Genomic DNA, 72,089 nt, shown 5'->3' with positions numbered 1-72,089 from the left:
TTTATGCAGTTTTCTTCCTTTTACTTTGGGGGAATAGGCTGAACCTGATCAAGCGAACTGTGACCTACAGATCGAGGAGGGATGGTGGCCTGGGTATGAGTAACCCAGTGCTGTTCTTTCTAACAACTTTTATAAAGTTGCACCTCAATAGTCTGCTTCTTGAGACTCCTCCTCAATGGGTAGGTGGCTTTAGGGTCTGAGTGCATCCCTTTATTAATGTTTGGATTGAAGGTGGCAGGGTGAGGACCTTCAGGGTCCGTCATGGGTATCTCCCGACCAATGTATCTCTGGGATTGAAAGTGACAAGGTGTTGGGGCATGGAGGCGGGGAAGTCAGGAACACCTCTAGGAGGGAGTTGGAGAGGAAAATCCTGCACTCTCACTTCTGGGTTCAGTTGTCACTGAGGGACCAGGTGATGTGTGTACAGAGGGTCTTTCCTTGGTTAATTCCGGGAGAATTCCTCTGAAGTTTTGGGACATTGCCTAGCTCTCTTTCCATGGGAGACTCTATGTGAGAAGGAACCTGAGGTATAGAAGTGCCGATGATCGTGGTTGTCCAGGGGAGGAGTGTCAGTGGATGGAGGACACCATGGACCATTTTTTAAATAAAAAAATATTTTCAGCCATCGCATAGTCCATGGGCGTACGCCCTTTTGCGTAGACTACCGCCGGTTGAACGAGGTGACCGTGTCTAATGCCTATACCCTGCCCCAAATTGACGCTCTGTTAATCGAGTTAGCTGGGGCAAAGTATATTTCCACCTACGACTTGAGGAAGGGGTATTGTCAGCATTAACCCCCAAGGTTCTGAAACGGTCGGCATTCATCACCCCATTTGACCTGTTCGAGTTTAAGTCCATGCTATTTAGGATGAAGAATGCGTCAGCCACCTTCCAGCGTGTGGTTGATTACCTGCTGGAAGGGTGAAAAGGCTTTGCTCAAGCTTACTTGGATGACATTGCCATTTTCAGTAAATCCTGGGAGGACCATCTGAAACATGTAGGGCAAGTGTTAGAGAAAATTCAGTGGACAGGTCTGACCATCAGAGCAGACAAGTGTCAAATAGTCATGTTAGAGGTGCAGTACCTGGTCATCGTGTGGGGGGAGGTAGGGTTAAGCCAGAACCAGCTAAGGTAGAGGCAATCTGAGACTGGCCCCCGGCCCACAACCCAAACACAAGTACTGGCCTTATGAGGGACCTCAGGGTACTACAGATGTTTTGTCCCAGACTTTAGTACTGCTATTTTTTCAGGAAACAGCAGCCCTTTGCCCCTGGAAAGACTACATCCCCTAGCCATGCAGAGGATGTTGTCTCTTGCCAACCTGATCTTGTGGGGGTAGCCGGTGATGCTCCTGTCCCTAGCAGTATGCCCGCTCCAGCGGTGAGTACAGCTGACCACAATGACCCACCTTTGACTGACCCTAGTCACCCCAGCATAGACCCCAGCGTATCCTGACTTAGACGATAGTGAGGGCCGTAGGGAAAAGTTCAGGGCAGCGCAGCTCTCTGGTCCCTCGCTGGAAGGCATGAGGCGCCAGGCTGGCGGCAGCCTTCTAGCGAGGGAGGTAGGAAGTGTGACCTGGTGTAAAGGGTTGTTGTACCGTGTAGCTAGGGAGGTAGATGGGGATAGACCAGTCTGGGAACAGTTGCTTATGAAATCCTTATGGAGGGACACCAGGGCAGAGACCGAACACTGAAGTGCCTGACATAGAACTTTTTCTGGCCTAGAATGTCTGATGACGTTCTGGCCTACTGTAAGTGTTGTGATGTGTGTCAGCGTCTCGGGCGCCCTAGTGTTCGTGCTCCCCTCAGGTCCTTACCAATAATTGGGGAACCTTTTCTACAAGTGGCTGTGGATATAGTAGGTTCCCTGAATGTACCCATGTCTGACACCTACCCCTTGCCCTGTACTAATGCTTCTCTAGATGAGTTAGGCAGACTTCAGGGTTACCTAGAGGACATTTCCAATTTCAGTAAGAATTGGGAAGATAATCTAGAGCAAATAGGGCTGGTGTCAGGGAAGATGGGGTGGGCATGTTTGACGGTTAGGGCAGAGAAGTGCCAGATGGGGATGTCAGAGGTACAGTACCTGGGTGATCATGTGGGGGGAGGAAGGGTTAGATCAGAACCAGCTAAGTTAGAGACAATCCGAGCCTGGCCCCAGCCCACGACCCAGTTACATGTACTGACATTCTTAACTACTGCAGGGGACTACAGACTGTCTGTCCCAGACTTTAGGGCTGTAGCGAAGTCCCTGACAGATCTCCCCAAAGTAATTGACTGGACACATGCTTGTGAGCTGGCATTTCAGTTGTTAAAGGAAGCCCTGATTCGTGCTCCAGTACTGTTGGCGCCCAAATATGACAAGAACTTTGTTGTGCAAACTGACTCATCACAGTATGGAACAATAAGGTTGAAAAAGAATATGCGTGATGGGGCACTCAAGGGGTTAATGTAATAACTAATTTAGACAATATCTTAAAAATTGTTTATTTCTCTTGTATTAATAACTTTATTAGTATTAATTAAAACACAGAAATATGTGTGCACATATAAACTTTATTTGAAATCCACATAATTAGCGAAATATTAAAAAATGCATGTAGAATGAAAAACCAGGAAATAGAATACAGTTAAAAAGCAGTAAACCTGCTTAACTGTGTTGCTGTATTTATATTTATCAGTATGGGTAAAAATTTCCCTATATATAACTCCTTAAATATCAAAAAGCTCGATTCTGTCAAAAATATAACTGTCCTTATAGGATAAATTCCCTATTTAGGTTATGGCGAATAAATGAGAGACTGTGTAGATATATGTATTCAGTCCCACTTATAGTCTCTCCAAATAGAAGCACTGTGTAAGTAAATCAATATCATATACGTGCTTGTAGCTAGGAGAGATCCCAAAATAGGGTACCTGCCGGAAATATTCTAATTAGCTGCTATGGATTAATAAGTAGTTCTGTAAACTGTAAGTTGTTATAAGTCTACACATTTCCACACTGTGTCTGTGACTTCAATAGTACCACTCCAAGTGCTGTAAAATATATTAAACAGCTTTAACTAGTATAATAGAATATTACTGGTATATATCATAAATGGAGTGAATTATACCATAGATTGTGTACTATTGTGAGTTTATTAAGTAATGAGTTATCTCTCTGATAAAATATAGCACCCCACAAAAACGCTGTGATGTATCACTAATAAAATAATAGACTCAACAAGAGTAACTAAACGGTGTATATTAGTGGCTGTATGAGATTTAAGAGACCCTGTCTATCATCAGCTTATATCAGCAATATTAAGCGTTATGTTCGCTATATGGTAATGAGGCAGGGATCTCTACTAGAACAGCAGTCTAAATAACCAATTCTGAAGCAGTGTTAGGTCCTAAAACAGCGATAATGAATGGGTGAACAACCGTTGATTGCAGGGAGTCTATTATCTCATTAAGAACACTGCCTAGCGTCTACTAAGATTAGCAGATATTCAGCGCTTTAGTTGCTACATATTGATGAGACAAAGGTCTCTGTAATCAATAGCAAAGTGAATTTATAATGAGCTGCAATGTTAGGTCTGTAAGAGCAACTATATTAGTATTTCCGGTAGACAAAGACAGAAAGCTGTAGTGTATCTATAGAGGAACAGCAGAGCACAGAAAACGCCTAACGCGCATTTCGCTAATCGGCTTTTTCAAAGGCAAACCGGGACATCCATTCAGTATGCTATTTAAAGCCCAATGTCACGCCCCCAATAAGACGTCAGCCCCAGTAATGTTTGTAGCAACAGGGGGCAGGGTTAGATGATTGACAAGCTTAGCGGCCACTGATGTAATTGCAGTTTAATATCTGCTGTATACTTTGGCATTCAGAGAGTGCATGTAAATAAAAAAAACAAAACACAATGCAATATGGCAATAGAGCAAAATGTCACAAGGTAATTGAAATCTCTGTATAAATAATTCACAATAAAAAAAAAGTATTAAATATAAATCAAGAATCTAAGGTTAAAAGGATATATTGTTAAGGCAATGTAGCCACATTATATAGATGGAGGGGGGAAGAAGGAGAAAAGGGAAAGGAAAAAAGGTAAATGTGAAAAAAGTGTTTAGGTTAGAAAAAACGTTTATACTTCTAATTAAATCTAATTGTATGTATTATATTTATGGATTTTCTAATTATATTTAGTGTTGGGGTGATTCATTTTAATTATTTTTTATTTATTTATTTATTTATTTTTTTGTTTTGTGTTTTTAATTTTTTAATTAATATTCTTTATTAAATATTGCTTTATCAAAATTCCATATATATTCAGGTGCCAGAAAAAAATAGTAAACTGTGAGTGTAAGTGAAACTTATAATTGAGATGGTAAAAAAAAATAAAGTGTGATTATATAGTTTGGTTAGACAAAAATAGGTGTAATGATAAGGAGTTTCAAAAACAAATTTTTGAATTAAATTATCCAGTAAGGCTTGATCTATTCAAGCAGAAATTTTGTAAATATATGTGGTCATTAAATAATAAGTGTATTATTAATATAATATTGATTCTTAGTGGAAACAATATTATAAATTACGCTAGAAAAGGTTTCCTCATACAAAATAAATATAGTCTGAATAAGCAATCAAAGCATTATATTTATAAATATAATACATCCATCAAGAAGATCCTCAGTAAATTATAACAATACCATAAAATTATTATAGTCATTAAGCCCATGAGGGGCTAGACTGTTCATAATGAAGATTTTCCTAGTCTCCCTTTTAAGTAGTTCATGTTGAGGGTGTTAGGTTTCAAGGTTACCTTAGTCAGTATTTACGCCGGCCTTCCTAGGGTGCGGAGTCTAACGGCCCTCCCGGTCTTCTCCAAGAACCGCCGCAAGACAGGGTGGGTTTTGCTGCCGGAGAACCGCAGGTTGCGGCCCCCAGGTTAGCCTACTGACAAAAGGAAAGAGTTCTATGAGATGGACATGTAGAGGCACGGTCAGATCCACAGAAGAATAGATAACTGAAATCACTAACCGTATATTCAGAAGGTAGTAGTCTGGAGTAGAGACTGGTGGAATGCAGGAGTCAATCCGCAGTACAGCCCCAGGAGCAGAAGCGTAGTCCAGAATAGCCGGTTCGGTACACAGAGATCCATCCGTTTATGCAGTACCAGGGATAAGGCAGAAGAATAGTCTGGAGGATAGCCGGTTTGGTACATAGAGATCTGTCCGTTATGCAGTACCAGGGATAAGGCAGAAGAATAGTCTGGAGGATAGCTGGATCGGTACACAGAGATCTGTCCGTTATGCAGTACCAGGGATTAGGCAGTAGAATGGTCTGAAGGATAGCTGGTTCGGTACACGGATATCAGAAGTAACAAGGGAGAACACCAGGGAAGCCAAAGCACAGGAAGTGCAGCCAGATACAGGTAACACGTTGCTCTGACACCTACAGTGTGTCAGAGCAGGCCTGAAGTAGGAGTTTGAATTCCCCGCCCAGATCAGCTGACCGGCCGCCGGGACCTACCCGGAAGTGCGGCAGTACGAAGCGGAGGAGCGGCGCTGACACAGGTAACCGCCGCGACAGAGGGTCACCACCTCTGAGGCCCAACGAGATTTGTTTCATAGCAAAAGCCTGGATTAACTTGGGATCAGAATTGTGGCACTTAAGAAAGTGCCTGGCCACTGAAGTGAGTTGTTTGAAATTCTCCTTATCTTTCTTTGCTCTTCTTACATTGCCTACATGTTCCAAAACCCTGACCTTAAAAGGTCTAGTTGTCATTCCTATATAATACAGGTTGCATGGACAGGTAAGGCAGTAAATAACGTTGAGCGAATTACAGTTCAGAAATTGTTTGATCTGCCAGGTTTTAGAGTAGCGATCAGTATATTCTTTTGTCTGTTTCATATATTGGCATGCACGACATAGGCCACATTTGAAAAAACCCGTTGATTTTTGAACACATCGTTTTTCTGGGGTTAAGACACTATGAACCAGGTGATCTTTAAAATTCTTAGACCTTCTCCACGTCATTAAAATTCTATCACCAACAACCTGATTAAGATCTTCATCAGATTTTAACATTTTAAGATGTTTCTGGAAAATGTTGTTAATTTGTTTCCATTCCTGACAGTACGTACCGATCATGCAGACTTGATTGTCCCTATTTTTTATCTTTGTGGCAGGGTAAATTAGAGTATCCCTATCTTTTAGGTTGGCCATCTTTTTGGCTCTATTAATAGTTTTATTACTATAACCTCTACATTTGAGTCTAGATTTTAGTTCTTTCACTCTTGTGTCATAGGTATTCTTATCCGAACAATTTCTATGTAATCGCAGCATTTCTCCTTTCGGAAAACCACGAATGACTGCAGGGTAGTGTGAACTATTTGAATGTAGTAGACTATTTGTTGCCGTTGGTTTACGAAAAATGTCTGTATTAAGCTTGCCATCCTCTGATTTGAGAATAGTTAAGTCAAGAAAATTTATCTTAGACTCCTGTATCTCAGAGGTCAGCCTCAAGTTTAGGGTGTTGATGTTAGTGAATTCATTAAATAGATTAACATCGCCATCCCACAGAATAAGTACATCATCAATATACCTTAGCCACATTATAATGTGGCCAGTATAAATACTGTTGGAATCAATGGAAACAAACTCCCTCTCCCACCATCCTAAGAATAAGTTGGCGTACATTGGTGCACACACAGTGCCCATTGCGGTACCACGAATTTGAAGGAAGAATTTTTCTTCAAAAAGAAAATAATTTTTGGACGGTAAAAATTCCAATAATTTGATCAGAAACTCCTGAAAACTATTACTAGCGTCCATATTCATAAAGTATTTTATTGCCTCTATACCCAAATTCTGAGTAATGTTCGAGTAGAGGGATTCGACATCATATGAAGCCAGGAAGGTGTTATCATTAACAGTAATGTTGTTTAATTTTGATAATACATCCAGAGTATCTCTTACATATGAGTCCAAACTTGTTACGTAATCACGTAGATGGATATCAATAAATCTGCTAGCTTTTTCTGTGAGACAACCCACCCCAGAGACAATGGGTCTCCCTGGTGGATTATGTTCATTTTTGTGAACCTTAGGGAGTAAATAGAATGTAGATATCTTGGGGTTGTCAACAGAGAGATATTGGAAGTCAGATTGCGTTATAGTACCTCTTGAGTACGCATTTTCAATAAGATGATTATACTGAGATAGGAAGTTTGCTGTGGGGTTTAAGATTAGGCGTTTGTAACAATCACCATTATTTAGTTGGTGATAAATCTACTTTAAACACATTTCTCAAGGCCATAAGACAATATTACCGCCCTTATCTGAGGGCTTTATAATAATGTCACTCCAATCTTCAATCTCTTTCAATGCCATTTTTTCATTTTTAGATAGTTTGTGAAATTACCTCTGCATTTTGATTGGTAAAGTGAATCCAAGTCCCTGGATACCATGTTCCTAAAGGTTTTAACTTGGGGACATATCGATACGTCAGGAGAAAATGTGGATTTTTTATTTTTAATTAGTGATGGTTTATCTATTTCATTCGTCACATCGTCAATTACACAGATAGAGGAATCCAGTTGTTCTAGAATTTGCAATGCCTGTATTTCTGCTTCAGTATCAAAAGATGGAATAACAGGATTGGTATACATCTCCACAGTAGTGGCTTGTTCCCTTTGTTTGGTGATAAAAAAACTTTTTTAAGAGAAGTTTCCTGGAAAAGAGCATGAGGTCTTTCTCCCACTCAAACCTATCAAATTTCTGAACTGGTGAGAAAGAGACCCTTACTTAGAAGAGCGATATGGTGAGAATTAAGAGCTTTGTCAGATAGATTAGTAACTGTCATATCATCCGTTATGTTGTTCTTCCTGTATGGTTGTTGGGTAGGGAATTCCTGCTCCTCCATACCTTTCCTTTTCCTTTCTCTTATGTCTCTTACCCCCCTTCTTGTTTGTTTAGGCTTGTGGTACCACTTCCTTCTCTGGGGCATATTCAATTCCGATCCGCGGGATAGCTCCGGAACGGGCCGCAAACCTAATCCGCGGTACCGCAATAATGTGGATTTTCGTTCGCAGCCCGTATTACCGGCAGTAGTGCGCATTTTCCGCGATCGGGATCGGAATTGAATATGCCCCTCTGTGTCTGAGGCTTTGGCCTAAAAAATCCTCATATTAGATCGTATATACCGTTGTTCTAGAGGAGAATCAGGAATATCTCCCTCAGATGATTCTACCTCTGAAGCACTGTAATTAAATCTGTTTCTTTTAGTTTTTCGGATATCCCATTTAAAGACCTTATTGTTAATGTAATCATTCTTGTCTCTTGTAAATTTACAGCGTTTTTTATCAATCACCATTTTTTCTAAATGATCCAGATCTTGTTGGAATTTGTCATATGCCTTCTTGAACTGGTCTAATTCTTCATATTGTTTAAGTTTTTCACTTAATAAGGCAAAGGTCATCCAGTAAGAGGCTGTCATGTTCAATCAAAATAGCCATAAGCTCATTCGAACATTTAGTTAGAGTTAATTCCCATTTCTTTCTAAGTTTATCATTGCTGACATTGGATTGCTATTTGGAGGCTTCTGGGGTACCTCTTTGGTAAGTTAGCTCTCAATTTAAAAACACATATGTATGGCCCAAATATAGGGACTCTCATTGTTTAGAGTAGGACCATCCTATATGCAAAAGCGCCTTGGCGTGGCAGGATGGCTTAAACATACATTTGCAAATGTGTGCAACAAAGACTTTTGCATTTTTATCTACAGTAGAAATGGCAGATCTGTTGCTGGCTATAGCAGTGTGCTGGGGGAAAAAATGTTGTGTGTATGTTCCTTGCAGGATAACCCCACCCTTTCAGCACCTGTTATGGCCTATAAATTGATTTGAGCAGCTTCCACTTTTGTATTTGTCTGAGAGGCATGTTGGTGTCAGTAGCTGAGGGGGAGTGCTGACATTGGATTGCTATTTGGAGGCTTCTGGGGTACCTCTTTGGTAAGTTAGCTCTCAATTTAAAAACACATATGTATGGCCCAAATATAGGGACTCTCACTGTTTAGAGTAGGACCATCCTATATGCAAAAGCGCCTTGGCGTGGCAGGATGGCTTAAACATACATTTGCAAATGTGTGCAACAAAGACTTTTGCATTTTTATCTACAGTAGAAATGGCAGATCTGTTGCTGGCTATAGCAGTGTGCTGGGGGAAAAAATGTTGTGTGTATGTTCCTTGCAGGATAACCCCACCCTTTCAGCACCTGTTATGGCCTATAAATTGATTTGAGCAGCTTCCACTTTTGTATTTGTCTGAGAGGCATGTTGGTGTCAGTAGCTGAGGGGGAGTGCTGACATTGGATTGCTATTTGGAGGCTTCTGGGTTACCTCTTTGGTAAGTTAGCTCTCAATTTAAAAACACATATGTATGGCCCAAATATAGGGACTCTCATTGTTTAGAGTAGGACCATCCTATATGCAAAAGCGCCTTGGCGTGGCAGGATGGCTTAAACATACATTTGCAAATGTGTGCAACAAAGACTTTTGCATTTTTATCTACAGTAGAAATGGCAGATCTGTTGCTGGCTATAGCAGTGTGCTGGGGGAAAAAATGTTGTGTGTATGTTCCTTGCAGGATAACCCCACCCTTTCAGCACCTGTTATGGCCTATAAATTGATTTGAGCAGCTTCCACTTTTGTATTTGTCTGAGAGGCATGTTGGTGTCAGTAGCTGAGGGGGAGTGCTGACATTGGATTGCTATTTGGAGGCTTCTGGGGTACCTCTTTGGTAAGTTAGCTCTCAATTTAAAAACACATATGTATGGCCCAAATATAGGGACTCTCATTGTTTAGAGTAGGACCATCCTATATGCAAAAGCGCCTTGGCGTGGCAGGATGGCTTAAACATACATTTGCAAATGTGTGCAACAAAGACTTTTGCATTTTTAGCTACAGTAGAAATGGCAGATCTGTTGCTGGCTATAGCAGTGTGCTGGGGGAAAAAATGTTGTGTGTATGTTCCTTGCAGGATAACCCCACCCTTTCAGCACCTGTTATGGCCTATAAATTGATTTGAGCAGCTTCCACTTTTGTATAAGTTTATCATTGGCCAATTCAAATGCTGGATATACCTTAGGTCGTAGACCCCTTGGAATCATTTTTTTGTTTCGTATAGTTGTTAAACATTGTTTTGTTCCAATAAGTCTATGTTTGTCTAAACATAAGGTTTTTGAAATCATATAGTAATTGTGACCAACCTTTGGAAGTGGTATTAGTATTCAAAGAATCAGAAAGAAATTCTGCATCTGCATAACCTTGCCACTTTTCCTGTCTCTTGATTAAATCACTGGCAATACTAAAAGATGCCATTTATAACATTATGGTGATATAGTATCGGTATTCCTGTAAAATAACAGTATGTTCCCGTGCGTGTGCACCAAAGAATGTAAAAAATACACTAGCACCAGTACTGAAAAAATTGTGTACCGCACTGGGTAAACTCACAAAGGATCAGTGATTCTATTGTGTGGTCTAAAGTGACCTAATTTACATAGACAAAATAGATTTCATCACTGAAGGAGGTGCACCCTCGCATAGTAGAAATATGCAACAATAAGGGAGAAAAAGAATATGCGTGATGGGACACTCAAGGGGTTAATGTAATGACAAATTTAGACAATATCTGAAAAATTGTTTATTTCTCTTGTTTATTTCTCCCTGCAATCAACGGTTGTTCAGCCATTCATTATCGCTGTTTTAGGACCTAACACTGCTTCGGAATTGGTTATTTAGACTGCTGTTGTAGTAGAGACCCCTGCCTCATTACCATATAGCGAACATAACGCTTAATATTGCTGATATCAGCTGATGATAGATAGGGTCTCTTAAATCTCATACAGCCATTAATATACACCGTTTAGTTACTCTTGCTGGGTCTAATATTTTATTAGCGATACATCACAGCGTTTTTGTGGGGTGCTATATTTTATCAGAGATAACTCATTACTTAGTAAACTCACAATAGTACACAATCTATGGTATAATTTACTCCATTTATGATATATACCAGTAATATTCTATTATACTATGTGACAAAACGAGTGTGATAACCCTGTAACTATTCTGTTTCTCGTTTCTTACATAATGTGGATTATAGCAAGTACTTTTTATAGCACTTGCTTTTGTTCCCCAGCTCACCAGACTACAACTGCATTGTCCAATTACATGTGGCTAATGGGCCCATGTAGCTCAGTGTAAATATGTATATTGTGTATTATATATTGATGACTTGCAGTAATGTTATTCATTGTCCTTAAACTGAAGCCAGGAGGGTTATGGGTAAATATCACGTGGCGTCCACAATACAGGTGAGAGGGCTGATGCTGCATTCATTCTCCCCCCTCCTTCCTCTACAGGAAGCATGGAACAGCTGGGGACCCTGTGACATCACAAAGTAGTGTAAGGGGTTAATTTTAGGAAGGGCTCACGGCTACCTTATCCATGGAAGTAGGGGAAGCCAATTAGCATCAATTGTTCTCCTTAGGACTAGTCCAGACCTTCTGTCTGCATCCCAGCAGGGGGCTTCTGTGAAAGGACAGCTCATCTTCACTGCCCTGTCTAAAACCTCCTAGTCCTGCACTGAACAATGGTTAAGAAGAATAGACCCAGGGGTTTGCCCAGGGAGGGGAAAGACTCTGGAAATTAGACCTGAGATATAAGGAACGACTCCATGGGGGAAGGGTGTTGATTCTGGGATTTCATTCATGAAGGTGCATCGAGTTTTGAATTGTCGTTTTTTAACTAGAGTCTATATATGCAGCTGAGAGGGATCCATGGGTCGTGAAGTCTGGACAGCAGGTGACTATAATTCCTTAAGCTATTGGGGTGAGGGACAGATAATGTGGTAAATCTGCCTGGCATTTATTTACTGTGTGTACCTAATATTCTAGTGTTGTTTGTATGACAATAAATATACTGTTGTATTTTTATAACTGCATTTTGCATGAGTGATCATACGAATCCTAGAAGGTACTGGGTAGACTTCCCTGGTGTAGGAAGGCACCCGTGGGTGGCCAGCCAGCGTGAAGTGGGTAGCATTGGGCCAGATACACCCGGTATCTTCACATACTAGTTAAAGCTATTTAATATATTTTACAGCACTTGGAGTGGTACTATTGAAGTCACAGACACAGTGTGGAAATGTGTAGACTTATAACAGCTTACAGTTTACAGAACTACTTATTAATCCATAGCAGCTAATTAGAATATTTCCGGCAGGTACCGTATCTTGGGATCTCTCCTAACTACAAGCACGTATATGATATTGATTTATTTACACAGTGCTTCTATTTGGAGAGACTATAAGTGGGACTGAATACATATATCTACACAGTCTCTCATTTATTCGCCATAACCTAAATAGGGAATTTATCCTATAAGGACAGTTATATTTTTGACAGAATCGAGCTTTTTGATATTTGAGGAGTTATATATAGGGAATTTTTTACCCATACTGATAAATATAAATACAGCAACACAGTTAAGCAGGTTTACTGCTTTTTAACTGTATTCTATTTTCTGGTTTTTCATTCTACATGCATTTTTTAATATTTAACCAATTATGTGGATTTCACATAAAGTTTATATGTGCACACATATTTCTGTGTTTTAATTAATACTTATAAAGTTATTAATACGAGAATAAAACAATTTTTCAGATATTGTCTAAATTAGTTATTACATTAACCCAGTGGTTCCCAAACTTTTGCAGTTCGCGGCACCCTTAGAGTCTCCAAATTTTTTCAAGGCACCCCTCCAAAATAATTATTTAGCAGTCCTGTTTTAGAAGTAGTTGGGTCAAAAAATTGTAATAATTATTTAGGTCAGGACAGAAATACTTATTTAGTTGTATGCAAAAATGCCCCCTCTGCATCCAGACACTCTGCCCTCAGGCACTCTGTCCCCTCTGCATCCAGACACACTGCCCCCTCTGCATCCAGACACACTGCCCTTTCTGCATCCAGACACACTGCCCTCTCTCACGCTGCCCCCTCTGTTACGTTGTCCCCCCTCCTCTGCCTTCTCTCACGATGTCCCCACTCCTCTGCCCTCTCTCACGATGTCCCCCCTCCTCTGCCCTCTCTCACGATTTCCCCCCTCCTCTGCCCTCTCTAACGCTGTCCCCCTCCTCTGCACTCTGTCCCCCTCCTCTGCCCTCTGTCACGCTGTCCCCTCCTCTGCCATCTGTCACGCTGTCCCCCTCCACTGCCCCTCTCACGCTGTGTCCCCCTCCACTGCCCCTCTCACGCTGTGTCCCCCTCCACTGTCCCTCTCACACTGTGCCCCTCCTCTGCCTCGCTGTGCCCCTCCTCTGCCCCACTGTGCCCCTCCTCTGCCCTGCTGTCACACTCCTCTGCCCCGCTGTCACACTCCTCTGCCCCGCTGTCACGATCCCTCTCACTCCTCTGCCGCACGACAGCCATAGAAAAAAAGAAAGAACACAGAAACTTACCAATCCGCCGGACGCCGGGACCCAGCATCCACCTCTCTCCTGCAGCTGTCACTGACGTCGATATTCAGTGACAGCTGCGGGAGAGAGGAGGCTGCTGGGTCCCGGCGCCCGGCTGATTGGTAAGTTTCTGTGTTCTTTCTTTTTTTCTATGGCTGGCGCGCGGCACCCCAGTGACAGCGCCGCGGCACCCCTGGGAGCCGCGGCGCACAGTTTGGAAACCGCCGCATTAACCCCTTGAGTGCCCCATCACGCATATTCTTTTTCTACCTTATTGTTGCATATATCTACTATGCGAGGGTGCACCTCCTTCAGTGATGAAATCTATATAGTCTATGTAAATTAGGTCACTTTAGACCACACAATAGAATCACTGATCCTTTGTGGGTTTACCCAGTGCGGTACACAATTTTTTCATCCCAGTATGGACTGGGAGCAGTACTTAGACAGGTGGGGCCAGATGGGCAGGAGCACCCTGTGGCCTATTTGAGCAGAAAACTGCTAAATCGGTAGATGGGGTATGCCACGGTTGAGAAGGAATGTTTGGCCATTGTTTGGGCAGTGAAAAAACTTCAACCTTATGTGTATGGACGACATTTTACTGTGGTGACTGATCATAATCCTTTAAAGTGGCTACAACGCACCTCGAGGGAAAACGGCAGATTGTTGCACTGGAGCCTTGCCCATCAAATTTATGACTTTCGTATAATTCACAAGCAAGGAAAGGCTCACAGCAATACGGATGGACTGTCTCGGCAGGAAGAGATGATTCCCCCGGGTCAGCCTAAAATACTGCGGACCAGGAGCCAAATTGTGGGGACATGGAACACTGGTTGCCCGCATGGAAAAGGGGGGGGGGGGAGAGAGTGACTGAATCTCTTATAAATACCTTATGGTATAAATTTATTTAAAGGAAATAGCACAGGGAGCTTATTTATATCATTGCAATGTACTGATTTTACTATATCGTGTGGCACTTTGTAGAGGAATGCAATTCATTTCTGATGCAATAAGCATCTGTTGAGGAAGTGTTTTGTGTATTTTGGTAGGGGAAATGTCTTGTTTGGGCTTTTGTAACTTTGCTTGAGGAAATCTCCAATTAGGCATATGTGAAGACGGAGTCTTTTTTGCGGATAGCGGGAAATGCTAAATAAGTCTATTCAATGTGAGTGACCAACACTTGAATGCACGGCAGGGAGCCGTTGCCTGTATCCTGGTTAAAGTGAAAGGAAATCTCTGATCAATGGGATTCAGGATATCGCAGAAAACTGTAAATTTTGTTAAGTATGAATTGCCTTTAAATACATGTTTGCATCCTGTTACTAAAAATAACTCAGACTTCAGTGAGCTAGCTTACCCTGTGAGGCTGTGTCCAAAACTGTATAAAACAGCACTGGTTTGTACTAAATGTGTCATTCTTGTTCCATCTGACATGATCACTGTTACCTTCAACCAGTGTGAAAGCAAATACACATCACTTGCTTCAAAGACCTGCTTGAGAACTTATCCATGCTGAAATTCCTGTGACCTACAGATTAGACCAAAATCTTATCCATTCTCGGGTGTTTGAGGTTGGGAACCAGCTTTCCAGCACTATCACTCTGCCCGCTACCCAGCAGCTCTGGCCAGTGTGATAGGCCAGGGAGATCAATCCACAGCAACCCTGATCAATAGTAAGAGGTCAGGGGTACCAACCCAGGTGTACCAGCAAGAGGGTACCCTAGCAGTGACATTTACCCAGAAGGAACCCAGTTCTGAATGCCGGTAAGGAGTCCAGTGGTGGCAGCATTTGTAAGCTCCTTCTACTGTGGTTAGAGGGCACATTTGGGATAATGAAAGGGAACGGTGGCAAAGTAAGCCCAGTCAAGTCCCAACAACAACAGACAGGGTGGCATAGGTGGTCCATCGTGTCACAGTATCAAAATATCCTCCAAGAGCAACTTCTCCCAACCATCCAAGAACAGTTTGGTAACAAGCAATGCCTTTTCCAGTATGATGGAGCACCTTGTCTTAAGGCAAAAGTAATAACTAAGTGGCTCAGGGATCAAAACATTGAATTTTTGGGTCCATGTCCAGCAAACTCCCCAGACCATAATCCCATTGAGAACTTGTGGTCAATCCTCAAGAGGTGGGTGGACAAAGAAAACCCCACAAATTTTGACAAACTCCAAGCATTAGGCAAGAATGGGCGGCCATCAGTCATTTGGCCCAGAAGTCGATTGACAGCATGCCAGGGTAAGCTGCAGAGGTCTTCAAAAAGAAGGGTCAACAATGCAAAGGTTTTCTTATCTAGTAGAGGCAATAAGATAGCCTAATATTAATACTTTCAGAAATCTAAGATGATGTTCTACTCTGAAATAGAATTAGGCTTATTGCTTGTATGCAAATTACTTGCAGTTTTATAAAGTCAGATCGGATCAATGACGTTTTCTACATTTGATGATAAAAGTTAATTAAAATAAAATTCTGTCTTTATATAGCTTTGTTTTCATAGTATTTAAGCATATTAGTTCATATACTATAAGTTAGTCAACCCGTAGCTCACCAAGCTGCTGCGAAACTTGTACTACCATGTTCTTGCTGGGACTTGTAGTTCCACAACAGTGGCTGTGCCACAGGTTGCCTAAACCTGCCTTAACATCCGTTCAATGTCGTATAGATGAATGTGTATAGAATGTAGAAGGAGGGGAAGCGAGTTGCATGCTTGTCCACACATTGGTACCAGCTCCCCAAACTTTTCCAGAATGTGCTCCTTATACATCATTTCTACATCATTTCTAGTTCCTTCTCTATCCGCAGCTATCATTTACTAAGCCCCGCCTGCGGAGTTTGGTCACATGGTCAAGTGATGTCATCAAAGGTTTCTTCTCCCACTAGAAACTACTAGTAACTGTCGTTCCCGAGATGATGCTGCGCGCTCCCTGAAAATGTTGCGCAGGTTGTAATGCAAAGAAGACAGAGAAGAAGCAGTTCCCGTGCGAGCTGAGTGCAGGACCAGTCCGTCATCTATCTACTTTATGCTCATCTCACCCACAGGAACTCAGTCTATATAAGCTGGACATCACAGGTTGCACAGCAGCATTGCATAGGACACCTACAAATTTTGGGGGAAATTGTGGGAGGGAGGTGTCACATCTGGAGAAACCTGCAGCAGGCAAGGAGTTGGAGGCAGCACTGAAACAAAATGACTGTTTGATATGTGGGTATTTGCACTTCTAACTAAGAGTGAAAAATTAATTAGTTTTTAAGAATCTGATCATTGCAAGAAGTGGAATCGTTGCAGCCACAGAACACTCTAGTGTGGTACCCACACTATCATTGGCACCCGTGCATTGCAGAGGGGGGTGTGTCACCGTGCATCTTTCACTCTGCAACATAGGAAAAACCTTTATCTGCATTAAGAAGTGTGTCTACCAGTGGACTGGAGAGTACTTGGCACAGGGAGACAACCCCGGAGACTGGCATGGAGCTCTCTGCCATTGGGGAACAAGTGTTTGCAGTTGAGAGCATTCGTAAGAAGAGAATAAGAAAGGTAAGATATCAGTCAGAGTACTTTGACATTGCACGGCATCCATACCCTTTTTTAACTTTGTGTTGCTTAGCTTTCTTGCAGAGGACTACACTATAATTTATTGTGGGGAAAATGCAATATCTTAAAATGCAATAACTTAAATCACACAATGCGGGTTACTTGTATCTCTGGTTGTTGTTTAGCTGACTGGGAGTTGTAGGTTGAGTATTAACAGTAATGAACATTTTGCCTCTCTCCTTAGGGTAGACGGGTTAATAGAAAGTTAACCACACTTGAAGGATGTACAGCTGGTCAGGTGGATTACACATTCAACAATTGGTTACAATGAGCTCAAAGTGATGTGATTCAAATTACAACCCACCTACTGCTTATTGAGAGATAATGTTTGGTTACCCCATAATTAATATCACACGTGACATATTTGTTGATACACTGTATTTACTCAGTCACCTTTTATGTTATCCATTTTTTTGCATTTGGACCATATGGTATGTGGAATGTCTTCTGTAAATGCTTGAACATCAGGATGTGTCTCAGTTATTGAATATCACTTTACTGTACTTTCATCTACAATAATTTGTTTGGATCATGTATGTCCTACTAATTCAACAAGAGACTATACAGAACTTGACTCTGTTGACTTGACCACGGTTGTACCTTATTCCAGTTATTCTTTCACATTGCATAAAAAATTTGAGCTGCAGTACTCTGATAGAACCACAATTCTTACGCTACAAATGACTCACTTGCTAAGATAATCTTTCTATAGGTGACTAAACTGAACTGTGACTCATAGAGATGACTCACAATACAAATGTTTGTTTTATTTCATATTCATTTTCTTAGGTTCCCAGAATGCATAGGTGAACAAAATGTTCTAAGTGATTTAAACAAATGACCTGTTGTTACTCAGTTTTGAACTGAATATGTGACCAGTATTTGCAGAGCTTTAAATATGTAAGCAACAATGCTGGTGTTTGCTATCATATTTAAAGGAAATGTCTAAGTAATGGTTAGCTTCCAGATTTTGATCAATGTTCTATAGTTCCGATTTCTTTTTTTTTTTTTTTTTTTTAAGTGTTCACATAATACTTTACTTTGGCATAAAAAAGTGTTTTACATATTTATTTTTCCACTGTCCTCTGTTTGTTCTTGCAGTAAGTCACTTATTTAATGGAATGTGATTTTTTTCCAATGTGAAGAGAACCATGTTTATCTTCTGTATTTGTAGGGTAAAGTGGAATATCTTGTGAAGTGGAAAGGCTGGCCTCCAAAGTGAGTACAATTCACTTATCTAAATTCTGTGTATGTGTTTGTAAGATCTACCCACTTTGAGTGTTATATATCACTAGTAGTGGTGTCTATGTACATAATATCGCAGTAGTATTGTATTCCTCCTTTCAGAAAGGTTTACATTAATGTATAACTACTGTATTTAGTACATAATTAAACATTAACCTAAACAAAAAGATATTGGCATCTATAGTAACTCACCTGCATGCTTGAGCTCAGTGCGCTTGAGTCTTCCAGTTAGCAAAATGCATCCTTGAATTGTCCCGCCGTTGGTCCTGTGTGTAGTTAGAGGGAGGTGATTTTCCTCACTTTAATAAGTGTGTGCTCTTCTGCTACCTCCTCAATAGTATTAATACCTCAGACTTCATTATTTTTTTACTGTAAGCTCTAGTCATTTTATTAGACAAAATGCTCATTTTGAGATAACATATACCTTTTACTGTAGTTATATAATTAACATGAAGACGGATGTTTTATTTAAATTATCTATTTTGTAATAATCATCATTTATATAGCACCACCATATATAGCAACACTGTACAAAAAGAGATGGGTGGTAATAAATTAAATTAAGTATAAAAGAGAGTGTAGGACCATATTATATAAATGTATAGTGTACAGAGAAACATTTGTGCATTGGGTGTTAAAACTATTTTCAGGCCAATACATATTTTGCCCTAATAACATTTGCAACGTGTGTTTAATTGAATTTGAAGTGGAGGTAACTGTTTTGGTCCATTAAGAAGAATGCTGTATTCCAAAAAAATGTTGACTGTAGGATTTGGTACCAAGCTTTGGATCACAGCTTCAGATTTGTTTTTAAATGATGCAGATGTATTTTGCGTTGCTTAAAGAGTATCATTGAATGCTTTGTCATTTTTTAAGACCTGGTAATTGCAGTGGCAGTAATAGTTGTAGCTTGAAATGTAATCAATGAGATTGTTATTGGATGGTTAAGTATATGTTGACACATTATGGGGGTCTGTATTTTTGGTAATGTGAATAAGAATATCTGAGACCCAGTACCGCTATGAGCTGTGTGTGTGTGTGTGTGTGTGTGTGTGTGTGTGTGTGTGTGGACTCTTGGCATGGCACTGCCTGCTTCTTGATAAGGACTGCCCATTGAATACGTCTTGTTTATCACCTCTAATCTGACCGGGGGAGTGAGAACTCAGAGGAGGGGGAGCTGAGAGAGTGACGCATGAGTCATATGTTCACTTGTTTACTTCAGCCTGTGCTGCAGTGTGCGCAAGAACAGCAGTGGAAAGGTGTGCACTGAGTAACCCTTTGTTTTCTAGGATGTTACATCTTTTATTGCTAAATTCAAGATATTTCTTGTTGCAACCCTACATTAGATCAAAGCCATTGACCCTTTCTTAATACTGTAAATAAATTCTAATTGGACAATAAATAAACTCAACAGAGATGACAATTGCTACTTTTGTAGTATGAGTTTGTATTTGCAGATTGTTGCATTTATCCTATATTGACACTCTTATATGATCATTTTCAAGATGCAAAATTTATTCAGACACATGGTTTCTAACTTGACCAGTTTCTCCTGGTATACAAACTGCTCCTGTTTTACATACTTATCTTCCAATTGCTGTAGCTTGGACTGAATTAAAAGAAAATCTTAAATTGTTTAACACATTGCTCTTATTTCCAGTAATAAGTTAAAAACAATACATGTAAGTAAAGAAAGGGACACATATCTGTAATTACATGTCGGCAGGCATTTTAAACAAGTATTCCAAGCTATAACAAACACATCTGACAATAAAGCCAAAAGGAGTTTGTGTAGGCTTGGAGGGCCACATGCAACTCTTAAAGTGGATCTTACCAAAAAACATCAGAAGATAAAATGGTATGGTCAACTAAGTGTATTTTCAGATAAATGGACCAAGGATCATTGTTTTAAAGAAAACAAAACACACCTTTAAGTATTTCTGACATATTAAGAAAAATAAATACAATTAGAGCATACGAGTTTCAATTGTATCCTTATGTCATTGTATATTATTGTACTGAATTCAATAAAAAGTGCCTTATTATAAACCTCATGCAAATGCAACAGGCCACTGACAATTTCCTCCATATTTAGGATGTGCTCAGTTTGTTTAAACTAATCAGGATAAATGTGGAATAAGTAATTTGGCTGCAGTGAGCAGATGTCTAGTTAAACGTGTTTTGTTTTTTTTGTAGAAGAGGGTGCAAAGTCTATAGATGTTTAGTAAGATTTTTTTATTTGTATTTAATGAGTTGGTAATTAAGGGTAGCAAAAGAAGATAGGTCTCTGGGGTCTTCAATGTAATACAGTGTACCTCATTCCAATCTATTATAAGTGAACAGGGCTATGGCTCATCTGTCCTGTACCAACACAAGGAAGAAATAGAAGAGTCAAGCAGAGTTACAGGTAGAGGTTATCACATAGTCAATACTTTATAGTTAACTCTATATATAGAGATCATTTCTGGTTCTATTGTGGGTAGCATGTAGAATCCGTTCCTATTTAGAGTTTTTACAGCAGTTACCAATCTCTCCCAAAGTAAAGTGAAAGGAAGTAATTGGATTAATGTTCCTGTAAATTCCCATTAATTGTATAAAGAAGATGCTGTGCAATGCTAGAATGTATAAAGAATCAAACAATATTAAAACTATCTCTCTCTCTCTATGTATGTGTATATATATATATATATATATATATATATATATATATATATATATATATATATATATATATATATAGTGTTAATACTAAAATAAATATAATATGTGTCAATCTCAGTTAATAGCTTAGATGCTCCTGACAAAAAGCCTTTAATGGAAGCACATATTTAGACTGGAAGTCAGGAAAGGACATTCTCAGATATTCTTGATACTCCTAATACCTCAATTGCTCTCGATCCCTGGAGATCTTAGGTTCAAGCCAAGATGTCAAGTCAGGAATGTTTATCTAGGAGGTAATCGGGGAACCTCTTGTGTAGAATTTTTAAGTAGTCTACTCCATATATTCAGCACTAGGTATATATAGGAAACCTTTCATATTGGGAGAGTTTAAAATTAGTTAATTGGGGGTTACTAAATGAACTCCAAATGACATACTATTCAATCATTGTTTAGTTCAACATCCGGAATCTACCAGTCTCCTATAAGTTTAGTTAGGACCTCTCTATTCCTTATGAGAATATAGGAATGTGGAACATACTTGCTTGAAATAAAAGATTTGGGCTTTAGTGAAAAAGTTTACAATAGCCTAGGCAAGACATTTATCTTACAATAGGTGGGGATAATGCTATCTATTTAAGTTAGTTGGCATCCTCTACAAGAGGAGGACATGATTCAGTTCTATGTCTCCTCTCTATATATGTTATGTTCGTATTGTCGCTAACCAATAACGATTGTCGAACCTCGATTTGTGTTTCCAACGCACAAAGATTTATTCGCAAATAGTAGAATAATATGTTCAAGCGAAGTGATAATAAATACAGCCATTACTTATCGCAGGCGCTCTGGATCCAGTGTGCAGTCATTCAATCCTGAAGTCTGGGGACAAGCTGTCTGAACACTAGATGTGAAGCTGCTGCTTATATGCACACAGAAATACAGTAATACAATGAAGATGGTATAGCTTGCTTCTATTGGTCCAGGTTTCAGGAAGGTCCAAGGGGTTGTCAATCATTGGCTAGTTCATCCTAAGGAATCCAAAGGAGGGGGTCGTCTCTCCAGGGGGTATGCTCTGCTCTTCCCGCCAAGATTCCTTAGTCTTAAGTAGTTCATAATGCCCTATCATTCATAACTTGCGTATGCACTCTGCGATTCCTTTGCAGAGTGAACCAAACCGTAAGAAATGTTAAGAGGTTTATTATGATACCACTCATGATATGATTCCTTCAACCTGTTCCATATATTTCACTAATATGCATGTAACTTTAATATAAAACTTAAATACTACTATATTTCGACATAAATGACTGTGTTGCAACTACCATTAGTGTGTACTATTTTATAAGTATGCGTGTTTGTGCGAATGTATGGTAAAAGACCAAATGCTGTTGCTGCCACGTGTAGTAGCTGCACGCTGTAGCGTGTCCTTGTACGCAGTAGCGTACCGTACGCATCTTTTCAGACAAAGACAACCAAGTTTGCTCGATTTTAATTGAAATGACTTTATCCAATTTGCTGACTTCGACAGCTCCACCCTTTTGATAGTGTAACAAACTATCACCCAATCACCGTTTCAAGTTCAGGATTATACAATACTTCTTCACAGACCATGATCTCGGTATCTGGTACCACCCTTTCAGTCTCTTTCTCAGTGTTACTCCTATGAGACCTTTTTCCACACTTCAACACAGTAGGAACACATTTGACAACTAAACCAATTGCTAAGATGACACCCAGTATAAGGAGAAGGAGCTTACCTACACTAGCAACCATTTCCTGTACCCACTTCCCCAGAGCGGAGAACCATTTCACAGGGTTCAACCACGAGAACCAACCCGCCACCTTTTCTCCGACCTCTTATAACGAAGAATTATGGCTCTTTCGAAATTCCCATTTCAGTTGTAAAATTTCATCCATCTTCCGGTCTATAACCTCTTTAGGGTCATCCGTATTATTAGTGATGTACGTGCAACATTTGACACCGAACTGGGTGGCCAGTGTCACACAGTACCCACCAGTAATAGAGGTGAGATAATTTAGTACCAGTCTATGTTGCATCAACTCCTTCTTGTACGCTTGTAGCTCCCTTCCAGTATACCTGAAAGTGTCATCATACATCTCCGTGATATTATCTATTAATTTAGCTAGGTCTTGGATATATTTAAAGTTTAATGTTCCCCGAGCGGTCCTGGTGAGATCTAGAGCAACCATAACTTGAAAACCAGCAGTTTCACTAATCAATTTTGTAGCTATGGGTTCCTCACCAGGAATCATATTTCTCTTGCCATGGTGTTCATACTGTGTGTGTATGTATGGTGGTGATGTAGTCTTGTGAATACCAACCATTTCTTCATGAGTAATAGTCATGATTTCAGGAACCAGTTTAGCTAAGAAACACAAGCCCTTGGAACTCGGAGTCACCCAGGAATAAGCTTTCCTTCCACAAACAAAATACACATCATCAGGGTGAACATAAGGAACAGTATGCCCATTAATTATATCACACAGAGTTTTGATAAAACTACCAATGCCTAGTGTCTCCATTTGCTCTAGACACGTGTCGGCATGGATGACATTTTTACAATTATCTATAGAGACTTTTCCAATGGATACCTTCTTATGTTTGGTTATACGCCCTAATTTGTGACTTCCATCAACATTCCTGCCTATTGGTGACCTTGTGAGTCTCCCTCTAAAATGAGTGTGGCGAGCCATTGTCTGATCTGATGGGTCAGCCTCCCAATTCTCCAGGTGCTTTGCATGAGATATATTTAGGCACAGCAAAGATCTGCCTATGGAGTATTGTCGAAGCGTCAGACTAGAGGACCTAGTGTTATTGTACCTCCCGTCTATGGTCCTCCTACCCCTCAATTCGAGTACTTCGGATATGTTTAGAGGGAATGGCACTAGTCCTATATTATGCTGCCCTTGTGGCACGTGAGAGCACACCAAACACTCGGTTTGGTTTAGCACCTTACCCACCAGGGAGTGATAATCCTCTAAAGGATGCCCGCCTATATTCAGAGTACTGGGGGACTGGCATCATTGAATGCATCTCTCTTCAACTAGGGAGTCGCAGAACTTGCAGATACAATACTCATCAGACAATAGCCGCTCACACTGCCTCCGAGTTCCTGAGCTAGCAGACCTTTTCATAACCCCTGGACCAAGCTTGATAATGGGCTGCTCTGAGTATTCTAATAACTTTTCCTCTGCCTCCATCTCATCCGTATCACTCCCAGAACCTTCCTCCGTCCTCCATCCTCCTTCACAAAAATAGAATGTCCTAAAAAGAGTAAAAACAAGGAAAATCCTGGAACAAAGGAAAAACAAAAACTGCCATTCCATCGCTGGAAAGATAGTTCTGGGGCAACGTCTCTGGTTCAGGTGTCTCAACTGCAGGCTTTAGGTCTCCCGGAACAGTCTCACAAGTGACAGATCTATGTCGTCGGTCTCCGTTTTATCTTGCACTTTCTCCGGATTATGGACTCTCCTGCAGTGGGTGGAATGGACCCAAGTGTCTCTCTCTGCAACCTTCAGTGATGTAGTACTGGTCAGCAGCACTTGATACGGGCCTTCCCAACGGTCTGTTAAACAACCTGAACGTAAGAAATTGCGGATCATAACATAGTCTCCAGGTTCAAGATCATGACAGTTCGTTTCTGGCATACCAGGTGACAGCATTTTTAGTTGTTGTTGTTGTTTTAGCTGTCTACTCATTCTTATAAGATTTTGTACAGTCACATCATTATTACACTTCAAGTCGTCTTGTGGACTCACGATCAAATGAGGTTGTCGTCCGAACAGTATCTCAAAGGGGGACAGATTAAGAGGAGGTCTAGGAGTGGTCCGAATGCTATGGAGGACCAATGGCAAAGCCTCTGGCCATGCCAACCCAGTTTCAACCATTACCTAACCAAGCTTGTTCTTTATAGTACCATTTACTCTCTCCACCTTACCACTGGCTTGTGGTCGGTACGGGGTGTGAAGTCTGCTACTGATTCCCATGAGTTTACACATATTTTGGAAGATATCACCAGTAAAGTGGGTACCCCTATCACTTTCAATGATTCTAGGGATGCCAAACCTACATACGAAGTCTTGTACAATTTTCTTTGCAGTGAACACAGCAGTATTAGTGGCTGCCGGATATGCTTCTACCCAACCGGAAAACACATCAATACAAACTAACACATACTTTAAATTCCTGCACGGTGGAAATTGGATATAGTCGATTTGTATTACCTGAAAAAGTCCGTCTGTAGGAGGGATGTGGGATGGCTCAGTTGGAATAGTTTTCCTGACATTTTTCCTCAAACAAGTAAGACATGACATTGCCTTCTTACCAGCCTGAGCGGAAAATCCGGGAGCACACCAGTATGCACATACCTTCTTTACTCAGGTGAGTCAGGCCATGTGCTGCTTCAGCCAGGCTTGGATAGTATGTTCGGGGAGCTACAGGCTTACCTTGTCCATCCCTCCAGAGTCCTGAGGACTCTTGACCACATCCCTTCGCCTTCCAGACCGCCTTTTCCTGCAGGGAACACAAATCTTGCACTTCAATTAATTTCTGCATGTCTAATGTCTGAAAAACCATCATAATCTCGGTCGATACAGTCATAGGTTGCCCTGTTGCCCATTTAGCAGCTTCGTCTGCCCTGTTGTTGCCCAATGACACTGGGTCTTTTTCAAAGGTATGGGCTTTGCACTTTATGACGGGCTACTGTTCTAGGTAACTGTATTGCTGTCAGAAGTCCTTTTATGTGTTGTGAGTGTGCTACTGGCTTACCTGCTGCTGTCGTAAAGTTTCTAAGACGCCAAAGGGCCCCAAAATCGTGCACTACCCCGAAGGCGTACCTAGAGTCAGTATATATATTGGCTGATTTACCCTCTGCCAATTCACACGCTCTCCTTAGTGCTACTAGTTCCGCCACCTGGGCTGAGTGAGGTGAACCAAGGGGTTCAGCTTCTACCACATCCTGATCGTCTACAACAGCGTAACCAGTACATAGTTCTCCCTTCTCTGTCTGTCTATGACAACTTCCGTCCGTATAAAACGTAAAATCTACATTTTCTAAGGGGGTGTCACGTATGTCGGGCCTTGCAGGAAAGGTCTGATTCCGGTGTTCCATACAGTCATGCGTGTCAGTATTCTTGCCTAACTCATCATCACCCAGGGTCTCCTCACCTCCCACACCCTTTGTGTCTTTAGAGACACATATGGAAGGTATGTAGCTGAATTTAAGGTGCTACATCGTTTGATGGTGATGTTTGAGGGTGCCATCAGGGCTAGTTCCCACTTTGTGAATCTAGCTGAAGAAACATGTCTGGTTTGGGCTGAATTTAACAGAGCTGATACAGCATGGGGTGTATAGACAGTTGAATTATGTCCTAATACTACGTCCTCGCTCTTACTTACCAGAAGAGCAGTTGCTGCTACACTTCTGAAACATGTTGGGAGTGAACTTGCCACATTGTCCAATTGTGCACTGTAGTATGCTACCGGTCTGCTAGCGTCACCATGTTTCTGTGTGAGGACACCTGCTGCACAACCATCAGCTTCTGTACAGTATAGCTGAAAAGGCTTTTCATAATCAGGTATTCCCAATGCAGGTGCTCTAGTCAGACTATCTTTAAGATTAAAGAACGCTTGCTCTGACTGTTCTGTGTGTACGACACGTTCTGGTTTTGAGGAAGAGACTAGCTCCTGCAATGGTAATGCCAGAATAGAAAAACCTGGGATCCAGGATCTACAGTATCCACACATCCCCAGGAAAGTACGAATCTGCTTCTGGCTCTGCGGCAGAGTCATGTGTTGTATGGCCTCAATCCTGTCGGTTGTCAGGTGTCTTAGCCCCTTAGTGAGGCAGTGTCCTAAGTATTTGACCTTAGTCTGGCATGGCTGTAATTTATCCTTTGCCACCTTGTGCCCTGTTTGTGAAAGATGAAGCAACAACAATTTAGTATCATGTAAACATGACATAAAAGAATCAGAGCACAACAACAAATCGTCCACATATTGAATTAGAACAGACCAATTGTGGGGTTGAAAGGATTGCAAACAGTCATGTAAGGCTTGGGAGAAAATACTGGGGCTGTCAATGAACCCCTGGGGTAGTCTGGTCCATGTGTATTGCACTCCCCGGTAGGAGAATGCAAAAAGGTATTGGCAGTTAGGGTGAAGAGGGACTGAGAAGAAAGCAGAACATAGTTCAATGACAGTAAAATGACTAGCAGACGGTGGAATCTGCATGAGGAGGACAGCTGGATTCGGCATTACGGGGAATTGGGTCTCAACAACTTTGTTAATTCCCCTTAAGTCCTGGACTAATCTATAGTCCCCCCCCCCCCCCCCCTTTTCTTCACAGGGAAAATGGGACTATTTGCTGTACTGGCTGTACGAATTAAAATCCCTTGTTGTAACAGCCTCTCAATAACAGGATATACCCCTAGTTCCACCTCCGGTTTTAATGGATACTGTGGGATTTTTGGAGCTATCCTACCACTTTTTAGATTGACCATGACAGGGGCTACGTTTGCCATCAGTTCAGTGTCCTGTCCATCTCTGGTCCATAGTGAACCTGGTATTTCCAGCAACATCCCCTTTACTTGAGATGGACTGTGTTCTATAACAGTAGAGTGTAACATTAACCTTTTGAGGGGTGTCCAATATGTCCTGTACCTCATGAGCGACCTTCTCGGGTATATCTAAGAACACACCATCAGAAGTACAGTATATGACACATCCCATTTTACATAACAAGTCTCTCCCTAGCAAGTTAGTAGGAGCCGCTGCAGCCAAGAGAAACGAATGCTTAGTATGCAGAGGCCTGATAGTAACTTCAGCGGGTTTAGTTAGAGGATAATGTAACACTTTTCCCGTTACCCCCATGGCTGGAATAGTTTTACTGGTCACCTGTAGATTGAAAGGAGAGGTTATTACAGATCGGGCCGCCCCTGTATCTACAAGAAAGGTTTGTTTCCTACCAGCTATGTCAACTATCATTGTTGATTCTTCACTCTGACTCTCAGTTAACCTCACTGGCTGTAGAGTACAGGTATGACCTGACCCCTAGCACTGACTATTGCTTTCCCATGCAGCATTTGCTGCTATAACATGCGCAGGTAACTGTGTGTTCTCTTGCCTATGTGTGTTTCTCCGTGGAGGATACCTATATGATTCCCTATCCATATGTGTCTTGCTTTTTTACAATCTCTTGCGAAATGGCATTCTTCGTTACACCTGAAACATGTGATCACTTTAGGTTTCTTGTTATATGGGTTGTATGCTGGTGGTCGTGTATGCATCCCCTCTAGAGCCTGTATACTTACCGTCATCAACCTATCACTTTTCTCTTCCTTCTTTCTAAAAAGGTTTTTGTCATGCTCCACAGCAGACTCCCTGAGAGAATCTACTGTGATGCCTCTCCAATTAGGTAATGTGGTTTGTACTCTCGTCTTTAAATTTTCTCTAAGGCCATCCATTAATACTCCTACAGCTACCTCTCTGTGATGTGGGTCCTCACCTATGTTGGATATCCCAGTAAACTGTTTTTATCGCTGCTATAGCTCTAGCAAAGTAATCTGAGGCTGTTTCACTATCTTTTTATTTTATGGTGAAAATCTTACTCCAATTTACTACTACTGGAAAATAGATGGCTAAATGTTTGACAATTTGTTCTATATTTTCTTGGTTAATCTCATCAGTCAAGTGTCATCTTCATCCAACACACAATCTTTAATAAATTTTTGTATGTCAGTATGGGGAGGAAGACACGCCCTCAACACTACACGCCAATCCTTATCGGTTGGTTCGTGTGCATTTCCTAAGTCTTTAACAAATTTCTGACACTTTGCTAAGTCTTTTCTGGGATCTGGGAATTCAGTCATAATGGAACGTAATTCTGATCTAGTCCAGGGACAATGCATTGTAACATTTCTTAAAGGAACTACACCATCCTTATCCGGTTTCCCATTGGGAACTGATATTGTGGGGACTGGGTACGCACCCACTGGTTTCAGAAGTCACTACCGGATCTGCTGTTTCAAGATTTAGAACGCTATCACTCCTAGTGATCACACTACTCTCACCTATCTCAGCCATTGCTCCTTTCCCATACTTACGTTGAATCTCTAGCATATTAACAGCATGAGCAATGGCCGAAATCACAGTGGGTTCATCTTCATCTTGTGATACACTTGTTTTAAACTGGCTTAGACAACAATTATCCCCTAAGGGATCCCCCCGGCGCTAATAGTCAATAAAGAGTGGATTCCAAAATGAAAAATGGAAATAAGTAGATGACCCTGCAGCTAGAACACGGTTCACCAAACCGTTAAATCAAAAGAATGCACATTGTAAGTCAAGCGCTGGGGCACCCACAATACGGATATTGCTCTATTCCTATCATAGGATACAATTTTCGATGAAGCCAAATTAAAATATTAAATTTGAAATTTTATTCATACACCATCTAATATAACAAATATATGAAAAATCTGAAATATCCTCAATTTGGAATACAAAGCATCACATAAGTTGGTAAGTTCCACTCAATATATGAAACGTTGCAGAGAGGAACAATTACCTACACCTTCTATATATTCATAACAGGTGAGGCCAATCTTTATATAGATGAAGATATTCTTGCATATGGATCCAATATGATACAGATACCCAAATAATAATTAAAAATTACTTTGAAAAAGTCCTAGGATATAGGACGAAACGCGTCAGCAGGGTTCCTCTCCATATTCTTGTCAAACACAGCGCTGTGTGAAGAAGTGAGAGGTAAAGGAGAGTGTTTTAATACCTACTACAGCTTCCGCTGCAACTAATTGGTTTATTTCCAACGAAACTTTGGTTCCTGGGCAACCAAGGGGTGTATCCCCAGATACGAGGTGACGGAAAAACGTGCTTGCGTCATACGCACTCTTCGGATCACAGATCCAACCTGGGCAAACTCCGTCTCGCTCCATTTATGGAAATCATCCAGGAGGGGACGGTATATTGTATTTGAATTTCGGTCATACTTTAAGTCACGGATCAAGTCGGGTAAGCCCTATTATTTTATATTTTCCGGAGTGCATAAGTCACTACAAGACAGCCACACGTGGTTATGTCTTACTGCTATACACATGGACTCTAAGTTCAACAAGCGGATACATGATACAAAGGCGTTATAGACGACAGCATTTACCTATGCATAGGTGGAACTATACTCTACATATATGTGTTTGGATGTATCGTTAACCATACGGTGGACAACAATACCAGCAAGTTTTTCTATGCACTTTTTCCATTCTATTTGTTCAGGTGTATTACTATTATCCAATATCTATTTTTAATCCCTCCCCTTCCCTTAATTTTTGAATCATGCATGTATTCGGTTTCTGGATATTGGAAATGTATACTTTTTAATTTTTAATTATTATTTGGGTATCTGTATCATATTGGATCCATATGCAAGAATATCTTCATCTATATAAAGATTGGCCTCACCTGTTATGAATATATAGAAGGTGTAGGTAATTGTTCCTCTCTGCAACGTTTCATATATTGAGTGGAACTTACCAACTTATGTGATGCTTTGTATTCCAAATTGAGGATATTTCAGATTTTTCATATATTTGTTATATTAGATGGTGTATGAATAAAATTTCAAATTTAATATTTTAATTTGGCTTCATCGAAATTGTATCCTATGATAGGAATAGAGCAATATCCGTATTGTGGGTGCCCCAGCGCTTGACTTACAATGTGCATTAAACTGGCTTAGAACAGGATATAATTTAGCAATTTTCCTTTTTTCAGTTTTAATAACGGCTGTACTTATCGCTCCCGCCACATAAGGTGACGGGGGCGCACTTGTGCTACGTTCGCCACGCTTCTCAACGGCTACTTCCGCCGTGCGCGTGCTTTTTGCCACGCCTACTTCCGCTGTGTGTTCGCTGCTCTGCCATGTGTTACCTTCCATTTGCCACAATTTTAAACAATCATTATTTCTATTTCTCTTTTTCGTTGACTTAATCAACCATACTTTATCTTTTACAGTATTTAGTACCTCTGCATTAAAACTTCCTATTGTTGGGAAAGGCCTATCACAATCTTTGGTCATCTTGACCCACGTGTCGCAATACGCAGTTGCGTATGCACCATATTTCTTACACATGAGAAATCTCGCTGAACCAATAGAACCTTCCTTAGGCAGTACACTGACCATCTCTAGCGTATGCTTAGCACCCATGTTGAACAATACCAATCTACACGGAACACAGACACTCCGCAATGCTCTGTTCCTTCCGGCCAACAATTTCAACCCTGTTGCTACAATCACCGCTAGAGATCTCTAATGCCCTTGTGAACGTATTTCCAAATAGCCGCGTCCACTCGCTTTCTCTTGTTTCGAACAAGAATCCCTAACACAGAAATAGTTCCTCGATAGCCCGGCTATCTCAAATTCCTGTTGAGTTTATTATCGCTGGGAGCACAAGTTGATAAAATCAACCTGCCTTTCCATTATAATTCCTCCTAGCTGCTTCACCAATTCGCACTAACGGTGCGGTTAGATCGCACTGCCTACCAATACTAATTATTAGCAAACCTTGCGATCTATTGATAGCGCTTTGCGAAAACCCGGTTTTCGCATTCGGTATACCTGCCCTGTATACCGTCCTTCAGTTGGGCAATCCGCCTCGTCAGACAGCAACTGAGCACAATAAATAGTAAACAGTGTATCTACGTTACAAAATCACACACTATACACCTTTTCTGCGCGGGAAATCAAAAGTTCCCAACAACAGTAATAATGTCTCAGAGGTTTTCACAAGTAGTCATACTATGCACATATAATAACTATCAAGACGAATGTTTAACCACGTGGCAAAATCTACCGGAAGTTCACGTACGCACAGCAGGAAATACACATACACTAAGCAATGCAATACAGTTAAAATGCACAATGACAGTAAAAAGAAACAGTTTTCTCTTTTGTCCCTAGGTTCTAGTTAGCGTGCCCTAGACAATGCAAAACGGACATTCGGTTTCACAACACAGAGTAAAATTCAGGTTTTGAACACATTGCTTTCTTACCCGTATATGACGCGTCTCCACCCTTTGTTGCGGAACCGAAATCCGTTGGTTTTGCGTATCATCGGCAACGAAACCTCCAAAGCTCACGAGCCCCCAAATTGTTATGTGCGTATTGTCGCTAACCAATAACGATTGTCGAACCTCGATTTGTGTTTCCAACGCACAAAGATTTATTCGCAAATAGTAGAATAATATGTTCAAGCAAAGTGATAATAAATACAGCCGTTACTTATCGCAGGCGCTCTGGATCCAGTGTGCAGTCATTCAATCCTGAAGTCTGGGGACAAGATGTCTGAACACTAGATGTGAAGCTGCTGCTTATATGCACACAGAAATACAGTAATACAATGAAGATGGTATAGCTTGCTTCTATTGGTCCAGGTTTCAGGAAGGTCCAAGGGGTTGTCAATCATTGGCTAGTTCATCCTAAGGAAGCCAAAGGAGGGGGTCATCTCTCCAGGGGGTATGCTCGGCTCTTCCCGCCAAGATTCCTTAGTCTTAAGTAGTTCATAATTCATAACTTGCGTATGCACTCTGCGATTCCTTCGCAGAGTGAACCAAACCGTAAGAAATGTTAAGAGGTTTATTATGATACAACTCATGATATGATTCCTTCAACCTGTTCCGTATATTTCACTAATATGCATGTGACTTTAATATAAAACCTAAATACTACTATATTTCGACATAAATGACTGTGTTGCAACTACCATTAGTGTGTACTATTTTATAAGTATGCGTGTTTGTGCGAATGTATGGTAAAAGACCAAATGCTGTTGCTGCCACGTGTAGTAGCTGCGTACGCCCTTTCACGCCGTAGCGTGCCCTTGTACTCAGTAGCATACCGTACGCATCTTTTCAGACAAAGACAACCAAGTTTGCTCGATTTTAATTGAAATGACTTTATCCAATTTGCTGACTTCGACAATGTCTATACATATGACAAAGGATTTAATATTCTTATTTTACCTGCTAAACCTAAATTTATCTATTTATCTTTGCAGCAGATCACATAACTGGTGTTGGAAAGTTTTCACCAATTGACAAGCTCACTATGAGAAAATATAACACCTGCACAGCCCCTCAACTTCACAGTTTTGTATTCTTAACTGTCCTTCAATGCTTGGTTGAACATTTACTCCAAGGTAATCGGCTCCATTATCTCGCACCCATTCCCTATTTAACCTCTGAGGGCAGAGAGAAGTCAGCAGAACCAATGTTTTCACCATCCTAAGTATAAATGTTTTGTAAGAAATAAAACCACCTCATCGACCGTATATTAATGGCTCTTAATTACAACTTAGCATTTGCACTGAATCTTATGCGTTTCAGTGCAATAGAGCGATTTCGGTATTTATCGCCTGGTTGGTTTTTGAAGTCAATAGACTCAATCTTTGACATTGTGACATCTGTCTTGAGCCACCCAAGGAATTTTTCACTGTCTAAAATAACTTACCAAATTCATATTTGCCGGTTAGTATAATAATTTTGACACCAATAGATTTTTTTTGTGTTTGCTTTTATTACCGTTTATATATTTGTGAGATTTATATACTGTTACAGGATGGACCGCCTATGCCACCCTGTCTGTTGTCGCTGGGAACCGGCTGGGCTTACTTTGCCACCATCCCCTTTCTTTATCCCAAATATGCCCCTCCTGTCGCAATAGGAGGAACCTGCTGCCACCACTTGGCTCCTACACCGGCATCTAGAACCGCTTCCTTCTGGGTAACTCACTTCTAGGGTACCCCCTTGCTAGTACACCTGCGCTGGTATACCTCTTGCTTTCAGATCAGGGTTGTTGTGGATGGTCCCCCCCCTGGCCTATTACACTGGCCAGAGCTGCAGGTAGCGGGCAAAACGTTGGCACTGGAATGCCCAGCCACCTCAGATCAACTAGAGAACGGATTAGATTTGGGTCATCTGTAGGTCACAGGAATTTACAGCAGGGTAAGTGGTCGTCGAAGCAGGTTCTTGAAGCAAAAGAGGGCTTATTAGCTCAAGTAGTCCTAACAAGGACAGTTCACATGCCAGTCTGTGGTACTAGCGATCTTTCCAGAAGTATAGATGGCACAAGAATGATACATTTCAGTGTACAAGGGCTCTCTTTTTATACAGTTTTGGACACAGCCTCACAAGGTAAGCCAGCCCCCTGAGTCTGAGTTCTTTTTAGTATCAGGATGCAATAAATGTTTCCACAAACATCGATTTAAATGCATTTCATACTTAACAAAATTTACACTTATCTGGGATAGCCTAAAACTTGCTGTGATTTCCTGCATCCTGTTTTAGACAGAGAGGAAATCTAACAGCAAGTATAATTAAACCTTCCTGTGCCTTCAGGTGTGTTGGACACTAACACATCAAAAGGTCTAATTAACATGATATTCACATGGAGTCCTTTCTTCAGACAGTTTCAGAATACACATTTCCTCCACTCTATTGCTAACTTGGGAATTCCCAAAGAAAAGTTACAAAACCCCAAACAAGCCATTTCCCTACATAACATGTACCAATGTAACACGAAAAGTGCATTTGCAATTATACATTGGTGCCTGCACCTCTAATTGACATACATTTCTACAATAAATTATTTATACATGATACAGCCACAAATAAGTTATTTATAAGTGATCCAGCTATATATACATTTTAATAAATATATGCACATTACATCCAGAGGTATTCAAAGCATCAATTAAGTGCTGATATTCTTTATTTGCAGTGTGTTTTGGAGTTGCATCCTTTTATAAAAACTGGTTTAGTTACTTGAAGCTCCTTTAAAGGGATTATACTGTGGTTTTTTTCTGCATACTATACATGGTTAGATACACAGGGCGGGACATACTCCACATACTGGTTTGGGCCCCCTTTGTTAAAAAAAAGCACACCAAAATAAAAATGTTACTGTACTCTGGACCCCTTATTGTCCACTGGGCCCTAAGAGGGAGCCTAGGTTGCAAAATGGATGATCCATATATGATACAGTAGTAGATTATATGGTAGCATGTGAAGCAAACAAATACTAAAAGCCACATTCTGGAAGTCTTTTTATCTCTGCACTTGCATAGCAATATTAAGTAGCTAATAACATGGTTACACATTTTATCGTTTAACATCTAGAGCCTGTTCCATTAAGGAATGCAAAATGTAACGTAATTTTTTTTAAAAAAAACATGCATAAATCGCCTGTACGTCCCTCTGTATTCAACTACAAGCATATCTGAAGAAACGTTTCTTGTTGAAAACGTGTCTAGGTGCCATTATTATTCATTACAAATCTTAAAAGTCCCTCTAAAAATGTGCTGTCAGGCCGTAGGCCTACTGAGGACTACAATGAAGCAGAACACTAACCGGTATTAGCACTACTGAACTAGCAGGTGCGGAGTCTAATATACCCCTGGTATTCAAGCCAATCGGGAATGCAAGGTACCAGGGAGAATCCAAAGAAATAGTCAACAAGCCAAGGTCGCAGGAACAATATGGGTCACACAGATAAAGGAATGGTCGCCAAGCCGGGTCACAACGAGAGAGCAGGAACACTGGAAGCAGGATCAGAGAAATGGAGCAGGAAGGACCAGGAACACTAGGTGTAGAACCTGTTTGGAGGAGCCAGGAGGCGGCACTACGGGGAAGAAGGTAGCGTCCCATTGCTAGGCAACGGGACGGAGCAGGGCGTATGTGCCCGCCAGGCAGCCAAAGTGGAAGCTGCAGCGCGTCTGTTGCTAGGCAACAGAGCGCTTTGGCCCGGAAGACAGGCATCCGTCCCTGTCTGACGGGATCAGTGGGGACGGCACCTGACATGTGCAATGCAAATAATAAAATGTACAATCCAAAGTCTCCTATAGCCCCCATGGTTATAGGATGACATGTCGGCAGCGAACGTTTGGGACTACAGTCATGGCCAAAAGTTTTGAAAATGACAAGTATTTTGTTTTTACAAAGTCTGCTGCCTCAGTTTTTATGATGGCAATTTGCATACACTCCAGAATGTCATAAAGAGTGATCAGATGAAGTACAATTAATTTCAAAGTACCTCTATGCCATGAATATGAACTTTTTCCCCAAAACAACCACTGCATTTGAGTCCTGCCACAAGGGACCAGTTGACTTTAGGTCTGTGATTCTCTCATTAACACAGGTGAGAGTGTTGAGGAGGACAAGGCTGGAGATCACTCTGTCATGCTAACGAAGTTAGAATAACAGACTGGAAGCTTTAAAAGGAGGGAGGTGCTTGAAATAATTGTTCTTCCCCTGTTAACCATGGTTACCTGCAACGAAATGCAAAAGTGATAACTAAGTGGCTCGGGAATCAAAACATCGAAATCTTGGGTCCATGGCCAGGAAACTCCTCAGACCTTGGTCCCATTGAGAACTTGTGGTCAATAATTAAGACGCGGGTGGACAAACAAAAACCCACAAATTCTGACAAACTCCAAGCATTGATTAGACAAGAATGGGCGGCCATCAGTCAGTATGTAGCCCAGAAGTTGATTGACAGCGTGCCAGGGCGAATTGCAGAAGTCTTCAAAAAATAGAATGGTCAACACTGCAAATATTGACTCTTTGCATAAACGTAATGTAATTGTCAATAAAAGCCTTTGACACTTATAAAATGCTTGTAATTTTACTTCAGTATACCCTAGCAACATCTAACAAAAAGGTCTAAAAAAACTTAAGCAGCAAACATTGTGAAAACCAATACTTGTGTCATTCTCAAAACTTTTGGCCATGACTATAGGGAGAGCATGGTGTTCTTGATGAGGGAGACCAAAGGGGAGTTATTGACACTGGCGGAAATGAAGATGATGAGCTCAGTTTTGGAGTGGAGTGGAGATAGAGAAGAGGTTGGACGCATCGGGGGAGAGGTACATTTTGGTGTCGTCTTTGTAGAGGTGGTAGTAGAGGTTGAAGGATTCTGGCAAATAGCAATCCACTCATGCATTCCAAAGTCATGTAAATACAGGACGTGATCAGACCAAGTATGGAGCCAATGTTTGTTTTCTGAAGACAGGTAGAATATAATGTAGGATATAGAAATAATAAATATGTATACAACCATAATCTGTAAGAGCAATTCTCATCTGTAAGATGTAGAGCTCTCCAGCTATCAGCAATCTTGACCTGATGGGCAGCCATATAAAATACTTTATGGGAACACCCTGGTGTGTCTGAAGCTGGCTCTAGAGGTGCATTAGTCAACATCCAGTGTCAGTCTGCCTACTTTTAGGGCAGACACTATTCTCCTTAATGTCGGTAGAGGATTTCGATTGGGGGTAATCATTTGAAAAACTATAAATAGGTGAATGAATGCTTCCTAAAACACAACAACCTTCAATATCCTGTTTGAAAAAAATTACTGTTTTTATCAAATATAATAACTTCACCTGCTGCAAAGAATAAAAGAAACAAAGACCACTGAGTGCTGTGCTCTCAGAGAACTTCAATTGAGGTCTATATGTGGTAAGTTCAGTCTAAGAACCCTGTATGGAAAAACTTGCAAAGTTCAGCTAATATGTCCATGGGGAAAAAGATGAGCGAACAAAATCTAACATTGATGGATGCTATTATCAAAAAAAACAAACAAAATATATCAACACCCTTAGGGGATATGAAAAAGATGGTGTTAATACAAGAGGTAAAAATATCACATTGGTGAAAATGTAAACTATTTACAGCTTGATAAGTTATCCACCTTTGCTGTCCCCAAAGATCTCTGTGTGTACTATGATACTCAATGAAAACAGGATTATCATTGGCGATAACAGTGGTGTTGCCAGCGTTTCCCAATTCTTAAATATGGTGAAATGAAAAATACGTTTTTTTTTCTCCTGCGAAAACAGCTGTCTTTGCTTGAGTTAAGGTTATTACTTACATAAATAGATCCTTAATTATTTAAATGTCACTCCTTTTACAGACTACAATGTGTGCATCTAACATCAATATTTCTAATAGCCATAATGGTGGGAGTACTTCCAGTGTGTTTGCAAATCAAGGCTAGAAGATTTACTGTCTTATCTCCACATTCATAAAACTGTTGATGGAATAGTTTTTTTTTTACTTTTGCTCCCATTGTACAATTTCTATTGAAAACTATAAGGCCAAATATTCTGTCTCTGCCCATTCCAGTGATTTGTAAACTCATTCCTTTCAGCTCGATCCTTTTTTAGTATTACCTTGCACTCCTTTAGGTTATATTTCCCTGTAATGAACTTAACATAGGATTGTTGATTTAAAGAAAATTAAGCCAGAATAGGGTAATTCAAAATTTTTTTTTTTTTTTTAACTATGCCCATGTAATTTGTGAGCAGAAGAGATGAGTGGTGCGAGATGCCTCTCACTAAATATTCCACTCACCCAAAGTTCTAATGCTGGGGAAATGAGGGCCAACGCTATTCTAGAAAATAAGTTGTGGGTCTTGCAGTAGCAAGAACATTCACTGCTTCCAGTATTTTATTGCCTATATTTGACTATCCACTGTAAATACGAAATACAACGCTATTAGGCTATTGGACAAATTGAATTTGGCATGAGGTAAAGCAATGTGTCTCTGGAATAGACCATGAAGACACATTGTGTCTGAGTTTTTACAGAAATTTATGCAAATTTTTCCTGGCGATTTCCTGGCAATGTGCGCATTTGAACATCAAGGTGATGTTCAGCGGCAGCTCGCTCCGAATTAAATTCTATGAATTAATTATTTAACATTAATTTATTCATTTAGTCATTGTGAGTTTTTATTTATATTTGCATCCAGAACCACATTAAAATCACCCATGCAAGTCACTGAACACTTGTAATATGTGAAATATGTGTCTCGTAAGCTCTCAACAGTTGCTTGTATTCTGGTGGTAGAGTATATATGTTGTAGACAAGAAAAAGAGGTTGCTAAATGATGCAGTGGCTCAGTGGTCAGCATTGCTGTCTCCTATCCAACCAGGGCACCATCTGGGTGGAATTTGCATGTTTTACCTGTGTATGGTTTTTCCCCTGTTGCTCCACCCTCCCACCACAGTCCAAAACATATTGGTATGGAATGAAGTGTGTATTTGTGTGGTAGATAATTTAGACTGTAAACTCCAATGAGGCAGGTATTGATGTGAATGATGAAATATTTTATGTGAGGAACTGCATAATATGGGGGCATGCTAAATAATTTTTCATTTAAAATGTTATTATATGTTTTAGTTTAGAAAAACTCACTTGTCTGCAATTAACACATAAACTGATAGGTCATAAGGACTTTAAATAGTGAACGAAGCTGGCAAATCTCATATGTTTCTGAGGAAGTCACTGGAAAAAGTGATGAAACGCGTTATGTGGAGTTAATTATTGAGATGAGAACAGTTTTTATCCATTGTGTGTTACTGCACATGAAGCAGGAATACAATCTGTACTTGAATAATACATTTCTTGAACTGAAAGATCAGAGATAGTGATGGGAAATCTAGTTCATTTTGAAGATTAGTTCATTCTAATCTAGTTCACACAAAGATTAGTTCAAAAGATTAGTTCATTTCACTCATTTGACTCAGTAGTTCATTTGACTCAGTAGTTCAGTTAGTTCAGTTAGTTCACTGGCTCTGGGTCACTGCTGAGAGGTGATTGGAGACATAGAATTAGTCAATTACACATACTGTAGATGAGTTATAGTTCTGTTAAAATTATCAGATAATTTTAATATGTCAGATCATTTTTAATATTTTAAAAAGTGCAATCACTTATACATAAACTAGTAGTTACATGTTGAGCTCTGCAAAGTTAATTACATTTTCATTCTTATTTTTTATTTCCATAATATGCAAATGAAAAAGACCCAAATTCAGAGTATTATAAAGTGTCACTTTTTTTTGCTTTTAAAATTGAGATCAGTGCAATCAGGATATAGGGGAGATGTATCAAACCTTAGGGGGGAATTTTTACAGCTGTAAAAAGACCCAAAATAGGCATCACATCACTGGGGGCGGGGCCAAAATGGTGCAATTCATGAAGCCCTGCCCCCTACACCCATACCCTGCTCCAGGAACTCCCAAACGTAACCACCATAATACACAGAAAGATCCCCCAGCACACTGCTATAGCCAGCAACAGATCTGCTATTTCTACTGTAGATAAAAATGCAAAAATCTCAGTTGCACACATTTGCAAATGTATGTTTAAGCCACCCACCTCTCCACGGCGCTTTTGCTAATAGGGTGGTCCTAACTCTAAACAATGAGAGTCCCATATATTTGGGCCATACATAAGTGTTTTTAAATTGAGAGCCAACTTACCAAAGAGGTACCCCAGAAGCCTCCAAATAGCAATCCAATGTCAGCACTCCCCCTCAGCTACTGACACCAACATGCCTCTCAGACAAATAAAGAAATGAAATGTTGGCAATTATGACTAATCAGCTTCTGTCATTTATCTAGTCTATAAAATGGCAGAAATTGATTAGTTGCTATGGGCAACGTTTGCACTTTATCTCTCTTGAAGGTTTAATACATCTCCCCTGTATATATGGTGCAGTAAACAGAACTACAGTATATAGCATGCAGCACTCACTTGTTTTAGTTCCTGGTGAACTAACCTTTGCCAGACCTGTGAACTAAATTATTTAGTTCACTTTGAAGGTTAGTTCATTTCAACTAATCATTCGTGAACTACCCATCACTAATCGGAGGGATTTAAATCCTTTTTCGGCAGGCTGTATTCTGCACTTTAGAGCAGAATAATCATGCTGAACAAATCAATATCTCCATACTACTTATCTACTCATGAACTCTGAGACCACTAGCAATGCCTAATGTGTGAGTATTTTAAGAAAGGACAGACTCTATATCAAAAGTACTGTGCAGGTATTTTTCCCACTAATCAACCTTTGGGACCATGTGTAAGATTGTGGCATCCTTTTAAAAAATTTCACTATATCACTTCAATTAATTGTTTATAAGTTTGAGATGTTTTGTACCTGTTTTTGAGCCAGCTGATTCGTAGAATAAATATTGTTTCTTATATTGAGTTTATCCAATAAACTTCATAGATTTCTGATGGATTTGTAATATAATGAATTCATTATCAGATAATTATTATAAACCTTTTGATTCAACCAACATCTATAAATTTCAGTAAATATTCTTCATTGTTAATCTAATATGTAATACAAATTAGCCAAAGCAAACATTTTAGAGCTGCAATAAAAAAAAATATGTCTCTGTATGCTACATAATCGATGACAATAATAATCATTTAGAATTTTATATGGCAAGGTTTTTTAAAAGGCACACATGTCTAAAGCATAATGTTTCAAAATGTAATTATCATGCAACCATTTTCAATTCCACAAGATCAATAGCAGTGAATTGGTGGCCAAATGTGTCCTGGGTGATGCAAATTATCTTAATGCTGAAACCCTCCAAGAGACAATCCCTAGATATATTAGAATATGAAAGACTGGATTACTCCCTGTATACCACTATTACATACAGTTGCCATCATCTATCTGAATATAAACAGAAATAAAACCAAAATGCACCGTATAAAAGGTATTGCATATGTACATATTATAATCTATTATAGCCTAACAACTGTTACTGTTTTCCCTATATTTCCTATCACCCAAAACTAGGTAGATTTCTCTTCTAGAAAGAAAAAAATAGCAAACAAAAAATAAGACTAGGGCCACTTTTCAGACGCTGAGGCTACTTGCTGGTATTGACACTGCTAACCTGGAGGCGCGGAGTCTAAACGTACTCCTGGTTTTCACCAGGGACCCCCGCAAGGAAGTTTGGAATTTGCTGCAGGAGTACGCAGGTCGTGGCCCTCCAGGCCAGCCACCAGTGAAGTGGCGCTGGTAAAAGGTACAGGGCTGACCAGGGTTTGGACGGTATTAGGGTCAGGCAGAAATGTAGTAGGACAATCCGAAGTCAAACCGGGCTGGCAGCGCAATACAGAGGAGGCGAACAAAAGCGTGGTCAGACGGTCCGGGGTCAAAGCCAAAGGAGCAAATAATGCCAAAGGGAGATCCGCAGGGAAGGTCAGACAAGCTGGGTCAAGAGCCAAGGAAACAGCTGGACACTGTGAAACGCTGGAGCAGGGGAACCATATCACGATACTCTGGCACCCTAATGGTGCCAGAGACTTCCTGATAAAGGGAGCGCTGAAGGATGATAGGAGGACGGGGGTCAGGTGAGGACAACAGCGTGCTCCCGTGCATGCGCTCTGCAGCCGGGCGAAAGTACGTCATTCGTCCTGTTGCTAGGCAACGAGACGGGTCGGAATCAGGCTTCCATCCCCGGCACTGAGAGAAGGTGCGGGGACGGCGCCTGACAGTGATGCTGGTTCAGGATTCTGAGAGCACCTCCAACATGATATCTGACTATTGAAGTTGAGGTTCCATCTCTAATGACCAGGGAGAATTCAGGGCGCCTGTATTATTAAAACCGTGAAAGTTTCAAAGTGGCCGGAGGGGCTAATTGAGATATTCTTGAGAGAGCCTCAGATATTCAGCCTCAGCTCTGTTAGTACCTGCCATGTGAATGTCATTGTTCTCCAGCTTTTTTTTAGGCCTCTACAGTATTTTTTAGGAAGATAGCTTTTTCATTGTGTTGCACACAGAGAAGGAATGGGAACATCATGGCAGGGATTAAAATACCTCTTTGCTTCTCTTGGATGATTGAGAAATCTATTCCTGAATTATCATATAGCATGTTATCCAGCTTTCTGACAGCTCACAGTATGGCATCCTGACCTCTAAAACTAAGAAGCCTGGCAAGCATGGAATAAGCTGATGAGCCCAGGAGAGGTAACTGTGAATTCTCTCAATTACAATGGGGCTTAAATGAAGAATTTGTGGCACAAATACGGGATTTTTTTTAGATAGTTTTCTACATCCTTTTCAAGAGACCCACGAGCATGTTATTGTTGTGATTTAGTCAGTTTTCAAAGTCCTCTTCTCTGGTTTCTTTTGGTGCCACATGCCTTAAAAAATTACCTCTGGGTGCAAAGGGAGGAACTGGTCCTCCGGGCTTTAAATACACCTTTCTGTTTCAGCCACCTAGTTTCTGATCTTAGATAACATGTTTGATTTAAGTTGAGTTCAGCTCTTACACAGTCACATTGAAAGAGGAAGAGGTAAGGCTAGGTACACACTGGAGGTTTTTCAGCTGATTATTGTGCCAATCACCCAATAAACGACAGCTTGGCCACATATCACGTTCGTGTGTATACTCACACGATGAACGACAATGGTTCTAAAATGCCGATTGTTATTTCATTTGGTTGGTCGTACTGTTTAATAATCTCGTTCCAATCACATTCCGATCATGTAGTATGCATGCACTCACAATCACGTTTTCCATAGAGTTTATTGTCTTGTCAGTCGATGCTGGCAATGAACATGTACTGGTGACTACATGTAGAGAGTGCTGTAGATGGAATAGTTTGTTCTTTCTGGGACTGAATATTTAATTTCAGAGTCACAGAAGCTAATTCATAAGGAAATGTGGATAGCTATAACAAGGCGGTTTTAATCTGTGTGACAGGAATGAATGACTATTGTACTGTCATTCTGTAAACGACTAGAGGACCAGATGAAGAGCACAGATCTGAAGGTAAATCTGTCTAGTAAGTACATATGAATACAGATCAAACCTTCAGTTGCAGGTACAAAAAAGTCGGTCAGAAAATTTTTCAGTGTGTACTTACCCTTAGTGAGCGATGTTTCACACTTAGAGATTGTTGCTAAACTTCCAGCAACTGGATTCTGGAGTTTTTTCTCTGGGTGAAGCCTCTGTGAAGGATGCAGCTTTAGCCAGGGCCTCTGGTGGGTGCGGAAGTATCGATCCAGCTTCACCACGGAGTCTGAAGTCTAAGCTATAACTGACCTGCTACAGTGAGAGCTACTGTATACTTTAGCGATGTTCAGACAGGTATTTACAGGATAAAATAGGCAGGCTGTTAAAATGGTAATGGGGCTAAACGCCAACATGGTCTTCTCCTCAGAGTGTTAGGAACCCCAGTAGCCAGTACCACAAAACCCGGAGTCTACTCCGAAAGTCTGTTGTTCACTGTTGCCCCTAGTGGTGGGGACAGACTTGGCTGCAGACAAACGGAGGGTCGTGAGATGGCTACTGGCTTGCGGAGAACCCAGGAACGGTGAGAGTTATAGCAGACCGTATTTCCAGAGAACGAGCCGGGGTCAGGGGTCACTTGCAGAAAGGGATAGTCAAAAACACGCCAAAAGGTCAGGATCACGAGCAGGTCAGCAGAATCCGGGGTACAGGCCAAACGATCAGGGACACAGGCGAGACGGCAAAATCCAGTAAACGGGCAAGGGGTCATACACAGGTATTCAGAATTCCAAAGGTAATACACCACTGAGGCACAGGAGCAGGCTAGGCACAGGAGCACTGAGCTATAACCGGCAGGGAGGCTAAGCCCTCCCTGCCTTATAAAGCAAAACTGGCCAATGGGTGTGCAGATACAATTGGCCCTATGGGCTGCCCACATAGCACACCTGACGATTAGTGCGCGCGTCCGGCTGCATCTAATGCCGGTCTGCCCTGCAGCGTCCCGACCGTTGCCTAGGCAATGGCCGGGACGAGACCCGGAAGTGACGTCCCGGTCGTCATAGCGACGGCTTGGACACGGAAGAGAGGGTCGCGGCGGCTGCTTTCCACCGCGACTCGTAACACCGAGCTCCATCATGTGAATACTACATTAATACACTCATAGTTCAGCTTTCAAACAAGTGGTTCCCATTAAATATATGAAGACCATACATATGAGCAAATACTATTCGCACTAGGTTTACAAGATACAGTGATTTTGATTTGCAGGAGTAGGTAGAGATTTCTGCAAAAGTGCATAGGTTTGTGGAGGTATGTTGGCAACTATGATGGGGCTGCAGTACAGTATCCACAGTAATGTGTCCGATACTGCATTCAAATGCAAAAATGACATTACGTCAAATGTCATCTTTTGTACCACCAGTGCATAGTATATTGTGCTGCCATTCCTTAGATAAATTTGCTTGGGTGTCTGCTCCACCACAGCTGTTCTACAAACAATATAAATCATCATCATCATCATCAGAATTTCAGCAAGTTTCTGTGTTTAACTGATGTTTTGGGACACTTAACATTCCATTATCAAGGGTGCATTTGACATGGGAAATCGCAATTTTATGCTGGGTAAACCACTGCAATTCAATTTTTAACTTTTGCTGCATGTACACACACATCTCTGGCCACAGACACTGTGCAGAGACTCTTGTGTCTGCACAGATGTGCTTTAAAGTACAGAATGAGGACAAGAACCAGTGTAAACAACAAATATTAAAATGATCCCATGTTAAACCTGGCCATACATTGGTCAAACCGGTCTGATTTTGTAAAAGGGCATCATCAGCATGGTAGCTTGACACGGTCAGATATCTTAATCATGTGACTGCATCTACTATTCATCAAGGCTCTCCAATAGATATAATTTGAGTCTACAATCATTTTGGGGCCTTACATGCTTCCAGTTACATTTAAAATAGCCCATCTGGCCACCCTATTCACAGCATGTATAAGTAAACGTTTTTTGCACAATTGTGGGAAGATTACAGTTGAAGGGCAAGTTCTTAGCTCATTTGTAAGGCTAGCTACACATTGCAAAAAGTTTCGACCCAATTTGTTATCACTAACGATTTTACAAAAGACTGAGTTCCAGTCAGTCTGCCGATTTAATGTGTACACACTTACATGATTTACCTTCAGATATGTGCTCTTCATATCTGGTCCAAGGGGATGACTGTGCAGTCACCGATCACACAGGAAGGGACCACTCACTCACCTCACTCAAACTCTGTAAATTTCGCTGTTTAATAATAATAGAAATGCTTTTGGAGCCATTATAGAGCTGCTGTGCATCAGCCCACGGCATCACACACTGGTACACTGTATGCGCGCTGAGAGAGCTCAGTGAATGAAACGGCAATATCAACATGAAACATGCACAATAAAAAGCTGGCATTTCTCACTATCTGCAGCGCTGACCATCTCCGTTTTACTAAGTTTCTTCCGTTATTTTATCTTGAGCTAAAATACACTTTAGGAGCTACTATTTTATCATCTGCTATGTGCACCCTGTATTGTCTCCTCTCCATCCTGCACCCTATACTGTCTCCTCTCCTGAGTGCACTGCATCCTCTCCTGTGTGCACCCCTCACTGTCTGCTCTCCAGCCTGCAACTATGAGGTACACAGGTAGCTACAGCCTGTCCCGGAAGGTGAGTGCGGACATAGGGATTTAAATGGGCATTGCAACTGCAGTCAATCATGGGGGAGGCAGCAATGAGAGGGCATTATGCTCATTTGGCTGTAATGTCATTCAGCTCCTGGCTGCACTGGAAGCACCGACCAGGGTCCTATCCAAAAGTTTGTAAACGTCCTCTCCTCTGGTGCAGGAGTGGACACCTGCACCATGGGGATTCTACACTGGCAGCCTGGCTTGCAAGCTGGTCACAGTGCATCTGATCCGGCCAGGCAAAAGCCATACTGGCGCATAAGGGGAGCGCAGCCTGCACAGACACGTTCACACTCGCTTCAGAAGGGTGCCAGCGGCTTTTTGTAATTCTCCAAGCAGATCGGAGTGTACATGTTGCACAGGAAGATTTTTAGATGAGGCGGGCATGTAGTTGTAGCTGATGCCCTTACACAGAGGCACACTGATCTCTTGGCAGGCCAGGTCTTTGGCAGCAGCACTTTGAGCTCTGGGCGACCACGACCCAGTGATCAGAAACAGCAGCAGGTACATCTCCTGCCAGCAGCACCTCTCCATTGTGCACAGTCTGTTTTTAAATCACTGCAATGCACTCTGAGCTGTCCCGATCTATTATATCCGCTGACACAGTCCAGGCTGAAGGGTCCTCTGCTCACCTTTCTGGCCGACAATCCTGAGAATGCATACACACTGCTGGATTGGAAGCTGATCGGAACGACAAAAAAATCAAACAGTACGACCAACCAAATGAGACCATGATCGGCACTTTGGGACGACTTTCGATCATCATGTAAGTATACACTCTCACACGATATCTCACCAAACAATCATATGAAGGCTGATTTTCTGGAAGGATGGAGGTTTTTCATACAATCATCGGGCCAGTGTGTACCTAGCCAAAAGCTACAGGTTTTTCAACCAATTATTGCGCATATCATATGATAAACGACCGTTTGGTAAGATATTGCATTAGTGTGTGGGCTCCCATAATAATGTTTTATCGCACCAAAGCACATAATATAGTTTGATTTTATAAACTTCCCAAAAATCTTGATCAACAATGGTATCTGTGTACGTACTCACAACCAGTAGTGTAGGCAGATCTGTATAGAGTGTGTAGAGTCACGATCTTTTCAGCAGATAGTTATGAGAGATATACAGCACTGATTTGAAGATAAACTGTGTAGTGCGTACGCATGAATTTGCATGCTCATTAGGATTTTCAGTCGTTGGTAAAATCGTTAGATCAATTGCATTTGTAGTCATTTTCTGTAGTGTGTGCCCAGCTTAAGTACTGTATTTCTTAAGCTGGGTACACACTGAAGAATTGTTCAGACCGACGTGCTATCTCAAACGATTATACCTACCACTGAAAGTCCGATCATTCTGACGATTCATGCATACACACTGACACGATTTACCTTCAGATATGTGCTCTTTGTCTGGTCCTTCATCTGGTCCTCTAGTCCGGAGAATGACAGCACAATATTCATTCATTCACTACTGTCAATTTGTCACACTGATTAAAACTGCCTTGTTATAGCTATCCACATGTCCTAACGAATTTCGTTAGAATATTTCGTTTCAGAGTCACAGAAGCTATTTCAGAACAAACAAATGAATTATTCCTTCTACAGCACTCTCTACATTTATTCACTCTGACATTCAGTGCTAACATCGGCTGAAAAGAGCCCGACTGTAAACTCTATGGAGATCGTCGGCATGAGTGCATACACACTACATGATCGTTAGGTGATTGATCGGAAAAAATTAAACGGTACAACCAACCAAATGAAGCGATTAATCGTCTATTTGGGCAGACTTTCGACCATCGTGTCACTACACACACTGACCCGACATTCAAACGAGCGGTCGTATGTCGGCTGGTTGAGCCGATTATTGGACAAATACCCTGTAGTGTGTACCCAGCTTTACAGATATCTTTGTCAATGCTCTTTTAAAAAGTATAGACTTCACAAGTAAAAAAATTAAACATGTAAGCAGCCCACTCATAAAAACGACATTGTACTGCTAAATCTGTTAGTTGCATAGCTTTCAAGATTTCTAGTTTTCTTTTGTATATTTTTATTGTGATGGTTGCCAAATGTCGTCTTTTTGTTGTGTAGTACTAGTGAAAGGCTTGTTTGAGAATAGGGACCACCTGATTTAAATGTACCCACACATGCTGCATTTGATTTGATTTTAAAAGTGCCCAAATAGATAATTACACTATAATTTAGATAGATAACACTGTGGACAACATTTAGAGTAGGCCACAGGTTTGTGGTCAAATGTAAGTGCAATCCTACTGCCAAAAAATTACTTGCGTATTTTAAGATACGTGCAACTCAAAGTACAGTGTAAATATATAGCAGCAGAATCAATTGATATATATTTACTTGTAAAGGGAAAAACGCCCGTTAGGATTAAAAATTAAAATAAACATAAGTCAATGAGGAGACCAGATCCTTGCAGAGCAGTGCAGGACCCCACACACATTGTCCCTCTGCTCTAGCAGTAATCAGCCCAGGCTAAACCATTGATTCTGGTTACTTATTTTAGATGTGTGCTACATTTATATCTGCACTCCCATATTTGTGCTTGCTGCTACTAGTCCACCTCTCATGGTGTAGAGGGCTACAAATACAAGTTGCTGAAAGAACTTTTCACCTTTCACTGCAGTATGGCCCTGTGTGTGTAGGAGCAAACAATTTAATCAGAAGGGCAAAATTGTTTTCAAATGTCATACTGCAGGTAAGTTTACCCCCAATGTAGAACTGCTACTCCCAATGTAGAATTAGCATAAATACAGCCAGCTAATGAACAGCTGGTTGGTATTCAATTTTGTGAGCGGCAAATGAGGGTACCGAGCTGGTCCTGCTACCGTTGTGTGACCAGAAAATAATCATCTCAGCTACGCTTGTCCCAAAGGAGACAGAGGAACAGTTAATTTACTTCTGTAATGAATTGTCATCTGCATTGGGGGATTGAAGTATTAGTATTTGTCATAGAACCCGCGGATATTTAGTGGATCCCTTGTAACTGCCAGGTGATACTGCTCATTCAGGGGCGCGGAGTCTTAACGGGTAGGAGGTGTTCGCCAATGACCCCCGCAAGGGGGGGGGGGTATGGACTTAGCTGCCCCTATCCTGCAGGTCGCAATCCCCTGGATGAGTGCAGGGCAGAGTGATAGGCAGAGCCAGACATGGAGGAGAGATGACGGCAGCTCAAGAGGAGTAGTAATGGAGGTGTAGAACTATAGCTGACCCGATGATGGTAACTCAGAGCAGCAGCAGGAGAGTCACTGGAACAGCAGCAGTTCAATAGAAGCAATGGAGGAGCTGAAGGACTATAGCTGATATGATGATAGTAACTCAGAGCAGCAGCAGAAATCGTGAGAGGTAGCGTCCACACTGGAGCAACAACAGGTGCAGGCAGACCGAAAGGTCCTTACAGAGAGTGAATGAATTCGAAGAACAGGCATCAGACAGGAGCAAGTGGGAGCTTTAAATAGTGCTCCAAAATGCCAGGACCAATGGGGAACAAGTAGAAGGTCATAAGAGAGGGGAGTTGGCTTTGCACATGCGCAGAGCGAGAGGCCAGATGGCGAATGTATCCAAGGGTGTCATCAGGATACCGGAATGACCGCTTACAGGAGGAAGGTAACAACTCCGGTGCCCGTCCGCGGGGCCGGCGTGTGACAGTATTCTATTGAATAGGCCACCAAAATATCTGAACATCATGCACATAAGATGTAGAAATAGAAAGCAAAATTAATGTTAAATAATAGTAAACCGGTCGGTGTCAGAAGGTTTAAGATTTAATTGTCCCTAGTGTTCTCTCCAGCACCTCTTTCCCCGGTGCACCACCTGGATGTGTTTACTTGCCGTCCGAGTCTTGGAGCCCAACAGAGTCCTGTTATAATAAACCATTGTTTCGCCTATTATAACAGGCACTACAGCCAGCAGTGTGTGTGTTAGACCACTGACCACCAGTCTGACCAATTCTGGCAGGTGTGGGCAATAACCTCCAACATTTTTCATTATTATTGCAAAGTATTACAACTTCCCCCACCCGCCTGCTTCTTAATGCCACCTGGCTGTAGCTTGATCTTGTAGCTTGATTAGGTTAGTGTAAATAAAGATAAACACAAAATTAACATTAACTTTCAGAGCCCTTTCCTTCACATCAATTTGAACTTAAGTAAAAGCTTTCTATGCATTACCATTCTTTTCAGCCAGAAAGATTTTTGTATGCTTCTGAGAACTTTTTTAGATCATGATAATTATAATGTAGCTTTCTATATTCTTAATAGTGAGTTCAAAATAATGAGCATATATGTGGAGAGCGGGGATCAGGGGAGGATGGGGGAGAGAAACAAGGAGATTGAGTAATAGAATTAAAAAGGGAATGAGGGGTGACAAAAGTCAAAGAAACTGTTCTATAACTACCTAGTTATATAGCAGAAGGTTGACTCAAATACCTTCACAATGTTTGATTGCGTACTTTAATTTAGGGATTCTATATATTGTAACAGATTTTTCTATATCCAGGAGAGTAACACTCATATCACAGTAAAGTGTTTCTAATACTTCTGATTTGACTTCGTCTAGCAGAGGCAGAGGAGAGGATGTCCATTGTTGTAAGAGTTTCTTTGCTCTGGTGATTATAATTGTTAATATTGGTTTTATGATTGTGTCAGGTAAGTCCATTTGTTATCTAGTGGTTGGGATTGATTCACTTTTTTCTGAACCATCAAATAATATTAAGAACTATTGGGACATTATTGTGTTTTATTATGTTGATTAATTCATGCTTACCACGTATTTTCAATAGTTTCACTAATTAGGATAAAACATAAGCTTTACTATATACATGCCATTTGTTGTGGTGTACACAAATTGCTCAGTGCACCTGTGATCATTTGTTTCACTGATTGATTTTGAAATCTTTTATGTTTATTATTGTGAGTCTTTTATGATGTTTCAGTGTATGTATTTGTTATAATAAATATCATACTGTTTTTAAGAGAACCACTCTGTTTTCAGATGTCCTTTCCTTTAGTGTATCTTCAGGAATAATTAGGAGTGATTTAAATCATTATTTTTTTTTTCTACCTTTTTTGTCAGCGCTGTATTTTTTCTTTTTTGGGATTCCTTTTTAGTTAAGGACATGTAGCAAGGTTCTTTTTATACATCTGCGACTTTTATAGATTTAGTCACCCTTTTGGAATGTAAAATAGGCCCAACACCTGTTTCTCGTTTAAGGTAAGTCTGTTAACCAGTTTTGAAGTTTGACAGCATGCTCTTATTTTTGTTTCATTTATGAAGGCTAGAATGTTATTCCAGGGGGCATATTCAGTTGGATGCGTTACTGTCAAAAGTAATGTGGCTTGCCCACTATTACCCTTATTACGGTAATAGTGCGCGTAATTACCGTTATTACGGTACCTTTAACACCGGATTTCAGCTCAGGGAGCTGCGAGCTGAAATACAGGTTAGAATTACCGTAATGATGGTAATTCTTTTAACGCCGCGTTACTTTTGCGAGTAATGTGGCTAATTGAATATGCCCCCAGATGTTGCTATTTTTCTGCAGTTCCACAGGTTTTGATATAGATATAGATTGGCTTCACACTATTAACATGTTGAGCACAATCCTGTTCCATACTCCAACATGTGTTTGTGTTGAATTTTGATTAAATTGTTTTATTTGATATTTTGCCTTGTAGGTACAGTACCTGGGAACCAGAAGAACATATTCTGGATCCACGTCTTCTCTTGGCATATGAAGAAAAGTAAGAGATTCATTTCACCTTTATATTTAGTAGGGTCATGCAGGCTTGATTTTCTAGCTCATTTTTTACAAAAAGCTTTTCAGACCTTTAAAATTCAGATTTTAGATGTGTTAAAAAGTATAGTATTTTTCCATTTAGCCTCTCATTTTATGGAGGAATTGTTGTATTCTCAGATACTTCCTGTCTCTTCTGCACTGTAGTTTATATATAGCACACAACTATAATCCTCCTCTGTATACAGAATGTAACTACTTTGAATAACCAAAAGGGTAAGGAAATATGAATATGGCATGACTACATCTCACATTTTCACTCTGGGAATATGGAGGGAAATTTGTGTCTGTGAGAAATTCTCACTAATACGTAAGAATGACTGATCCCAGAATGATGTTGTAAGGAAGTAACTGTTTCTTCTTTACAGGAACCCAATAGTCACCTGCTACTCTTGAGTTTTGTTCTCTCCATGCAGGTGTCTGTGTGAATGCACTAGTCGCCCACACAAAAGTCATATCAGACAATGTTGCATTGAAGTGAGAACATGGGAATGTGAGTGTGCTTATAGCTATTCTCCCAAATTTAAATGTAATAGCCTCCTGCTATCAAGCACTGCATAATTATAGCATCATGATAATGGGCGTTAAACATTTCTGCCACAATTTCCAGCATCAAATAAAATAATCGGAACATGTGCTGTATAATGGACTAGTTAAGGAGCCAACAAGAACTTTCCAAGTACAATAAAGTATTTTAGTGAATCTGTTCATCACCAACTGGATAGCAATCATGTCCTTTTGATACAAGTTTACTGGCAAAATCCATTTCTATTTGAGTCAAAGATTTTTGAAGGATAGGTAGAAGTTGTAAAAGTCCAGTTGTGATTGTAAGATGGAAGACATTTTAAAAAATAAATAAAACACAAGAACATAGTTTATTTTCATTGATCTAGTTAAAAGAAATGCTTTTTTAAGCCATGGATATTATTATTACTATTCTTTGTTTATATAGTGCCGATCATATTACTCGGCGCTGTACCGAAATTATATAAGCTTTCACGTCAGTCCCTGCCCCATTGGAGTTTTCATTCTAAAATCCAAATGTAACACACTAGAGTACATATTTGTCAGAAGCCAATTACTGTGCCAGTACTGTGGGAGGAAACCAGACCACCTGGAAAAAGAAAACACGTACACACGTGAAGAACATACAAACTCCATGCATATACTATTGATAAAAATAAATGTGTTGCAGCTTTATAAAAGAGGATGCAATTGCACAAATGCACACAATATATTGCTGACAAAATGATGTAGTCAGAAGGTGAGTTTGTGGTATCCTTGAGTTCTGTTTTTAGTACATAACATGGGAAGAAAATTATTTCTCTGTAGCAGCAATTAGTTAAGTTTTGCCAGCACTTATATATGATAGAGTTTAAATCTAATCTTGAAGATATATATTATCATTTTAGCAGATGTGGAAACAGGCTTTTGTTGTGACTATTATTCATAAGGTGTGAAACCTTCCAATTTAACGTTCTAAATAAACAAATACTCAATAAAAATACAAACAAGAGATTTGCAGGCATATTTGTTAATGTTACAATCTTTCCTATTGGAACTATTTGTTTTTTTTTAGCTGTAGCTTGGACAGAATGTTACAGAAATTAAGCATATGGTCAGTTCTAGTTACACTGTAGGTCATTTATGAAGTGCACTCAATGTGCATTGTAAAATCTCCACTGAGGTGCAAAATGGGTCTAATTGAAAGTATACAATGAGACCTGAAGAGTAGTAGCTCTGAGATAGGTTAAACCTGAAGACCTTTTGCAGATCTGAAATGCTTTGTACACCTATCTACAAGTAATGGAATGCCCTTTATAATCCACCCTCTCCATCCCTTTATGTTATTACAGTAATCTCACACAACAAAATTTAACTGCAATGCACGTATTATCACGCCTTCAGTCTTCCACCTACTCCGCTCTGCATGTGCAAACTGCCCTCGGCAGCTATTTTACTCTGTAAAACTATGTGCCCCAGTGAAAATCTAGGCACACTTGCACAAATTGTGACACACAGCAGGTTCAAAGCTGCTTTTGCATTGCAGAGCATATTGTGACAGGTTGCCTCGCATATGCCACGTCTGCTGTTGCTGGGAACCGGCTTACTTTGCCACCGTTCCCTTTCATTATCCCAAATGCGCCATCCAGTAGGAGGGGCTTACAAATGCTGCCACCACTGGACTCCTTACCGGCATCCAGTATCGGGTTTCTTCTGGGTAACTGACGCTGCGAGTGTACCCAGTTACTGATGTACCATGGCTGCTACTACTGACCTCTTCCGATTGATCAGGGTTGCTGTGGATGGATCCCCCCTGGCCTATCACACTGGCCAGAGTTACTGGGTAGCGGGCAGAGTGGTGGTACCGAAAAAGCTGGGTCCAAACCCCTGTAACAGCCGGGAATGGATTAGATTTTGGGTCTAATCTGTAGGTCACAGAAATAGAGAATTTTCCAAGCAGGTCTTTGAAGCAAGTGATGTTTATTTGCTCAAACTGGTTGAAAGAACAGGTCAGGTGCAGGTCAGATGAAGCACAAAAAGAACAATTTTCATTACAAGACAGGGCTTTTTATACTGATTTGAACACAGCCTCACAGGCTATTTTTAGAATCAGGATAACAATATTTACACTTCTCTGTTATGTGCTAAAACTTGATGCTTGCATTATCTGAGATCCAGTAACGCCAGGCAGCCAGGCAGCGGCCTCTTGCTGGGTATAGAGGCTAAACAGGTTTTTGTCACTTGACCTAAAAAAGACTTAACATATCCTGCTATCAGCAAACAGACTTCCTCTAGCAAAGATACAAACCCACACAATGACACCTGCATACAAAACACATACCAATGTAATATGATAGTTGCATTTCAGATTATACATTGGTGCCTGCACCTCTTATTGAAATTAATTTCTACAATAAATTATTTCTTCATGATTCAGCCACAAATAAGTTATTTATCAGTGATCCAGTCACACATATGTTTTTCATTTCATAAATTACCTTCACTGTAAGGCTAGATTGGTTGAAATATAGTGCAGCATTGCTTAATGCTTTTTTGATTTCTGAGTGATATAATACCTGGAAACACTTAATATTTGAGCTTTTCTTGCAACTTGCTGCAAAATTTCTGCATGTGGTTCCTGTGGTTGGCAGTTGGGTTTGTAACAGTCTTCAGACAGCAGCAGTAAACTTGTCATGATTTTATAAAGAGCTATGTAGCTGTTCCCCATGTACCTAAGGGTTTTCCGTAAGATTCGGCTATTTTTTTTTTTTTTTTAATTTGGCCAAGTGAATCCCATTCCTAATTTATGTGTGATTTTTGTGCTCAGGATGCAGGGTCAATGTTTTCAAGAGCTAAAAGTACAGATCATGGAACAAGGAACTGAACAAATCAGTCCTGGTCCTGTTGGTGTACCTCCTTCATTTCAGTATGCAAATAATGCATGCTAAAACTAGTACAAAAACTTATTCAGCTGAATCCTAAAATGTAGATTCAATGCATCCATAGTTAATAAAAATGAATTGGGTGATCTGACAGAAAGAGATGTCCGTGCATAAAACGCACATTATTTATTCTTACAGGGAAGAAAAAGAAAAAGCATCTGGGTGCAGGAAACGAGGTCCAAAACCTAAACGCCTCCTGCTGCAGGTATGAATGAACTGTTTGCTCAGATCTCTAAAGCAGAAGTCACAACAGTTGTACCTATATATTGCTTTTTTCTTTAGCATATTTGCTTGATGACAAAATGATTTCATTGTGGTACCTTCCCAATCTACTTATATGTAAATATGTAAATACAACGTCTTCTTTCTCTAAAGGACAGAACAATACAACATGATGACACACCACTCATTTAATGTATGTTCGTTCAGTGATACTAAGGGGTATATTTACTAAACTGCGGGTTTGAAAAAGTGGAGATGTTGCCTATAGCAACCAATCAGGTTTTAGCTGTCATTTTGCAGAGTGCACTAAATAAATGACAGCTAGAATCTGATTGGTTGCTATAGGCAACACCTCCACTTTTTCAAACCCGCAGTTTAGTAAATCTAGCCCTAAGAGTTTTATATGTTGTATAAATGTAATAATGTCTAAAAGTAACTTTATTTGCATTTGAGGAGGAGTTGGGATATGGCAAAGACCACATTTTTTTTAATTAATTTTGTCTGCAGAAGCTGTATGGTATGGACCTGCGCAGCGCACACAAATCTAAGGAGAGAAATCTCTGCTTTTCGCTATCTCGAAGATTCAGCAGTGGACTGGGCACTAAATCAGCAGCAACTTCTTCAGTACCAGAGAAAGCAAAGTCACTGCAGTTCCCACTCAGCAAGCAGCGCAAAGGACGTAAGTTTCTGTGCCTCTCCCGCAAGAAGTTTCTGCGGGTGCCAACCTATGAGCCACTGAACCGAAGGTCAGAGTTCTTTGCCAAGGAGGATGAAAAGGAGGAAGCACAAACCATCACTGATTGGCAAGAAGAAAAGCCTGCTGAAGAAGACATGCTTGAAGACAAAGCCACTCATGCAGTTGATATTGAAGGTAGGATATTTCAGCCAAAGTAATTTGTTGCAATACTACGCTCTAATTGCAATGTGGATGGAAGCCTATTTACTGCAGAATGTTAAATGCATACCTCATTAAACATCTTAATGACTTTATATACCCCATTTCTAAAACTTTAGGAATCAAATCTAGTTGTATTGAATTTAACAAGTTGTATCCATAACAACAACTAGGGAAATAGTTACCACTATGAAGTTTTTAAATATTGTGTCTCATGGTGCAAGACAACAAATTGAGGATTCTTCCAATTACAGTTGTCTATGACAGCCAGTGGGTACAGCAAACAGGTCTTTGCTTCATGGTCTATACAAACAGTGATCAAATCCGAACTCTGTCTGTAGAAGTGCTTCTGCATTTTAAAGGGAAGTCCTGGTAATGACACCATGTGACATTGTCAGGGAGTTCCTCTTGATAGTCAGGCCTGGGATTTTTCATGGGATAGCTAAATCAGCTATCTCGTTAAAGACGTTAAGGTTGTTATTGCTAGGGGGTGAATGGCAGCTGAGCCTTCTAGTGTGCCTAAGTTGATCAACTTAGTTACTGAAGTCTGGAGACATGAGCGATACATGTATGAAAGTAGGAAGTCCATACATAAATACCATAAGGTATGGCATCACTGGCATGAGTCAGGATTTGTTGCCCACCCTCATCAGGATGATATGGTGGGTCTGGGAACTTACTGGGTGGAAAGTTAGCTCTTAGCCCTGTGCAGCTCCACTAGTTTCACTAGGTTTGATCTGGAGAATGATTTATCTTATCATATATGGTGTGAGATGACTCATTCGATTAATGTTACCCAATCTGTGAATGTATCAATAACTGTTGTGTTAAAAAGTGTTGTTATGATCTCCTTGTATTTAAGGACTCACAAGTTGTCTTGGTCTAATGTGCTTGCGACATAGTTAGGGAAAGGGGTTAGTTAGATAGGATGTTTACTATGTTATGTGTATGTTGTAATCAAAAATTTCAATAAAAATACCATATTTAACAAAAACAAACTAGACAATTGGTTTGGGTAGCTTAAGACATTTAAATGTAATTTCCATGGAACATTGGCATGGTCATGTATTCTAAATGAGGAAGAGATGCTTGAAAATGTTCAAAGAACAAAAACAAAGAGGAGATAAGGAAGTAGTGAATCTATCTGCAAAATCTGCTGACTTGCAGTGCAGGGATTTTGTTTGTTTGTTTTTGCTGGATTTTCTAATTTGGGAGCAATGCTTAATTGTCTAACCTTGTGGTGGGTGAGACTGACTGATACCAGTCCAAAGCTGCATACATCTACTCAGCAAATCTGCTCTATCCTAGAGTTACATAGCTGTGATTTGTTTAAAATATCATGCAAATAAATTTCACCAAACCCCAAAAATAAAGCTTTAATCTATTATTTAAAATAACTTCATATTCAATTAGTTAATCAGTTGATGGTACGTTTAAAAGGATACTACTTGCAGTCATAAGAAACAGAATGCATTGATACATTTTTAACTGTTGAATCATTCCATTAAAGCTGGATTCCCAGGTGGTGTGAAAACCTCCTTACCCCATTGCTTCCCTCACTAGCGCCCCAGCCATTTTTCCTGGGGCTGTGTGATGCTGCAGAGGGGGATGTGTCTGCGCATACCACTACAAAGCCCAAGCACGCCAAACAAGTAGCACACTGATGGCTAACTAGGAGTGTAGCTTTAAGTAATCATTTCAATATTGATAATTTTTTTGGTATTGTAACCTCTATCATATATGTTGGCCACCATGACCTCATAATTATGATTTTATCTTGTTTTGCTACAGATGACACAAAGTCGGCTGCACCTCCTCCATGGCTTCCTGTTCTTCCCAGGCCCAGCGAGATCACTGTTACAGACATCACCTCAAATTCCATCACGGTGACTTTCCGGGAGGCACGGTCGGCTGAAGGATTTTTCCGGGACCGCAGTGGCGAATGCTAGTCTCATTCTTCCTTTTCTACTGTATCGTTCTCGTATTCTTCTTCCTTACTCCTCTGTATTGAAGTTTGAATACTGCAAGTAACTGTAACCAGAGGCTGTTCCCTGTGTACAATTGCAGAACATTGATCCTGTTTTAGAAAGGTGTGGTCTTTCCTAGAGTAATTTAAGCCAGCTCCACAAATTGGCATTGACATTGTCAAAATTCCTTCCTAATTAATAGCTATGAAGTTTCCTCAAGTTTTCCTCTATGACAATGGTATAGCTAAATAATATTGTGTTAGAAGAGTACAGTATGTAGATGCTACTTCATACCTTTGGAGCATTGTGAAAGATTGTTGCAAAAGCAGTGTGTAGGCTGAAATTGTTCTTCTGCAGTTCCACAGCAACAATGGAATATACATAAACCCTCTTTCAATGCAGGCAAACAAGAAGGTATCTTTTACAAATGCTGGATTTTAAAGGGTCATGGTAGCAGTCATGCCTCCTTTTTGGTTATTTAGAATATATTATAGTATTCTTGTAATTGCAATGCCATTTAACAGAAACTACTTGTCACCAATTTTCACAGGTTCCCTTACGTTATATGTTTAATACATTAATAGGCAATTGTAGCAAAATAGTTGAATGCCATACAATGGCATTGTGTAATGACAGTTATGTCTATCCTTCTTTAATGCTAGTTGTTTTAGATACAATGACACATTATTTTGTTATATTGAATGGGATCCCTGCATTCATACAGCACCCTGTACAGTATGAACAGCAAGTAGACTAACCTTTGAACTGCACTTATACAGCATCTTGTACTAATTTGACTAATGTCTTTGCACTCACAGTATACTGTAACATTTGCAGATGCTTAAACAATGTTTGGTCAGTATAGTGTACAAATTCCTGAGTTTTATAGTTTATAAACAATGTACAATATATATATTTGTAATGTTATTAGTACAGCCATCTATACTATCTGCTTTTGTTCTAGCAAGCTTTACCTTTATCTTAGAGATGGACCACTTCACAGCATAGTACGGTATAATAATCAGTTGTACTTCTCAACGTCACTTGCTATCCTGTATATGTGATGTCTTTATCATATTCTGCTCTGCAAATACAAAATGCATACATGTGTATTTATAACTAAAACTCAATCCGTATCCTATCAATGCTGTTATGGAGAATAGAGTTGCATCGAAATATGCAAAAGGTGGACACAGCATAAAGCATATATGATGGAGGATCAGAGTTTGTTTGAGATTAGCACTTTATTCTGCACTGCATAAAATAACTATTTATGAAGGTAAAAACACACTGGTATTTTAGGGTCTTAATCAGAGATATAACTACACATCTGTGAGCCCCATAGCAAAAAGGATGGAAAAAAAAACAGGCTTTGACATGGAAGGCGGCCAACTCCCAGCTGCAGACCCTATAGCAGCTGCATCACCTGATGCAATGGTAGTTCTGACTTTGGTCTTAATGTTGTGTTCAGTAGTACTGTTGTATCTTTAAGGTCTGCTTACTATTTTGAACATTTGTGTTTTTGTGGGACGTAAATTTATATAGCGGGAAAATATTATTTTCTGGCATTCAGCAATGCAGTAAGATGGGATATATATTTTATGCCTAACTTCATAGTTGTAAGGTTTTGGATCTATGGTCCCTTTCTTACTTTGCTTGTTTAGCAATTACAAGCATAACCCTTTTTGAAGCCAAACTTAATATAGCACTAACTTATTAAACAATGCTAACTTCATTCTTTAGAAACTAATTTTAACTATCTTAGTAAGATTATGGGGTGTTTCATAATAAAGTGTAAACTTGCATTAACGCATAGCAACCAGTCATTGTCTAACCTGCACTAAATCAATCAGAACTGATTGGTTGCTGTGGGTTACTACACATTTGTACTTTGTTAATAACTAGCCCCTTCTGTGTTTATATTTCAGTGGTAAATTTATGTGTGTTTGTTTATTTTATTAAATAGTTTCCATAAAACGCTGTACAACTCGGAGAAAGTAGTAATATTTTTGTTAATTGATAATAACTCTTAATTGTGGTAAAAGCTTTACTTTACCTGTTTGCAGAAGAACACTAATTGTATTCCTTTTCTAGTTTTTCAAATGGTGTTGCCCACTTTGTAACATTTGACTATGTTGACTTTATAGCTACCTTGACCGCATTCACTTACAGCATTCTTCCTCCCTTATTTAAACTTCTGCTTTCTTGGGCACTTGAAAGGTGTAAAATAGTGAATTGATATCAAAGCAGATGACAGGATTATTGTTGTAGCTGGCATTGCTCTGGATATATGATATCTACTTCTGACATATTAGTATATTCTGGGAGTAGGTAGATAACATCATTTACAGCTCTGTGGCGTGTGGTTGTGTAAAATTATTCCCAAATTAATTGTTTTAGTAGCTCGGCCAGAGATTTTCAATTGATCAGTTTCCACAATTCCTTTACGTTTAAATGAGTCTGCTTCCTTTTAATGAGGTTTAGAGGAAGCATGGTTGTAACATTCATATAAATATAAATGCTAAGTTGTAAAACTTTTGTTGTTAGCACGTAGGACCAAAAAGATTAAAACACAAATTGTCCCTTTACCTATAATCCGTATCTTTTGTATCTGCATTGTATCTTTGAGTGATATTCTGCAAACTTAAATACAAGGTTAGGTTGTATATGAAAAAAAAAATTTGAGTGATCATAAGTGTCATAATCTGTGCTGTACTGTGTATGGTGTAAGATTTTGCATCATATTTGTTTAGACTAGGATGTCTATTAATTTGGGCATCTACACTAATTATCCCTTGTTTTCATAAGTCATTTTTCAGGACACTGTCCTGTTGACCTTCAGTTTTGTAGCTTACTCACTTGTTTTCTCATTTCAGCAAATGAGATGACACCACCTTTCATCTGATGATTTACTCAATCTACACTTTTTTTTTTTTTGAAAGGACTATAATTGTGTTGTCATACTATAAATACATATTAGATTATATATGCTTCCATACAAAAAGTCATGCCATAGAATTAAGTCCATAAACGTTCTAAGGGACATTGGGTCTGTATATAAGCTTCAGATAGTAGCTTGTCCTTTCATTAAGTCATCTTACTTTATCTTATAATAGTTAACCAGCCTTTTTATACTTTATAGTGCTGCATATCTGATGTCTCACTGGTCATATTAGGTCATGAGTGGTCCACAATATTGTTCTTTTGAATAATATTTTTTAATAAGGGCTTTGTTTCATAGCTAAACGCTTGTGATCTTTACAGAATGAATCTGCTCCAGTTTCACTGCCTGTATCACTGGTTGAAGCACAACAGTTTTATTGGATAAAATCATAGTGCAGCCATTTCTTTGGAAGTACAGAGGCTAAATGAGTATGAAAGGTTAAAATAAAAAATAAAAGTACATGAGGCTTTAAGGCTCACTAAACTTAAAACTTAAGGTGATCACAAGCTTATATAGTTCTCTGCTTTCAGCCTGGCATACTTATTGTCTTTTTCAGGTAGTTGTTTTTAGTTGCTGATTACAGTATCCTTAAATATTCTTATTTCATGCTGGCCACACTGAATTATGTCCATTAGTTTGGCCCAATCAATAAACAATGGGATCTGTGAACTACTTGGACTGACCACACACATTTAGAGTCAGACGCAAAGTCTGTTTTAGGCGCAAGTGTCCAAGATGCAGGCGGATTTGGTGCTTTCTGCACATGCATGATAGTGTTTTTTTGTTGGATGCGCCTAAAACGAACTTTGGGTCTGACTCTAAATGAGGTCCACAGTGTCTCATTAACCAGAACACCAGACTATATGTTCTAATCTCAATGGAAATTAACCATTTACTCTCTTCTTTCTCATTTCCATCTGATACATGTGCGGATGAGGAAATTTAAATTATCGTCTAACCTAGTTTTTCATCCTGCTGGATAAAATCTGTTTGAACTTGATTGTTTAGAATAGGACAACACACTGTATAATGGTCATTCAGTTTTATAAACAAATGGTCAAATTACCTAAACATTTCTGTGTTGCCAGCATGTAAAGTAGGAAGTCTGGTGTTCTTACAATCACAGATGTATCTCATATATCTCCTTTTCTGCTAAGTTTCACAAATTGTCACATATGTTTTTTGTGAAAGTTACTCATTTATATAATGTATCTTGTATTTTGTGATTTTTTTTTTATCTGCCATGAATTTTTTCATTTTCCGACCATGGATTTCCCAACACGAATGTGGTCTTTGGCCAGTGTGGATGTGGTCTGCTATGCATACCATATTTTTGTCCTAAATGGAAGTGTCTTTACCGTAGGGGAATAAAATATGACTCCAATATTTAGAACTGATTGTCAAACCTGGCCACAGGTATAGAAGTAGTGTACCAATTTATTTCTGGTAAGTCCTGAGTATTATAGCCTGTGAGAGTGTTAGTGAGGGACATTTTTCACATACAATTAGTAAGTTGTGTATTGTAGTAAAGTATACCTTCTGATCTCTTAGCAGTCAGATATATTTTGGTGTGTTATTTTTGTTTGTAGCTTTACTATAGGACAATTTTTTTTATTCTGATTATTTTATGATAAATAAGGTTAAAGAATAAGCATTTGATCCATGTTTACAAAGGCAGTCTCATTTTGTGCATTTAATATGTCTAGATAATCATAATTTCTGAATATTTATTCACAAATAAGAGCCCTACCATAACAAATGTGTTTTAAAATAGACAATATTTGTCACCATTCACTCTTCTTCTGTTTCTTTCTCTTTCACTTTTGTATACTTATGGATTATGCATTTTGATAGGCACAAATGTGCAGTAACCCATAACTATCTTAACTTGCACTAGACTATTTAAAGCCAATTGATGATTGGTTGCTACGGGTCAGTGCACATTTGCACCAATGTTTGTGATACCCTATATCTAACTTAATTTTGCCTCATACCATATGGTCTCCAATGTATTTCATGAGTTCCTGTTCTATTTTGTGTTGCTGTTGATCTAAAATAGTCTTTAAGTCCCTGTCTTCCAGCATATACTTTGTGAGTAAAATAATGGTGTATCTACTAATATGGAAATTTACATAATGGAAAGTACCAAGAGAATCTTTATTACTGTACTCTATATCTACAAACACGAAAGCAGGAAAGGAGCACAGAACAGGGTAAACATAGATATCCAAAGCTGCTTGTTTGTCACCTTGTTACATTGGTTTATTTAGCAGCACCAACGAATACAAATGTCTCACAATGATTATTCAATTCCTTACAAAGAAATGTGTGCACTTTTTATTTTGAAAGATTAACGATTTGCAGTATACATCGGTTTGGAATATTTTTGCAATTACAAAAATTACTATAAATCAATCACTTCACTAGTTGGAGAAGACAGCTTTTAAATACATACGGTATATACTTCTTATAACAGTGAACTGTAGTTCATTGTTGCAAAAAAATAAAAAAGCAAAAAGATTACATTCGAAAGAGCAAGTAAAGACATTATTTGACACGAATATATGTCAATTGCTGTGTATTAGTGAGCTGAATAATATACATGAAATAACTGAAATGTTTATAATTAACTATATAATTCCACCATGCTCTCTGCCACTACTCTGCAGCATGTTGCTATGCTAGGAGTGAGGCACTGTGTGGATTGGTTGATTCATAAACAGTGACTCAATTACTGCATTCTCAGCTTTTTGACCTGTATCAGATCCCATTAGGATACTGTCCTAAATATATTGGAGGGGCTTCAGCTACTTGTAATAGACTATCGGGCTAATGCTTTACTTTTTAACAGATTAACACTGATCAATATATTTTACTTTCACGATTAATAACTGAAAATGTAAATTTTGGCGTTTAGTCGTCCTTTAACATTTCACTGAAACAAGCTGAGGATAAGAAATCAGTTGACAGTTATAAAATTAAGTATGTTTTTTTTAAATTGAACAGTATATACAGTCAGCAGAGTTTACTTACTATAGGTACATTTTTAAATTTCAGTCAATTGGGACACCTAGGTTATTTTATTTAAACAGTTATTTGGTATGACTTCTAACAAAATATATCCAGCTCATATGCATTTTTTTGTTTAAAGAAAAAGCATAACATTCAGTGCATTTGCCCAGATACATTGACATTTGAGTTAAATTTTGATGCAAATTGCTTTACTTAATTGTATATACATTGTTGGCCTTTGGAAGAGGCTGCAATTTACTGAGTGAAAACATATTGTTTGTATTTGTCTTGGATCTCTACATGTAAATTTAAGTACAAGTTGTTATCCACCAAATAGGACTTTATTATGTTTCCATTATTTGAAGCATGTAAAGAATTTTTAGGTACGTACATAAATACATGTGCTTACAAAAGTAAATGTATTGTTGTTTCATAAGTGGATAATTCAGGATGAGCTGCATATAGAGATATAATATTTTGTTTACAATTTCAACTCTAGGCTTTTTAAAAATGATAAAAACAATACCCCTATCAGTTCAAGTAAACGCAAATGCTGGTTTAACAATTTTAAAACATTAGCAACAGCAGGTTTTTTTACATGTTGTTTCTTGACTCCTTAATGAGATAAATTCAGTTGTTTTGTATGTTTTGTTCCATCTATATTAGATTATGTATAGTTTTAATATAACATTAGCTGGTCAGTGTTTGCAAAGGGGGCAGCTTGCTTTAAATTGTTTTGGCTGCTTAAACACAATGCATGGAGCATCATTTCCCCTCTAGCAGTCAAGGAATTAATCTGAGGTTTATTGTGAAGGAAACATTTGTTCTCTTGCTTTAATTGCACAGATAATAATGCATAGCAGTCACAGAGACAAATTGAATGTACTTTGGGAGTTTTTTTTTCAAGCTGGATTCAAACAAAATGTAAACACTTTCTACGGTTGTTGCATAATTTTACAATCGGATATGGATTTTTTCACAACATTGTCTATTTTAAATATTGTTGTATACTACTCTGCAACCTGCAAATCTTGCTAGACAGAGTGATGTCATCCTTTTTGTTTACATATGCTTATAAAATGTTTAGAAGGATTCTGTATACAATAGTAGAATTTAGCAAACATGTTGCCATACTTGTGCCTACATGTAGATTACAGTAAGTTAGCCAAATATAACCAGACATATGTAACATTCCAAAGACAAAGCAAAAAAAAGATTAATTGATCTTGGTGAAAATAGAAAACTTCACTAGCTAAGTATGTAATCTACTAATTATAAACATGAATGAAAAATATCAATATTGGCTCCTCAATTATTATAAAATCTATATAAAGGGAGAATAGTGCTTATGAATACGGTGGATTCAGTATTGTACCTTGAAATACTGCTTAAATAAGGGTTTTAAACATTTTGCTTGCCAAAAAAAGCCTTTGACATTATATCTCCATTTCAAATAAATAACTTTGGTTTCTACATATGTGAGTGTGCTACTGATTGTGCCATTATGTACTTCCTCAAGTGAAGTCCTGTTGAAAAACAATGGAAACCTTAACACTTATTTTTTTTAGTAATAATTACTTTAAAGGATGTAAACATGGTAATCCAGCTTGAAAATACGTATGGGATATTGGGTGGGAGGGTACTGAAGTTTGAAAATAGAGAAGGAAGAAGCAGAGCGTGTATAAAGTATCTTAAACAAATGTCTGCTTTTATTTTTGTATATCTGTTGAACTTTTATTTATGTAGAGGATTTGATGCAGAATAAAACGCTATATATATATATATATATATATATATATATATATATATATATATATATATATATATATATTAAATAATAACTGACTTTTGGTGTATTATTTATTAATAAGGATGTAATTTGGAGAGAAGTTTCTTTTATAGATACGTTCAACACAGTATGCTGCCGTCATCATCATCCAATTGGAAATTTGCACCAGGCCTATAGAATGTGCACAGATATGCCTCCTAAACAGCGTATCTTAAAGATATGTGGAAGTCAAACTTTTACGCATCACAAAGTAGCATGGTGGACGTGTGTATCCACACTCATACTCTACTGAATTTACACATAAATGCCCCTGACCTGCCTTACACGCGCAAGTGGAAAAACTATAAGATACGTTGAACTCAAAATACAGACATGAATTTTGCACAAAGAAACAAATCTCACATAAACTGCATTTTTCTGCAGTCCAAATGGACATTTTAACTCTAAATTAAGCCTCATGAATCAGTGTACCCAAAATGCATATATAGATTGATATAATTTGTGTCTCAGAGGGTGCAATGTTCACACTACTGTAATATATATCTAGTTGGATACTGTAATTATTTAGTCCAGTTTACGAAATAAAATTCAACTTGATTGGTTGCTATATCTTCAAGAACTTCTAAACCTGAAATACATAAATAAAAGCGCTATTTGCTAACATTCACACTTTTATATATAAAAGTTCCCATACCCTGACAGAACGTCTGAGGTTTGACATTGTATTAATATTTGTCATTTAGTTGAGTGGAAACTATTGTTCTGTTATACAACTCAATGATTAACACACTTTTCCTGCACATAGCAGCCAGGGTACTTGCTGAGTTTCTGACAGTGACAACAGCATTCATGGACCGTATAACTGCTTGTAAAAGAAACTCCACATTTACACTGCCTCCTACGTGAAGAAAAGGGATGTATAAGTGCTATATTTCCTAAACTAATATACATTGGTGCACAAAGCCCCAGTTACCATTAGCTTAAATGAAGCTGAAAGTCAGCTATGCAAAGTGTGGTAAAATGAGGTATTAATATCACCTCAATCAGTCTGAACCTTGTTTCTCACAAACTGTGGACTAGTTAAAGTGAAGCCTTAAGCTGAGGGCAATTAAAATATCGTGTTATAGTTGACAACACGAGCCCTTAAGAGTTAAATTATCACTGCCAGCCAATCGTAGTTAAAAGGGGGAGGGGCTAGTGAAGGGATAAATCACACTGGGGAGTGGGCTGGCCCTCTCTTGGTTCCTGGTCTGCGGATAGGAAGCACCCCCTGAGACAGCTAAGATACCGTGTTTTATTTAAAAAAAAAAAAAAATGTTCTTACCTTATATTTCACAACCTTTATCTGGTTTTTCTTCCTTTTTCTTTCCATTACCCTATTAATTAATCCCCTTTCCCCTGTCTTTATTCTCCTACCTTGATATCCCCAGCCTGTCAGCATCCCCCCCCCTCCCTTCCTCCCTCCCCTTGCCTGCCACAGATAGAATTGACAGAACTCTCTGTCTATCGTCACATTACTAAATAAATTCTTTAAGTACCCCCTTGCTTTACTGAGCATTTATATTATTTACCTGCTAATGATTAAGTTTCCCTTATAGTCCACGTCCTTATCATAAGCACCCACCTTCCTCCCTCCCTTCACTCGGTCACCGCTATCCCACCTAAAATCCCCCCCCCCCCCCCCCCGATTTTATTGCCGTTATTCTGCTCCCAGTTTGGTGGCTATGTCCCGTCCCCGCCGACAAATAGCCCTACCAGCCCGTTTCAATGACAGCGGGGAAGCCGCGGCTCCCGCTGTGGCGGTAGCCCCGCCCCCGACCGAGGGAGCGGCGGCCATTTTAGATGTCCTTGTAAGTGAGTCTGTTAGCGTCCGAGGGGAGCCTCGCGGCGCTGCAGATTCAGTGCCTGATAATTCAGCACCTGCGCCGGAGCTCAATAGGAGTGCAGGGCGGCAGGTGCACAATAGAGTGTCTAGAGGGAGGAGAGCCCACGCACCAGAAAGGGCTGTGCGCCCATCTTCAACACTAAGTCAGAGGGAGAGAAGGGGGAGGAGAGGTAGAACCGCCTCCCTTTCAACCACTAGGAGTAACAGACTTAATTCCAATCCACAAGTAGGAAATGATATAAGTGTTAATACAGAATCAAACCTTAGTGGAAACAGGTTTGATGAGACTTCTATAAATAGGGATGTAAGGCCATTGGGTGATATTCCTTCAAATAATTCCCCTCAGGTAATTTGGGAGGTGATCCCATAGTAAATATGGATTCAACCGCCCCTATGAATCAAAGCAGTATTAATCCTGCACTTATACAGCAACATGTCACTTCACGATTACCACCGCTTATGCCAGAGGGGTGGTCGAGAGACAGAGGTCGTCCATATCACGCTGGCGGTTCCCTTTCGGCCTTAGGTGCCCCCAGTACATACGTAGCACAATCTCCCCTTCTTTTTTCACAGGATGAAAGACATTCGGGCCAGGCTTCACACACACCACATAATTTGTGGCAGGGATATCAGTCTTCATCAGAAGATGCCCCTTTTAGGTCTATTAATGCCGACAATGCAGGGCCTCAATATGGTTATATGGCAACACACTCAAGGACCATGCCATATACGTTTATTCAGAACCAGAGTAGATACCCACCGCCATCAATGCAGAATATACAACCTTTGAATACATTATCTTCCTGGACTCTCCCTTATCCGCCCCCCGCCTCACAAGGAAATTTTAGCACAGGGTCTCGGTGGTCAGCCCCCTACCCCCCACAAGACAGAAGACTACCATATGATTATTCAGACATGGCATCTCCATTACAAAATGCTATTCCCCAGCAAAGTTTTAATCAAATTATGGTTCAAATGCTTGGAGATAATACATTGTCACAACCACCAGCCCCGGGTTTTCGAGTTAGTAGGGGGTTTGAAGTCCCTGTACCCGCTTCACTTAGCAGTGCTGGTCAGGTAGGGGTGTCTAGATCAGAAGTAGTACCTGTGTCTAATGTACTTTCTCATTCAGTAACACAGACAAGTCAAGGAGGTGAATTGAGTTCGTTAGGAGGATTGGGAGTATCGTCGCAAGTCGCATCGGTGGAAGAGGCACTACAAGCAAGTGGAACAACTGTCAGTGTGCCTCAGGACAGCTCATCACAACAGAGACCGGGGATCTCGGGTACTGCAGTCGGTGAGAATAATGTTCTAATTATACACCAGTCAGGAACACAGACACATAGTCCCCCTATGTCATCTACTGATGACGATTCGTCGGACAACGAACAAGGCTCGCGCAAGCTCCTTAGATTGTTAAAAATCACTTGTCACCCAGCTAAGATAGCGTCTGCGGCAATGGCTCCACGAGCTGCATTAGGTGGCCCCATGGTACGCTGTGACAATACAGCGCTGTTAACAGGTGTGAGACCATGTATGAAAGACCGAATTAGAAAAGGTGTGTTTGTAGATATGTTTTCACTGACAAAGAAAAGTAAGAAAGACTTGGCCAAGGCTTGTGCTAAAGGGGGTATCGGTGATGAAGCGTATCGCTCCTTTAATAATTGGATTTCAGGCTACTGTGTTTTTGCGGCATGCTATTTAGATACCAGACCGGCAGCTCTAATTGACGTATGGCGTTATCTTCACTTGACTGAAATGGCAAATAAAGATGGGCATAATGCGTGGAGGAGATATGATGAGAGCTTTAGAGAGAAGGCTGAAGGGCTAGATCGATACCATTTGAATGTAAAGATATGGAAACTTGGTCAGAACTTATGCGCCCTTCGAGTGGGGGTCAATTTGGAAATGATAGGTTTCCAGGAACTGGGGGGTATAGTGCCCCCCGCAGAAAGCAGAATAGATGTTTTGCTTTCAACAATTCCACCTGCGGCAGAGGAGAATCATGCAGGTATAGACATACCTGCGTGATTTGTAGAGGTGTCCACTCAGCAAAGGATTGTACAAGGAATACAGCGACCCGTGGAAGGGGTCGCGGGATGTCAGGATCTGCGGCGCAAGGCTCCTTCGCCAGTTAAGTTGGATTGTCTATATAGATGGTTGGGTTTCTTTCCAGACACCCTGCATGCCAAATTTCTCCACAACGGTTTTACTGACGGTTTTAGGTTGCCTATTGTTGGACTGGTGCGGTCTAGTGATGGCCGGAATTTGAAATCAGCGTCTCTTCTCCCCCAAGTATTGTGGGATAAAGTTAATAAGGAAGTCACCCTGGGACGTATGTTAGGCCCATTTAACTTACCTCCTTTTGCGGATTTAATATTGTCCCCTGTTGGTGTTGTGCCGAAGAAAACGGCAGGTAAATACCGTTTAATCCAGCACCTGTCTCATCCCCTGGGTTTTTCAGTGAACGATGCCATTGACAAGAGACACAGTTCAGTGAGCTATCAGTCATTCGAAGAGGCATTAAAGCTTGTTAGATCATTTGGGAAGGGTGCGCTTTTAGCTAAAATAGACGTAGAATCAGCATTTAGATTGCTTCCCCTCCATCCAGAATCTTTCAGATTCATGGGTTTTAAATTGCAAGACGGCTACTATATTGATCGCTGTCTTCCAATGGGATGTTCGGTATCTTGTGCATATTTCGAATGTTTTAGTTCCTTCCTGATTGGTGTATACAAGCAGGAACAGGCCACGTTGGCCTGGCTCATTATTTGGACGATTTTTTATTCATTGGCCCAGCCGCATCGTCAGTTTGCACAGATGTATTGTTTTCGGCAAAATCTCTTTTTGCCGTTATGGAAGTTCCAATAGCCCATGACAAAACTGAAGGCCCTATTGTTTGTCTTTCTTGGGTATAGAAATCGATACTACTGCAGGATGTTGTCGTCTACCCAAAGAAAAGATCGATAAGTTAGTTTTCGTTATCTCGGAAGTGTTAAGTTCAGACACAAGTACTTTGAAGGGGATACAGTCATTGTTAGGATTATTGAACTTTGCTTGCAGAGTCATTCCAATGGGAAAGATTTTCTGCAGAAAGTTGCAATTAGTTACAGCAGGTTTAACAAAGCCCCATGCTCGGCTTCGTTTAGCCATGGACATACGATATGACCTTCGGATCTGGTCCACATTCTTAAAAGATTTTAATGGTGTGCGGATTTGGCAATCTCCTATTGTATCTAGTTTAGAATTAGAGCTCCATACAGATGCCTCCGGAACTCACGGCTTCGGAGCCTTTTTTTAAAGGAGAATGGTGTGCTTCCCCTTGGCCTATAGAATGGAGACAAAACGGTTTAGTAAAAAATCTATTGGTATTGGAATTATTTCCAATAGTATTGTCCCTGGAATTGTGGTCCAGTAGCTTGTCGGGCCAAAATTTAATTTTTTGGGGCGACAATTTAGGTGTCGTCCAGGCCATTAATCAACAAAAGTCAACATCGTTACCTGCAGTCAATCTGTTGCGCAGACTGGTCCTTTTGTGCTTAAAGTTTGATATCTCTTTCCGGGCTAAACATGTCCCAGGAATAGAGAACCAGATAGCCGACTCGTTATCTCGTTTTCAATGGAGTCGATTTAGAACACTTGTCCCACACGCTAATTTAATTGGAATTCCTTGTCCTCTTTCCGCTTGGCAGATGGTCGAGTCGGTATAAAGGACTTGGAGGAAGCTTCATTGGCTCCTTC

General features: G+C 40.0%; 1 protein-coding gene across 1 annotated transcript; it reads left to right on the top strand.

Annotated features, from left to right (window-relative positions):
• Positions 1–16,365: 16,365 nt before the first annotated feature.
• On the top strand, positions 16,366–59,629 carry CBX7 (chromobox 7). Its single transcript, XM_075182856.1, has 6 exons — positions 16,366–17,037; positions 18,269–18,312; positions 52,070–52,135; positions 55,773–55,839; positions 56,364–56,727; positions 58,543–59,629. The coding sequence occupies exons 1-6, from the start codon at positions 16,969–16,971 to the stop codon at positions 58,698–58,700; spliced, it is 768 nt and encodes a 255-aa protein (XP_075038957.1). The 5' UTR covers positions 16,366–16,968; the 3' UTR covers positions 58,701–59,629.
• Positions 59,630–72,089: the final 12,460 nt, after the last annotated feature.

Source organism: Mixophyes fleayi, chromosome 8 (genome assembly GCF_038048845.1).
Source record: "Mixophyes fleayi isolate aMixFle1 chromosome 8, aMixFle1.hap1, whole genome shotgun sequence".
NCBI lineage: Eukaryota > Metazoa > Chordata > Amphibia > Anura > Limnodynastidae > Mixophyes > Mixophyes fleayi.
Note: the sequence above shows the minus strand (reverse complement) of the source record. Positions and strands in the feature narration are given on the sequence as shown.

Bases quoted from the DNA above. Each gene is read 5' to 3' on its own strand.
- CBX7 (XM_075182856.1), top strand. From the start codon at position 16,969: ATGGAGCTCTCTGCCATTGGGGAACAAGTGTTTGCAGTTGAGAGCATT. The intron at 17,038-18,268 runs GTAAGATATCAG...CTGTATTTGTAG, and splicing joins GTAAGAAGAGAATAAGAAAG to GGTAAAGTGGAATATCTTGT. The intron at 18,313-52,069 runs GTGAGTACAATT...TTTGCCTTGTAG, and splicing joins TGGAAAGGCTGGCCTCCAAA to GTACAGTACCTGGGAACCAG.